Source organism: Salvelinus sp. IW2-2015, linkage group LG27 (assembly GCF_002910315.2).
Source record: "Salvelinus sp. IW2-2015 linkage group LG27, ASM291031v2, whole genome shotgun sequence".
Lineage (NCBI taxonomy): Eukaryota > Metazoa > Chordata > Actinopteri > Salmoniformes > Salmonidae > Salvelinus > Salvelinus sp. IW2-2015.
In genome coordinates this window covers 36,628,472-36,700,560 of record NC_036867.1, presented here as the reverse complement: position 1 = coordinate 36,700,560, position 72,089 = coordinate 36,628,472, and the positions used below count along the sequence as shown (strand labels likewise).

The window sequence follows — 72,089 nt, the reverse complement described above, 5'->3', positions numbered from 1 at the left end:
ATGCATTCAACTGAAATGTGTCTTCCACATTTAACCCAACCCCTCTGAATCAGAGAGGGCTGCCTTAATTGACATCCATGTCTTTGGCGCCCGGAAGGGGCCAAGGGAGCATAATATTTGTGTCACAGAAGCAATCCTTGTTGCATTGAACAGATTCAATTGAATTCCTGCTTTCGTAAGGTAATTGATAGCATCTGATATACATCTGAGCAAAATAGCTGGAGCATTACCGACTCGTGGTAATCATAATGTATAATAGGTATACTCAAGACATAATCCAGTATCTTCCCTTGTGTGAGTTCATCCCATCCAAGGCCCTGTGCTTATTAAATACGAACATCATCCAGAAACTGTAATCAACTGCATCTTGAAAAAAGCATGGGAGCAACAAATGAGAAATGATATTGTGTGCAACACATCACAGTGCCCGTATCATGAAGCAATGCCATTTTGTGTAGCCTGCGAATGGAAAATAAGGATTGAAGGAGACAGATGTTTTGCTTAGAAATTGCTAAATCCAAATATCTGGATTACAGTTGAAGTACAAGCCAGGTCGTATTTACTATTTTTGACCGCAACAGAGATGATGTTCTTTAAAACCTTGTTAAACTACAAAATGCAATACATTCAACATCCCTGTTCAAATGCCTACAGTACTGGGGGTCTTGTCAAGAATAAACTGTGAAAACTGTGACCTCTATATGTACAGTAGCACCACATGATTAAACAAACAACTACAAATTAAAAGGACAATAATATAAGTAGTGTACACAATTGATTTCAAATTCCCTTCAGGAGGGATGACAGAGCATTCCTTCATCCTTAAGTCATAGCTTTTCTTTCCCACAATTCCCAGGGTACAGTAAATACACTCCCCTCCGTATTTATTTGGACTGTGAAGCAATTATTATTATTTGTTTTACATTTGGCTCTATACTCCAGCATTTTGGATTTGAGATCAAATATTTCATATGAGGTGACAGTACAGAATGTGAATAGAAGATGTTTCTGAACACTTCTACATTAATGTGGATGCTACCATGAATATGGATAATAATGATGAGTGAGAAAGTTACAAAAGAACAAGGATCATACCCCCCCCAAAAAATGCTAACTTCCCCTGGGAGGTTGGATCAGGGCCGGGCTACTGCATTGGGGCTACGGGGCACCGGCCTCCAGCAGATTTCCTGCAATTCTACACATTTTCCTAACATATACAATCTGACCTCCAGGGGTCACTCAACCCCCCGAAACTAAAAAACTAAAACATTACTTGGTTAGGGGCCCCCTGGAGGTCGGGGGTCACAGGTCACGTGCCCTGCATGCCCGTTCGGTAATCCAGCCCTGGGTATGATCTCAAATCCAAAATGCTTGGGTATAGAGCGAAATGTACAGTGGCTCCTCCTTTAAAAGTTGCGAGCTTACACCGCGGGACTTAGAGGTGCCCAGCGTCTCGGCTTCATTGCTCCAGACCACCACAAGGGGGAGTTAGAGGACTCAGTATGCATTTGGGTCCCAAGGTTTTTATATGACCAATCATATCGAGTGGTTCCAATGACGAATTTGATGCGAGCCATCCGTCGCTGGTGACTTTCTTCAGAAAAGATGGCTGACAAAACATTACGGTGGAAGCAAATGTAAGTAATTATAACGTCATAACGAGTCAAACAAAAAAAATTACAATTGAGAGGAATATGTTAGTTAATATACAGACAAACGGTTGTGCATATTTTTTGGTCATAAAGTTAATTTACGAAAATCCCTATTTAGCAAGTTAGATGACCAATTAACATTAGCCAGCTAGCTAGCTAGTGTTATGACATGAGTATGAAATTGTAATTCGTGTTGTTTAATGTTTTAGGGACTCCTGAGAAAACCAGCAAACCAGGCTGTCATGTTGTGAAACAGTGGATGTAAAGAATCTAGCTAGCTAAAACATTTACTGGAAATTGAATGTACAATTGTGTAAGCTTGCCATGCTTATATTTGCCATGCAATGCAGCAAAAGTAACATAGCTAGTTAACTATTTATTTGCTTATTGTGTAGTGGAGGATAAAAATAACTGTATTCCTATGGATGTGTAGCTAGCTATAGTATGTAGCCGATCTGTCTATGGACCCTAAAACGTATGGTATGAATATTAGTTCAGAACCTATGGACCTCAGCTATCATAGTTGTTGTATCGACTTCAAGTCTGAATGGCATTAATGAAGCCTATGGATTGAGTAGAATATAATAATTTTATTGTGCCAAGGATGCAAGTCCTATATACATGTGCTGTAGTTATTACAACACATGAGATCCCCACATTGTAGCCTGTACATTGAATATATTCACTGATCATGTACTCTTCCATGGCAAATAAAGGTGCGGTTCAGGTATGAATCTCTGTGAGACATTCTTTTTCAGTCATATCCAATACCAGGTGTATCAAACTCCATTCTTTGAATGATGCTGTGTCTGCATGTATGTATTACAATTATACACTTCAACATTGTTCACCACTCCTGCTCCTGGGCCATCAATGATTACACATTGCAACTATGCAATAGACTAGAAACATGATTTAAGTAAGGCTGATTTGTAATTCATATATATATAGAAACAAAACAGTACACTACACTTCCTATGCATATCTAACTCCCTTCATTTGCATTCATCTGAGGACACAGGATAGGTGTAGTATTTCAGTGAGATACTTCATTTCAACCGGCGGAGAATGTGAAACGCTTTATTGACGGTTCATTATCCAGGTGTTATAAATACATAATACATGCATTATAAATATTATAATTGTAATATTATATTATAAATACAAGTTCAATCTGTTCTTTAATGCACATATGGTGTGCATTATTTAAAAAAAAGAAGAGGAAAGAGGAGGTGGGGAGAGAGGTGTAGAAGACAGAAAAGGAAAGAGGTAAAACAGAGGAGCAGGGAAGACAGCAAAAGATGAATGATGTACAGTGCTCCCCTAATATTCTCTCAGTTCATCACAATTACATAGTGTCTCTCGCGGTGTCTCCTAACCAGCCTTGGGCTCCCGGTCGGGTCGAAGGTTATCTTAAGAGCGGGTGAGGTGGCGATGATGGGACTGGCTTCCTCTCTCACATCAAAACATACCTGCAGACGAGAGACAGGTGGATAGAGAGAGAGAGCATGATTAAGCTTTGCTTTTTTTTATTCTAACACGGTCAGTCATCATAAGCATCAGGAGGTGAAATGCAAAACTGACCTTGGATCATTAACTCTGGGACAACTACATCTCTATCTGTATTTCAATGTAAATCATCTCTTTAATAATACTTCCTGTTGACCGGACCAAGTGACCTCTCACCTATGATCATGCTGTGCCCTCTGTGTCAGCCAGTTCAGATGCTGGAGGGGTTCACCAACACAGCTGATATAACCTAGAGGATTTAGGGAGAAGGGGTGAAGGGATGGGGTGAAGTGAAGTGAAGGAGAGAGACTGTTATTGAGAAAATAGGGTAGTTAAAGAGACTGTGTTCAACAGGAATCTGTGTGTGTGTAGTCTCACCTGGTGTCCACACTAAGTGGCTACAGAGTACCTTATGCTGAAAAACAGACACATGAGTACAAACTCTTCCGGCGCCGACCAAGATGGCCGCCTCGCTTCGCGTTCCTTGGAAAATATGCAGTATTTTGTTTTTTTATGTGTTATTCCTTACATTGGTACCCCAGGTAATCTTAGGTTTCATTGCATACAGTCGGGAGGAACTACTGAATATAAGAGCAACGTCAKCTCACCATCGTTCCAACCAGGAATATGACTTTCCCGAAACGGATCCAGTGTTTTGCCTTCCACCCAATACAATGGATCTGATCCCAGCCGGCGACCCTATGCGACGCCGTAAAAGGGGCAAACGTAGCGGTCTCCTGGTCAGGCTTCGGAGACGGGCACATCGCGCTCCACTCCCTAGCATACTACTCGCCAATGTCCAGTCTCTTGACAATAAGGTTGATGAAATCCGAGCACGGGTGACATTCCAGAGAGACATCAGAGATTGTAACGTTCTCTGCTTCACGGAAACATGGCTAACTCAAGAGACGCTAACGGAGTCGGTGCAGCCAGCTGGTTTCTTCACGCATCGCGCCGACAGAAACATACATCTTTCTGGTAAGAAGAGGGGTGGGGGTGTATGCCTTATGATTAACGAGACGTGGTGTGATCATAACAACATACAGGAACTCAAGTCATTCTGTTCACCTGATCTAGAACTCCTCACAATCAAATGTCGACCGCATTATCTACCAAGAGAATTCTCTTCGATTATAATCACAGCCGTATATATTCCCCCCCAAGCAGACACATCGATGGCCCTGAACGAACTTTATCTGACTCTTTGTAAACTGGAAACCACACACCCTGAGGCTGCATTCATCGTAGCTGGGGATTTCAACAAGGCTAATCTGAAAACAAAACTCCCTAAATTCTATCAGCATATCGATTGTGCTACCAGGGCTGGTAAAACCTGGATCATTGTTATACTACTTCCGCGACGCATATAAGGCCCTCCCCCGCCCTCCTTTCGGAAAAGCTGACCACGACTCCATTTTGTTGCTTCCAGCCTACAAACAGAAACTAAAACAACAGCTCCCTCGCTCAGGTCTGTTCAACGCTGGTCCGACCAATCTGATTCCACGCTTCAAGACTGCTTCGATCACGCGGATTGGAATATGTTCCGCATTGCGTCCACAAAAACATTGACGAATATGCCGATTCGGGGAGCGAGTTCATTAGGAAGTGCATTGACGATGTCGTACCCACAGCAACGTTTAAAACATTCCCAAACCAGAAACCGTGGATTGACGGCAGCATTCGCGTGAAACTGAAAGCGCGAACCACTGCTTTTAACCAGGGCAAGGTGACCGGAAACATGACCGAATACAAACAGTGTAGCTATTCTCTCCGCAAGGCAATCAAACAAGCTAAAGTCCCAGTACAGAGACAAAATAGAGTCCGCAATTCAACAGCTCAGACACAAGAGGTATGTGGCAGGGTCTACAGTCAATCACGGATTACAAAAAGAAACCAGCCCCGTCGCGGACCAGGATGTCTTGCTCCCAGACAGGCTAAATAACTTTTTTGCTCGCTTTGAGGACAATACAGTGCCACTTACACGCCCGCACCCAAAACCTGCGGGCTCCCTTCACTGCAGCCGAGGTGAGTAAAACTTTTAAACGTGTTAACCCTCCGCAAGGCTGCAAGACCAGACGGCATTCCCAGCCGCGTCCTCAGAGCATGCGCAGACCAGCTGGCTGGTGTGTTTACGGACATATTCAATCAATCCTTATCCCAGTCTGCTTTCCCACATGCTTCAAGAGAGCCACCATTGTTCTGTTCCAAGAAAGCTAAGGTAACTGAGCTAAACGACCCGTAGCACTCACTTCCGTCATCATGAAGTGCTTTGAGAGACTAGTCAAGGACAATATCACCTCCACCCTACCGGACACCCTAGACCCACTCCAATTTGCTTACCGACCCAATAGGTCCACAGACGACGCAATCGCAACCCAACTGCACACTGCCTAACCATCTGGACAAGAGGAATACCTATGTGAGAATGCTGTTCATCGACTACAGCTCAGCATTTAACACCATAGTACCCTCCAAACTCGTCATCAGCTCGAGACCCTGGGTCTCGACCCCGCCCTGTGCAACTGGGTCCTGGACTTCCTGACGGGCCGCCCCCAGGTGGTGAGGGTAGGTAACAACATCTCCACCCCGCTGATCCTCAACACTGGGGCCCACAAGGGTGCGTTCTGAGCCCTCTCCTGTACTCCCTGTTCACCCACGACTGCGTGGCCATGCACGCCTCCAACTCAATCATCAAGTTTGCGGATGACACTACAGTGGTAGGCTTGATTACCAAACACGACGAGACGGCCTACAGGGAGGAGGTGAGGGCCTCGGAGTGTGGTGCAGGAAATAACCTCACACTCAACGTCAACAAAACAAAGGAGATGATTGTGGACTTTGATTGTGGAAACAGCAGAGGGAGCACCCCACTATCCACATCGACGGGTCAGTAGTGGAGAAGGTGAAAGTTTAAGTTCCTTGGTGTACACATCACGGACAAACTAAATTGGTCCACCCACACAGACAGCGTTGTGAAGAAGGCGCAGCAGCACTCACAAACTTCTACAGATGCACAATCGAGAGCATCCTGTCGGGCTGTATCACCGCGCTGGTACGGCAACTGCTCGCCCACAACCGTAAGGCTCTCCAGAGGGTAGTGAGGTCTGCACAACGCATCACCGGGGCAAACTACCTGCCCTCCAGGACACCTACACCACCCGATGTCACAGGAAGGCCATAAAGATCATCAAGGACAACAACCACCCAAGCCACTGCCTGTTCACCCCGCTATCATCCAGAAGGCGAGGTCAGTACAGGTGGCATCAAAGCAGGGACCGAGAGACTGAAAAACAGCTTCTATCTCAAGGCCATCAGACTGTTAAACAGCCACCACTAACATTAGCGCCGCTGCCAACATACTGACTCAACTCCAGCCATTTAATAATGGGAATTGATGGAAATTATGTAAAAATGTACCACTAGCCACTTTAAACCAATGCCACTTAATATTAATGTTACATACCCTACATTACTCATCTCATATGTATATGTATATACTGTACTCTATATCATCTACTGCATCTTGCCATCTTTATGTAATACATGTATCACTAGCCACTTTAAACTATGCCACTTTGTTTACATACCCTACATTACTCATCTCTATGTATATACTGTACTCTATACCATCTACTGCATCTTGCCTATGCCGTTCTGTACCATCACTGCATTCATAATATCTTTATGTACATATTCTTTATCCTTTACACTTGTGTGTATAAGGTAGTAGTTGTGGAATTGTTAGGTTAGATTACTTGTTGGTTATTACTGCATTGTCGGAACTAGAAGCACAAGCATTTCGCTACACTCGCATTAACATCTGCTAACCATGTGTATGTGACAAATAAAATTTGATTTGATTTGAAACAATAGAAGATAATGTCATTATTATCACAAATTAATACATAAACACCACTTGACGCTTGATGATGACTTGATCATTTGAATCAGTTGTGTAGTGCTAAGGCAACACCTGGTGAGGTGTCAGGTTCGCCTCTGTACTTAAAGGGAGATTATTCCAACTCTCTGTGAAATGCTGCAGATCTGCCCGCAGACGAGGTAGGAACACATATCCCACACAGAAGAGGTGGATAGAATTTGACAGGTCAAGGTATCCTTCTTCCTCRAAACTGTGCAGCAAGTTGGAGTACTGACATGCCACAGCACTCCAAACATCTCTCCATAAGCGCTCCACTATAACAGAAATAAAGAAAAAGTTTTGTGGGGGGGGCCTAATCTCTGTGGTCCCGTGGTCTTCCTCCATGAATAGTGAACACTGAGGTGGGGCCGAGGTTATAGAAATGCAAGTTGTGTGTGCCTCTGTGAGTGGTTACTGACTGTACGTGACGCAGACACCTATCTGAGTGTACCTGAAACATTTCAATATAGAGGGCTGTGTGTCTCACCACTTGGTTATTGCAAGGCTAACCCCCAGGAAAATCATGACTTGGCAGCAACAGGGGCTTGATAATCCAGTGAAAATGGCTTAGTGTTTATGTGGTGTAAATCTGAAAATTAGCAGCTGACATCTTAAGGGTTTTTTAATTAAAGCATGTGAGACAGGTTCCATGTACAAGACGGGCAGAGAGGAAGAGAGAAAAAGAACAGGACAGTTTAATTACCTCTGGTTATGGACACTTTTGCCAGCAATAAAGCTTCCATGGCCTGTTCCTCGGACAGTGAACATACATCTGTCAATATCTACATTTTTGACCCTTGATCAGCTCGCACTCTGAAAGTAAAGAAAATAGCTTATTTTTTGTAAACAATAACTGAGATATGACTGTTCAATCTAAAGCAGCAGATGTCATTTTCAGGATACGTCAATACAGCATAGAAAGCTTAACACCAGACTGGTATTGTGGTTGTTCATTGGGTGATGGGAAATATGCAATACGCATACAAAATAATATACTTACCTTCCTTGAAAATCGATATATTCCGCCAAAGATAACAATGTTGTACCCTGAAAAAAAGCATTAGAATTAAAAGGGAAATGTTTAACCTATTAACCTGCTTCATTATTTATGTATTACCAGTTGATGAAGAACAACTTCAATTTCATCATTGAAAATTTGTCTACGAATAACAAAGAACAAAACAGTTAAAATAACTTATTAGATTTGATGGAGACATTATACATCTTAGTACCGTATCAATTTATGATTTGTATCAATGTGGACGAGAGACAGGGGAGCAGGAACAGAGTATTTTTGCCGAGCATCATCTACACGCTGCAAAGACTCCCTAACTCTTCGCCATTGTACACGATGGCCCATTGCTTGGAGACTTCCTTTGACCATTCTAAAGCCTGCATGGGGCATCCTTGCCTTAATGGCCCTGACTTTCTGGTCTAACCCTTCATCTGACATATCAGAATAGCATTCCCTGACAGACATATTGTGATCTTTCATACTTCTGTAAAAAAAGCTAACCGTTACACTGTCATGAAATATGAATATTTATTGACTATGAAACAAATAGTACATGGCCTGCTTATCAGTTGCTATGAAAGAAAGTTAGATGAATTCAACTGAAAATGGCGAGAACAGGCGTTCATAGCTAAATGTTTTGGTTAGCTTGAGAATAATAATTGCATGATTTATCATTCTACGGTATGTATGTATGTAATATAGTAGAATGTTATGAACCGACACTGAATCGTAGGAGCTAACTACTAGCTATGTAAAAGTTGCACGGAAGAACTCCCAGTGCTGCTTACCTGAGATGCCATCATCACACAGTCCTTCTTCATAGGTGTCCGCGATGACTTCCTTTGTGTTGGAAAGAAAGGCTGAACAGTATTGATTGTAGCCAAACTGACATTCAAAAAATTGCCAAAATGGACGGTGGTTGATAGCGAAATTAGTTTTGTTTTCATATACATTTTTTTTTCTCAAAATATTTTATGTGAATAAATGCATCAAGTTTTGCGCTCTATTACAAAATATTTGATTGCAAAAAAATGGTTTTACTTTGAAACCTTGTTTTTGCTTTCAGAACAATTATTTTTGCTTGAAAATAAAAAAGTTTTGCTCTCGACAAAAAGCCACAAATGTACCTCCATAGCATAAAACAATTTGCCTGTGAATAACCAGACCTTCATACAAACTTGCTATGCAGAATTCTTGATGCACAATAACGGAACAATAGACTATTCAACCTTTACTAAAGAATAGTCTAATAGCCGAGCTAGGTGTGAAACCACCCCTCCTATCACAGACCAGATTTGCCCTAACGACCAAGGGGGTGTCACGTTCCTGACCTGTTTTCCCTTGTTTTGTATTTATTTAGTATGGTCAGGGCGTGAGTTGGGTGGGTTGTCTATGTGTTGTTTTCTATGTTGGGGTTTTGTGTGTTCGGCCTGGTATGATTCTCAATCAGAGGCAGCTGTCAATCGTTGTCCCTGATTGAGAATCATACTTAGGCAGCCGGGGTTTCACGTGTGTTTTGTGGGTGTTTGTTCCTTGTTAGAGTTTCGCCACACGGGACGGTAACGGTAGTTTCATTTTGTTATTTGTGTATCGCATATTTGTTTTCGTGTTATTAAATTACCATGGAAACCAACCACTCTGCATATTGGTCCGATCCTTCTCGCCTCTCCTCGTCCGATGAGGACGACGATATAGACTATCGTTACAGGGGGAGTTAGAGCACTGATTATGCTTTTGGGTCCCAATGCACTACTGTGTCTCTAACTGACAATGAATGGGCAATATAAACCAAATAATAAACTGATAATTGGGCACGACTTCAAATGAAACAAGCAGGGAGCAGGTTTCGAACCCTTAACTTTCTTGCCCGAAGTCCAGCGCGCTATCGACTGTGCACCAAAAGCATGCTCAAGCCGCGGAGCCGATAGAGCGCGTCCTCGCGGTAGCTTGCTACTCAATGTAATAAAGTAATGACTTTTCAAATAAGTTACCTTACACGTTATGTTGGCTGACAATTTGACAGCTACACTGTCCTTACAAACCACATAGCATATCATTACAGCAGTATATACTGGTATGTCAGCTATCTACCTAACGTCAAACCTGCCAGTATATGAACTGTAGGCTATCTAACTACCCAAAGTTTATTGACTTGATGATTCCTGTCATTCTTAACTTAGCTAAATGGTATAGTCGTTGTCCATTCTCAATGGACATTCGGGTGCTTTCGTAAATTCACTCTGGCTATCTACTCCGATTTCAGAGCGCTCTCCTCTGAGTGTACCAGAGCGCAGAATAATGAATTTACGAGCGCTCAATAGCCGTTGAATATGGCCGGTGTCGGTAAACGTCGGCAAAAAAGCATAATTAAATTGTTTCCAGCAGCACAGTTACAGTCACCAACYCTCTGGTTAACACGAAAACTGCCTAACCAGCTCTGCTAGGGTGAGTAAAATGGATTGGTCTCATTTGTGTCTGGAAGTAGCTAGCAAGCTAGCCAACGTTAGCTTGTGTGCTTGACTGCCGTTGTAAGGCCAGAGCACTCAAATCAACCCTACTCCTCGGCCCGAATGTCCAGTGTGCGCTCCTAGGGTGAGTAAAACGGTCTGAATTTACAAACTGACAATCTGACAATGCTCTGAATTTATGACCGCAGGCACTTCAGATTGAATTTAAGAAAACACCCAAAGTCAAAAAATGTCTAACTAGTAATTTGTTATGCTAACTAGCTAGCAAGAGGTTGCATAGCAACAGCATCAACTTCCGGTAGAGAAGTAGTGAAGGCAAAGAGCAAGTAKGCTCAACTGAAAGTTTGGTTACACTACAATTAGGGTGTGGAAATGTTATGCCCCTTAGATATTAATTTAGAATCCTCCAATCCTTTTATGGTGTAGCCTACTCCCGACCGTCACGTTGTACAGCGCCATATTGTCCATTCCATCCTAACGGAAACCCAGAGGGTTTCATTTTTCGTTTTTCTCGTAATAGAAACACCATAATATGAATCAAATTAATTAAGCCAAATGTCTTCAAATCAATCCCATATACTATGTTATTACAAAAAAGGTTTTAAATTCTCTGGTAATGCCAATATGGAAGACTATCAAATGCTTCTCAAAGATGCCCTCTTGTGGTCAAACTAGCACTAACTCGCATTAACAGAAAAAATGGCTGACAAATAAATAACGTGCCACAGAGTGCTGCAGCAGCCCACAAGGTGTGCTGCAGTATGACAAAACGTTTAAAGGAGGAACCACTGTACACATTTTAGCTTCACTGTCCCCAAAAAATACGTTGGGGAATTTAAATCCTTGGTAAAATGACCTACTTGGAAAACAGGCAAAATGAGGCAAGCCAGTACCATGCTGTAATTATATCTACAGGACAGAGTGGTACCAAAAGAAGACATTTTGGGGTCAAAATTGTAGCTGGGGAGTCTGACTCCCTCCCTTAACATGCTCCGGGAAAAGCAGTGCATTCCTTTGCTCATTGGCTTTCTTCCAGTCATTTCATCTCACCTAGCTAACTACGGTAAACAGAGAAAAAAGAGGGGGGGGATACCCCTTCCCATTACCGATTACACAACAGTAGCTAAGTTGGGGAGAAGTCTGCCCATAATAAAGTGCTTCTCTGCCTTCTTAACAACACTATCAACAAGGCAGGTCCTAGAGGTCCTAGTTTTGTCGCACCTGGACTACTGTTCAGTCGTGTGGTCAGGTGCCACAAAGAGGGAAAATTACAATTGTCTCAGAACAGGGCAGCACGGCTGGCCCTTAAATGTACACAGGGAGCTAACATGAATGATATGTATGTCAATCTCTCATGGTTCAAAGTGGAGGAGAGATTGACTTCATCACTACTTGTTTTGTAAGAAGTGTTGACAAGCTGAATGCACCGAGCTGTCTGTTTAAACTACTAGTACACAGCTCGGACATTACATTTAAGTCATTTAGCAGACGCTCTTATCCAGAGCGACATACAAATTGGAAAGTTCATACATATTCATCCTGGTCCCCCCGTGGGGAATGAACCCACAACCCTGGCGTTGCAAGCGCCATGCTTTACCAACTGAGCAACACGGGACACGGGACATCCATGCATACTCCACAAGACATGCCACCAGAGGACCCTTCACAATCCCCAAGTCCAGAACAGACTACATGGAACTCTATTCCACATCAGGTAACTGATGCAAGCAGTAGAGTCAGATTTGAAAAACACACGTTATGGAACAGCGGGACTGTGAAGAGACACACACACAGGTACAGACACATACATACGCACACAAACGCAAGCACTCTACACACACGTACCTTGAAATAAAGTTGTATGGTGGTATTATACATTTTGTAGATATGTAATGATGTAATAATGTTATATGATGTACTGTTTTGTCTTTTGTTTTATGTGTGATGTAACTGCCTTAATGTGTTTGGACCCCAGGAAGAGTAGCTTCTGGAACTAATGGGGATCCATAATAAACTCCAGGAAGAGTAGCTGCTGCCTTGGCAGGAACTAATGGGGATCCCTAATAAATACAAATATCTCTCATTTTCTTTTTCATAGAAAACACCTGTCTAGTGGAGCGATGTGTGTTCAATGTGTGTTTTTTCAAAAGTGATCTTCAATTGTTTGATTCATTTCAGTCAGTCAAAGCCTTTAAAGAGCACCTCTGATTCATAGAGTGTTTAAATCCCCTAGTACTAGTAGGTCATGTGACCATCGGGGATAAGACAGGGTTCAGACAGTTCCATATTAAACCTGCCTCCCTTCAAAATCAATTTGAGAGACATAATTCTGAGCGGAAGGCAAATGTCAAATTGACATGCAGATCTCAGAGGATAACGGAAACTGAAACATGCGTGAGCTGTATCTAACTACTGTTTGCAATAAAAAATACTGTTAGGTCTACTCCATCCTATATACTGTATAAACAATCAGAATAATGCATCAGTGGAGGCTGCTGAGGGGAGGACGGCTCATAATAATGGCTGGAACGGAGCGAATGGAATGGCATCAAACACATAGAAACCATGTGTTTGATTTTGTTGATACCTTTCCACCTATTCCGCTCCAGCCATTAGCACTTGCCCATCCTCCCCAATTAAGGTGCCACAAACCTCCTGTGTAGTACATAGCCTATTGGAGTGAACAAATGAGTATTCAAATGGAATATTGTAGTCCACTGAGCTGTAATATTGTTTTGTTCAGACTCACAGCGTGGAAACAGACTAGAATTGACAACGTGAACAAGGCTACCCAATCACATCTAAATGTAGCACGTCCTTCCAACAAGCCATAATCCTTCAATGTGGCATCTGGGGGCTCTTCCTCATCCTCCCTTTCTCTCAGTCTCTCGACCTCTAACCCAGGCCCATCATGATTTTGGAGCCGTGCTGTGCTCTAGGAGGATTTTAAAAAACAATTATGAGCTTAAATGGTTCTAATGGCGCGCTGACCCTCCCTTTCTAAATGGCACAGGACCAGAGACATAATGTATGTGGTGTGGGTGGGACATATCAGCTTCCACATAATGGAAATATAGGAGCAGATTCAACAACTACTATTGTTGGAAAAAGGGAACTTGCCAAAGTTCAACACAAGGAGGCAGCGAGGGGACCGCTCGTTCCCCTGAAGCCCCTCTCTTGTATGACTACTGCAGCGCAAATCCAATCATCCACTTGACCAGGGGAGCCGTCCGCCTCCAGTGGCCAAGTTGGCAAACCAGCAAAGGCCCTTCAGCAGAACCCAATTATACCCGAGACCCATGAGACACTCTCAGAGCATGGAGCTCTTCCCTTCCCACAGCTAACAATGGTGCGGTGGCCTATGCTCAGTAGGCTGCTCATGTACTGTAGATCCACACACCAACACCGCACCGCACCGCACGGACCAGAGTCGGCGTTCAGTCCCAGCTGGGTGGAGGCAGGGCTGCAGAAAACAAAGTGTGCTACGGCTGTTGATGCTGCTGATGTGGTGGAATCGTGGTGCGCTTGCCTCCTCTTCATCTCTTGTCCTAGATTGGCTGCCGAACACCGTGATACCAGCTCTACGAGCTCCAAGGATGTGTTAAAGGGGAACCTTTGTCCTAAAGGTCCTCACACACTGTCTAAAGCACTTAAAGGAAGACTGCAACTGCACGTTTACAGTTTAGATCCCCACATAATCAGCCGTTGGATTATATTGGGAAAGCTAATGGACTGATTTTATGTAGCTGCGTTCATTAGACATCGCATTGCTACCAATTGTTCAGATGGCGGTAGCTCACCTCATCAACCTCGGATGTGTTTGTGGTTTTGGCGTGACAGCCGCTTGGCTCCGCTCCGACACGTTCACATCACATCACACGCTATTCAATTGTTTCACAGAAAATGAATGTGGACGTCTGCCATTACAATGCTTACGGAGGATAACAACGCTGTGTTTGCCATTCAGGGCCATTTGCCATTCTTGTAAAAAGAATATGGTAAACAATGCTTGTGTCTATAGGCTGGCTTAGCTTAATCACTGATACAACGACCATTCACATACAGTACAACACAATCAATTTGACTCTGTACCTTCCTAATCACTGGCATTGAATGCACTCTGGTATACAACATGGCGTTGCGGTCCTGTGTGGCTCAGTTGGTAGAGCATGGCGCTTGCAATGCCAGAATTGTGGGTTTGAATCCCACGGGGGACCAGTACGAAAATGTATGCCCTCACTACTGTAAGTCGCTCTGAATAAGAGCGTCTGCTAAATGTCAAAAATGTAAAATGTGTCTAGCTAGCCTATTTTATGAACGTGCCAAATCAAATAAAACTTTAAAATGGTAACACTGTCACTGTGGTTGACTGACTGGGTGCTGCTGTCACATTTGGGCCTTGGAAAGCACAAGCAGGACGGGAGCCATGTGTGACTGTCATAGCTAAAGGGATTATCTAGTGATCCAATAAACTCTGGACGGCAATGACAAAGATGATCACGGCCGAGCATTGAGTGAGACGGATGAAATGTGTATAGAGGAGGACAGCACAGGTCAAATCACATCAGCATGAAAACATCGGAGACACTTGGAGAATGAAAATCACGAACGGAAATGGGAGGAATTGTATTATAGCTGTACTGTGGTTCATATTAAGACTACACTACACAAGACTTGTGCATTTTATGCATGGTATAACAAACACAAATGACATTACCAGCAGCAACACATAGAGTCCTTTTGTAAAACAAGTGAACCATTGCTTTAGGCAGAATATAGTCCCACATAAATGTGGTCACAAAAAGAATATATAGCCAACAGACTACAGGTACAGTCTTAGAAAAAAAGGTGCTATCTAGAACCATGTAGAACCCTATTGGGAAAGGGTTCTACATGGAACCCAATAGGGTTCAACCTGGAACCAAAAAGGGTTCTACTTGGAACCAAAAAGGGTTCTCCTATGGGGACAGACGAAGAAGCCTCGTGGAACCCTTTTTTCTAAGAAAAGTAAAATAAATGACACCCTAAGTCATATTAATTCAAATGTAAGGGGTAAACTGTATTTATTGTAAACAGCCGAGGACACTTTACAGGGAGTTTATGCTCCTGCTAGGCCCCTTACTAAACCAACCTGCCATATAGCAGGCTTTTAAAAGGCCTTTAACTAAAACAACCTCAAATACTGACCCAACACGCACACATCCACAAGGTGTTAATAAAATGGCAACTGTTTCAAGCTGATTCTGTTTGGACAAAACAACATTGGCATTTGACAGGCTCAGGCCGGCTAGACTTGAAAGAGATAAATATTCCCCTGAGAAAAAAAAAAAAAAAAAAGTTTACCGTAATAACATGCAACAACACAGATTTTCCTTTTAAATTGCTTTGATAAGAAAAACAACAAACTCTGAAGTGCACATGACCTGGGAACAGCGTAATATGATATTTTGCGATTCACATTTCTATTCCTCTCGTATCGATGCCATCCACCACTGTCACATAGTGTTTATCTCCTGAATGAACTATTAACCGTGTAGATTCTTATAAATAACATTCCACCACAGCACACACATGTAATTAAGAATATGTAGCTCTTGGCTATTTTATGATCCCTGTGGGTAAAAGAGCATTCAATATTCGATTCCACTACAACTGTGGCAGTATACTGCATTGTTCTGAAGTGTATATTTCAAAGGATCAATTTCTCAAGTCAAATACATCCTAGATGTAGACCTACATGTTCCCTACACAAATGGAACAACGCATAAAATGAATCTTAAGCAAGTAGCAAGTGGAGAGAAGGGCCATAAACACGCAATCAAATGCCCCTCAGAGAGTTAATTCACTAGGGTAGGGGGCACTATTTTCACTTCTGGATGAAAAGCGTACCCAAAGTAAACTGCCTGCTACTCAGGCCCAGAAGCTAGGATATGCATATAATTGGTAGAATTGGTAATTGCATATAATTTGGATAGAAAAAACTCTAAAGTTTCCAAAACTGTTAAAATAATGTCTGTGAGTATAACAGAACTGATTTGGCAGGCGAAAACCTGAGAAAAATCCATCCAGGAAGTGGGATTTTTTTATGTGTGTAGTTTTCTATTGAATGCCATTACAGTATCCATTGACTTAGGACTCAAATTGCACTTCCTATGGCTTCCACTAGATGTCAACAGTCTTTAGAAATTGTTTCAGGCTTATATTCTGAAAAATGAGAGAGTAAGACCACTCTGAATGAGTGGACCCTACAGTGTCCCAGAGGTTTTTCATGTGCATGACCGAGAGCGCGCCTTTCTGGTTTACCTTTTATATTGACGACGTTATTGTCCGGTTTAAATATTATCGATTATTTAGGCTAAAAACAACCTGAGGATTGATTATAAACATCGTGTGATATGTTTTTACAAACTTTACGGATACTATTTGGATTTTTCGACTGCCTGTTGTGACTGCGTTTGAGGTTTTTGGATATAAACAGGGACTTTATCGAACAAAACTAACATTTATTGAGTAAATGGGAGTCTTGTGAGTGCAACCATATGAAGATCATCAAAGGTAAGTGATTAATTGTATTGCTATTTCTGACTTGTGTAACTCCTCTACTTGGCTGGTAACTGTTTGTAATGATTTGTCTGCTGGGCGCTGTTCTCAGATAATCACATGGTATGCTTTCGCCGTAAAGCCTTTTTAAAATCTGACACCGTGGTTGGATTAACAAGAAGTTAATCTTTAAACCAATGTATAACACTTGTATGTTCTATGAATTTTTATAATGAGTATTTCTGTTTTTGAATTTGGCGCTCTGCAATTTCACTGGAGGTTGGCCAGGTGGGACGCTAGCCCCACGTACCCTAGTGAGGTTAATACATAGGGTACACTGGTGCTTCTCCTCACCAGTGTCAATGGGACATGGCTTACGGTAAAAGATAAGTAGCTATTTATAGATAAGAGGGGTTGTGATATGACCTGGATCGTTACACATTCAATATTGCAATACATTTGATGGGAGTCAGTGCTTCTAAAAAATGCACAGGATGTTTCCTAAGGCAAATCGTTGCTTCCCAGTCGACCACCGCTGTTAACGTAAGGGAATGTGCATCCAAGGCTATTACGTGGTTACTATTACACTTGACCGATGCACGGCCTGCTGACAGCACACGGCTACTTCCTGTGTTGACTTACTACTGATATCTAACATAATGCAAAGGTGAACATAGGGTACAGCCAGATGAAATATGGCGCTTTCGCATTGATTATAGCCCATGATTGCTATTGAAGGAACCGTAATCTTTCAATGCAGTAGAGAAGAATAGGCAATTGTGATACGTATGATATTATTGAGATCAGTCAATATGACAGTGTTTAGATGGATCAAACCAATTCAGCATCTCCATCCCTTGTACATATAAAGACCCCTCCTCTCTCTTCTCTTCCACAACCTTCATTGTTCTCATTTAAAGCTTCCATCTGTCTAAGATACCTATTTTGATATGTCATTGTTCAATTGAGATTCAACTGCTGCCTTTCTTGTCAAATTAGATAAATGGGGCACTGAGGATGTTTGAAATTAAATGGGACATTTTTTTTCACCCGTAAAATATCAGTTACTGGTAGGATGCCAGAATGCAGGCTTAAATGAGGGAATTTTGGCAGGACCGGGGGAATTAACGACCAGGCACTGTAAGGTCGAGAGACAGAGAGAGGCTGCGCTTACACAAGATGGACTACGCTTCCTGCTACAGCATTACTGTCTGACAAGCAAGTGTGAAAAGTATTGATGTAGCAACTTCAAACAGCAGTGTAATTCCAAAAGAGAATCAGTCGCACAGTGAAAAAGCCTTTGAGATCTATGGCGTTTCGCCCCACAAAGGCTCTGTTAGAATAAGTCTCTGTCAATAGATTTCCCGAGGTTTAGACACTCTGTTCACAGAATGACAAGACGCTGCAGCTTAAATGGTCACTATGCTCTATTTGCTACAATCAACAGTTCTAAAAACGGAGGAGGTTCAGTCTTGCTTTCATTTACTTTGTCATGCTTGTGTATACTACACCTAAATGGTAAACAGTGGTGATACTCTAGTCCTGCACAGTAAACAGATCAACGACCTACTTTTGGCGATGTAACATTTGTTGTCCACATGCAGTTATTGGCTTTGTATGTGCAAGGTCATTGTGGTAGAACAAGTGCGTTGAACCTAGCTACCGCAAACAGATGCCTCTATCAACACTGTTCGTCCTCTCCTTCCCTCTGATATAATTAAATAAGGCTTTTTCAAGTATAGCAATGATATTTTGTCAAAACATAGATGCTATCACCAAAACGTAAAATGAAAATCAATAAGTAAAAAGTGAATATACTGTAGCCTATGCAAAGTTGATATTAAGAAACCATTCATAATGCATGTGTTTATGCTTTGAATATGATGAATCCTTGTCTCCCAGGGCTTATAGGTTCTCACTTGATGAGGGAGATTCTGAGTAAAATATACTGTCAGCGTAGCCTATGTGTGGTATTTAAAACAGTAGTTGTATTGTAATGTATGTCCCTATGCTGAACGCCCTGTAGTATGTGGATGACATACAGTAAGTGCTAGTGGACTTGTTCTTGAGGCATGTGCTCAGTATGATAGCCTCTATCAACAAACAACAATATGACATGAAGTTCAAAATGAGATAAACATGTAGGCTAGCCTCGCGCAATTCACTTAGCGCAGGAGCAATACAAGGTTTTCAACTCATAGCTATTTGGTTCGCTTTGCATCAAAGCCGTAGGCTTCATCAAATCTGCCGACAACCCTGGACCACAAAACATCCAAGCATCAATGTTAATGTGAGACGCACTCTTCAATACAGAACATTCCTTTGGAGTCCCGGACGGTCCATCAGAGGGCAAAGCCAATAGGACAACAGCAAACAACGGACSGTGRATTTCTAAAKACAAAGAAGCAGCGACCGAATGGTTTGCACTGTCACRATAAAARGATTKTAATCTAACCACAAAGTAGTCGCATGCACGAAATAAAAAGGCTGAATGACGACGAAAGCTTGTACCAAGTGTTCAGTAAGCTGTTGCGGGCTGTCGCCACTGGACAAACACAAATAGCAGCAATAGGATTCAGTTTACAAAGAATTTGTACCTACCAGTCTCGTTGTCTACATCCCACCAAGACAAGTGGTGCTGAAACTGTGTCAGTCCTGCGCTGGGCTCCGCGTCTGATCTCACCGCGAGAAAGCAGTGGGGGAGACTTGATAGGGACTGTATGCGGTACTGCAGCTGACAAGAGAGCTGTCCAATCAGGATCATTTGCGAAATGAATAGTAGCCAATCAATCCGTCTGGAAGTGAGGATTCCACTTTCTTTAGCAAGGTTGACTGACATTGCTGCTAAACACATTTGCAATGCATGACCGATGGTTTCAAGGAATTGCACTGCAAAAGCTGAGAAGTTTGAGGTAGGCTAATGTATATTCTTGTAGAGTTTGCATGGATATGATGCTCCTCATAACAGACAATTGGAATTAGACAGTTTTAGGCTAAATTAACTAATGACTCGACTTCACAGTGTGGCCATTTTGCTTTGCTAAATATAAAAGTCTTACTAAATTGGGATAGAAAAAAACTGCTAGTAAGGGTGACAGAGCCCGGCAGTGCCTTCGGAAAAGTATTCACACCCCTTAACTTTTTCCACATTTTGTTGTGTTACAGCCTGAATTTAAAATTAATACCCCATAATGTCAAAGTGGAATTTTGTTTGTAGAAATGTTTTGAAATGAATAAAAAATGTAAAGCTGAAATGTTAGTCAAGTATTCAACCGTTGTGTTATGAAAAGCCTTTCAGAAGTTAAAATGTGAATAACAAATTGCATAATACGTTGGATGGACTCATTCCGTGTTCAATAATAGTGGGTAACATGATTTTTGAATGACTAACTCATCTCTGTACCCCCACACATACAATTATATTGAAGGTCCCTCAATCAAGTAGTGAATTTCAAGCACATATTCAACCACAAAGAGCAGGGAGGTTTTTAAATGCTTCGCAAAGAAGGGCACCGATTTGGTAGATGTGTAAACAGACGCTGAATATCCCTTTCTGTATGGTGAAGTTATTAGTCAGGCTTTGGGTGGTGTATCAAGTAGAGGTCGACCGATTATGATTTTTCAATGCCGATACCGATTAATCGGCTGATTTTTATATATATTTGTAATAATGACAATTACAACAATACTGAATTAGCACTTTTATTTTATCTTAATATAATACATATATTAAATCAATTTAGTCTCAAATAAATAATAAAACATGTTCAGTTTGGTTTAAATAATGCAAAAACACAGTGGTGGGGAAGAAAGTAAAAGTGCAATATATGCCATGTAAAAAAAGCTATCGTTTAAGTTCCTTGCTCAGAACATGAGAACATATGAAAGCTGGTGGTTCCTTTTAACATGAGTCTTCAATATTCCCAGTTAATACGTTTTAGGTTGTAGTTATTATAGGAATTATAGGACTATTTCTCTCTATACCCTTTGTATTTCATAGACCTTTGACTATTGGATGTTCTAATAGGCACTATAGTATTGCCAGCCTAATCTCGGGATTGATAGGCTTGAAGTCATAAACAGCGCTGTGCTTCAAGCATTGCGAAGAGCTGCTGGCAAACGCAGGAAAGTGCTGTTTGAATGAATGCTTACGAGCCTGCTGCTGCCTACCACCGCTCAGTCAGACTGCTCTATCAAATCATATACTTAATTATAATATAATAAACACACAGAAATTCAAGCTTTAGGTCATTAATATGGTCAAATCCGGAAACTGTAATTTCGAAAACAAAACATTTATTCTTTCAGTGAAATATGGAACTGTTCCATATTTTCTCAAATGGGTGGCATCCCTGTCTAAATATTGCTGTTACATTGCACAACCTTCAATGTTATGTCATAATTATGTAAAATTCTGGCAAATTAATTACGGTCTTTGTTAGGAAGAAATGGTCTTCACACAGTTCGCAACAAGCCAGGCGGCCCAAACTGCTACATATACCCTGACTCTGCTTGCACAGAACGCAAGAGAAGTGACACAATTTCCCTAGTTAATATTCCCTGCTAACATTAATTTCTTTTAACTAAATATGCAGGTTTAAAAATATATACTTGTGTATTGATTTTAAGAAAGGCATTGATGTTTATGGATAGGTACATTGGTGCAACAACAGTGCTTTTCTCGCGAATGCGCTTGTTAAATCATCACCCGTTTGGCGAAGTAGGCTGTGATTCGATGATAAATTAACAGGCACCGCATTGATTATATGCAACGCAAGACAAGCTAGTTAAACTAGTAATATCATCAACCATGTGTAGTTAACTAGTGATTATGTTAAGATTCATTGTTTTTTAAAAGATAAGTTTAATGCTAGCTAGCAACTTACCATGGCTCCTTGCTGCACTCGCATAACAGGTGGTCAGCCTGCCACGTAGTCACCTCGTGGAGCGCAATGTAATCGGCCATAATCGGCATCCAAAAATGCCGATTACCGATTGTTATGAAAACTTAAAAATGGCCCCAATTAATCGGCTATGCCAATTAATCGGTCGACCTCTAGTATCAAGTCATTACACCKAGTCATTACAAAGATACAGGCATCCTTCCTAACTCAGTTGCCAGAGAGGAAGGAAAATGCTCAGGGATTTCACCACGAGACCAATGGTGATTTTAAAACAGTGACAGAGTTTAATGGTTGTGATATGAGAAAACTGAGGATGGATCAACAACATAGTAGTTACTCCACAATACTAACCTAAATGACACTGTGAAAAGAAGGAAGCCTGTACAGAATAAAATATTCCAAAACATGCATCCTGTTTGCAACAAGGCACTTAAGTAATACTGAAAAAACGTGGCAAAGAAATTATGTTTTTGTCCTGAATACAAAGTGCTATGTTTGGGGCAAATCCAACACAACACATATGAACATGTTCTGTTTGGATAGTACCACTCTCCATATGTTCAAGCATGCAAGCATGCAGGTGGCTGCATRGTGTAATGGGTATGCTTGTCATATGCAAGGACTAAAGAGCTTTTTAGGATAAAAAGAAACAGAATACAGCTATAAGCTCAGYCAAAATCTTAGAGAAYAAACTGGTTCAATCTGCTTTCCAACAGACACTGGGAGACAAATTCACCTTTCAMCAGGACAATAACCTAAAAACCCAAGTCCAGATCTACACTGGAGTTGCTTACCAAGATGTCATTGAATGTTCCTGAGCGGCCTAGTTACAGTTTTGACTTAAATCATCTTGAACATCTATGACGAGACTTGAAAAAGGCTGGTCTAGCAATGATCAGCAATCAACTTGATAGAGCTTGAAGAATTATAAAAAGAATAATGGGGAAAATATTGTAKAATCCAGGTGTACAAAGCTCTTAGAGACTTACCCAAAAATACTCACAGTTGTAATCGCTGCCAAAGGTGATTCTAACATTTATTGACTCAGGTGTATGAATACTTATGTAAATGAGATATTTCTGTATTTCATTTTCAATAAATTAGCAYAAATGTCTAAAAACACGTTTTCACTTTGTCATTATGGGGTAGTGTGTGTAGATGAGTGAGAAAAATGTATATATATATTGAATTCAGGCTGTAATACAACAAAATGTGGAATAAATCAAGGGGTATGAATTCTTTCTGAAGGCACTGTACATYTTAAAATCTGTATTCCTCCTACAACCCTCTGGCTCCCTCAATGGAAATAAATATGGCTCTAACTTAAGAGATCTCAGCTGGCCAACCATACAGACCGTAGACCAAACTACACCTCTACACACAATGTTTACCTTAGTATCTCTTCCCCCACTGATTAAAAAGTCATGTACCAGAAACATGTCAAGTCTTTATTAATAACTACATTACTAATGTAGAAACAATAGAATAGGAAAAGTAAATCATCTTTAATCAGACTCAGAAGATTAAACCTCATAGGCATTCTTTACAACAAACCAAGCAAATCGAAAACCATTATACTGTAGCAAGAAAGTATAATGAATGTCTTGCAAAATATGAACATGTTCTGTTTGGATGGTTTTAAAATATCAGAAGCAATGTATACAGAAAAACATGGAACAAAAAAATCCCTTTATACTTTTTAAAAACTGCACACCAGGTGCTTTTAAACAGCAAGATCAAATCTAGATATTGTAATAAAGAGCATCGATATAATTGCTAAAACACAGTACAAAAATAGTTATAGGGAAGTTGTGATATTAACTTGATTCATCTCTCCACAGACAGAAATGAAATGAGGGATTGTATGAGGACAGCATTGACTAATTAAGTGATAGAAAAGATGGATTAAATGTTATCAGATTTAGGAGTTGTCACTGTCGTCATCGTCATAATATCTGTTCCTCTTGATTTGTTCCTCCACTGACAGCGAGTCATAATCATCTTTCCACAGCATGTTGCTTWTCCCCTGTGCYCAGACATCCTTCATGMCAAAGCTGTCAAGCTGTTCATCCCRTTTCCACCCGTCTTTGGGTTTATCTGTGTMRCCTCTTGARTCCATTCCYAAATCCAAAAGGTSGTCCAGCGATGACACCAAGGGCCTCTCACTGACAGACTCACTGAAGATGTCAGACTTGAAATCAGACAGGAGGATGGAACTGTTATCGAGCCCAGCAAAAATGTCCTCCAGGAAGCTAGAGGTGCTAATCTTTGGTTCCGTTTCAAAAGAAAATGTACTTTGAGTCGCCTCTGTGAAGACWTGTTTATCTAGACTGTCGTCTGTGGCCTCCATACATTTGGCACCCATTGGCACAAAAGCGTCCTCCCTCTGCGCCATATCTAGAACGTCGGTTGGCATCCATTTTAGTTCTTCATCCCCGAATATGCCCTCCTTAAAATCACTTTCGGCAGCAGCTGGTTCTGTGGACTGAAGTATTACATCTCTTTCTTCCGTTTTGTAGTCATCAAGCACTTTGAACATTGGTTCATGGTCAAATAATAATTGTCCGTTATTGTTGTTGTTGGAGTTTGCATTTACTGCTGGCTCACCTGATGCCTCACCATCTATCATTGTGACCTTGACCTTATCCTCCTCACTCCCATTTACTTTCTCCATTTTCTCCTTCTCCTCTTTATAAGAGTTCTCTGCCTCAGCCTCCCCGCTATGCCCATTTACTCTCACATCCTCTACCTTCTCTCCACTTTCCTTTTCATCTTTTTCTGTCACATTCACACTTTCCACAGCTCCTTCCTCGTTCACCTCGCTTGTCACTTCCACATCGGGTTCCACTTTCCCAGCTACCTCTATGCCACTGTCTCTTGGGGGTTCATGGGTGGGAGAACTCTCTGTTACCTCTACTAGGTCTACAGGAGTGGTCAAAGCCTTCTTCTCTGCTGGAGTTTCTACAGTTACAACGGCACTTTCCCATGCAGTTTCTTGAGGACAATTTTGTGTTTTTATAGCAGGGCTATCTTTTAATGAAGGTTCATTGATCTGGCTTTTCTGGGCATCGGTGTCAGTCTGTGGAGAGCTATCCTGGGGGGGCCATGAGGGTTTAACCAGCTTCACCTCGTCCTCCACCATGAACACTTTCTTGGGAGAATCATTTTGAGGAGGCCATACAACCGCAATCTTACTWGTGGGCTTTTTGTTTTCATCCTGTGATTTGCTCACTTCCTTTTCCTGTGGAGGTGGTACCTCTATCTTTGTCGAACTGACACTGCTCCTGGCTGTGGAATTTCTGGAATCTAGTTTTTCAGGGGACGGMGATTTTAGCTTAGTCTTTTCATTTTCAATGGAATACTCTTGATTTTTAGCACTCCAAAGGTCTTTGTGAGGCTTCTGTCCGAATCCTTCGTCATAATTTCCTTTGGACTTGAACAGTTGTTTGAAGTGTGGCTTGCAGTACATTCGTCCATGGAGAGAGGCGTAGTTGCCAAGGCTGAGAAAGACAAAATGTTGTTGCTACAGTATTCAGACACAACAATTGAAATAAGATAGTTGTTATTATTTGTACTGGTTATAAGCCCACGTTTGTGGTTTACCTTAGTTTGCCACTGCAGTGCTCACAGCGGAAGCAGCTTTTATGGAAATTGTGTTTGTCTGCGATCAGACACTCCATCGGATACACCCTCTTCAGACACACCGTGCACAGTTCGGACTCTGGAACTGGAGTTTTCTGCACGAGAAAGATAGTGTTAGGTCACGCTTTTATTTACCTTTTCAGTAAAAACAAACAAAGTGACAACAAAGCAAAATGAGTTAACACTAACATATCAACACTATTAGTTAATAATGAGTTATTATCAGTAAACCTACTGGACTGTAAATAATGTATGAAATAAATGAAGAAAAAAAAATCTCACTTTAAACGCACTACAAATTATGAAGGCTTTATGTAGCATACATACAGTAAGATCTTGCTAAGCACTACACAGATGCTTCACAGATCTGTGTAGTTCATTCCATAAGCTATAAAGGGTTTAGAAAAGGTGACATACAGTAGTCTACCATTTAAAAAATGTTTAACTAGGCAAATCAGTTAAGAAAAAAGTACTATTTTACAATGACGGCCTACCCCGGCAAAACCCTCCCCTAACCCAGACGACGCWGTACCAATTGTGCGCCGCCCTATGGGACTCCTGATCACGGCCGGTTGTGATACAGCCCGGGATTAGTGACGCCTCGATTAGTGACGCCTCGAGCACTGAGATGCAGTGCCTTAGACCACTGCGCCACTCGGGAGCATCTCCCTATGTACTGTATAGTAGGCTGCATTGCCAAATGTGACTTAACCAAGACAGACATAACACACACCCATATACAGATGTTACCAACCTAAGCTAAGCAGGGCTCATAAAGATGGCGTTTGTGCTGATGTTAATCAAAATCAAATCAAATCATATTAGTCACATGGGCCGAATACAACAGGTGTAGCTCTTACATTGAAATGCTTACCGACGAGCCCCTAACCAACAATGCAGTTTTAAAAAATACGGATGAGAATAAGAGATAAAAGTAACAAGTAATTAAAGAGCAGCTGTAAAATAACAATAGCGAGACTATATACAGGGGGGTACCGATACAGAGTRAATGTGCTGGGGCACCTGTTAGTTGAGGTAGTATGTACATGTAGGTAGAGTTATTAAAGTGACTAATCATAGATGACAACAGAGAGTAGCAGTGGTGTAAAGAGGGGGAGGGGGGGGGCAATGCAAATAGTCTGGGTAGCCGTTTGACTAAATATGGCTTTGGGGTAGAAGCTGTTTAGAAGCCTCTTGGACCGAGACTTGGTGCTCCGGTACCGCTTGCCGTGCGGTAGCAGAGAGAACAGTCTATGACTAGGGTGGCTGGAATCTTTGACAATATTTAGGGCCTTCCTCTGACACCCCCTGGTATCGAGGTCCTGGATAGCAGGAAACTTGGACACAGTGATGTACTGGGCCGTTCGCACTACCCTCTGTAGTGCCTTGTGGTCAGAGGCCGAGCAGTTGCCATACCAGGCAGTGATGCAACCAGTCAGGATGCTCTCGATGGTGCAGCTGTAGAKGCTTTTGAGGATCTGAGGACCCATGCCAAATCTTTTCAGTCTCCTGAGGGGAAAGAGGTTTTGTCGTGCCCTCTTCACGACTGTTATGGTGTGCTTGGACCATGTTAGTTTGTTGGTGATGTGGACAGCAAGGAACTTGAAGCTCTCAGCCTGCTCCACTGCAGCCCCATCTATGAGAATTGGGGTGTGCTCTGTCCTCTTTTTCCTGTAGTCCACAATCATCTCCTTTGTCTTGATCACGTTGAGGGAGAGTTCGTTTTCCTGGCACCACACGGCCAGGTCTCTGACCTCCTCCCTATAGGCTGTCTCGTCGTTGTCGGTGATCAGGCCTACCACTGTTGTGTCATCAGCAAATTTAATGATGGTTTTAGAGTCGTGCCTGGCTGTGCAGTTATGAGTGAACAGGAAGTACAGCAGGGGACTGACCACGCACCCCTGAGAGGCCCCTGTGTTGAGGATCAGCGTGGCGGATGTGTTGTTACCTACCCTTACCACCTGGGGGCAGCCCAGTCAGGAAGTCCAGTATCCAGTAGCAGAAGGAGGTGTTTAGTTCCAGGGTTCTTAGCTTATTTATGAGCTTTGAGGGCACTATGGGGTGGAACGCTGAGCTGTAGTCAATGTATAGCGTTCTCACATAGGTGTTCCCTTTGTCCAGGTGGGAAAGGGCAGTGTGGATTGCAATAGAGATTGCATCATCTGTGGATCTTTTGGGGCGGTATGCAAATCGGAGTGGGTCTAGGGTTTCTGGGATGATAGTGTTGATGTGAGCCATGACCAGCCTTTCAAAGCACTTCATGGCTACAGACGTGAGTGCTACGGGTCGGTAGTCATTTTGGCAGGTTACCTTAGTGTTRTTGAGCACAGGCACTATTGTGGTCTGCTTAAAACATGTTGGTATTACAGACCCGGACAGGMAGAAGTTGAAAATGTCAGTGAAGACACTTGCCAGTTGGTCAGCGCATGCTCGCAGTACACTTCCTGGTAATCCGTCTGGCCTTGCGGKCTTTTGAAAGTTGACCTTTTTAAAGGTCTTACTCAAATCGGCTGCGGAGAGCGTGATTACACAGTCTTCAGGAACAGCTGGTGCTCTCATGCGTGTGTCAGTGTTATTTGCCTCGAAGCAAGCATAGAAGTACTTTAGCTCGTCTGGTAGGCTTGTGTCACTGGGAAGCTCGCGGCTGTGCTTCCCTTTGTAGTCTGTAATGGTTTGCAAGCCCTGCCACATCCAACGAGCGTCAGAGCCGGTGTAGTACGAATCAATCTTAGTCCTGTATTGACGCGTTGCCTGTTTGATGGTTCGTCAGAGGGCATAGCTGGATTTCTTATAAGCTTCCGGGTTAGAGTCCCGCTTCTTGAAAGTGGCAGGTCTAGCATTTAGGTCAGTGCGGATGCTGCCTGTAATCCATGGCTTCTGTTTGGGGTATGTACGTACGGTCACTGTGGGGACGACGTCATCGATGCACTTTTTGATGAAGCCAATGACTGATGTGGTGTACTCCTCAATGCCATCGAAGGAATCCTGGAACATATTCCAGTCTATGCTAGCAAAACAGTCCTGTAGCTTAGCAACAGTCCGCTGGTGTTTTGCGGGTACTATTTAATGAAGCTGCCAGTTCAGGACTTGTGAGGCATCTGTTTCTCAGTTGTGCACCGGGGCCTCCTTTCTATTCTGGTTAGAGACAGTTTGCGCTGTTCTCTGAAGGTAGTAGTACACAGCGTTGTACGAGATCTTCAGTTTCTTGGCAATTTCTCGCATGGAATAGCCTTCATTTCTCAGAACAAGAAAAGACTGAAGAGTTTCAGAAGAAAGTTKTTTGTTTTGAGCCTGTAATCTAACCCACAAACACTGATGCTCCAAATACTCAACTAGTCTAAAGAAGGCTAGTTGTATTGCTTCCTTAATCAGACCAACAGTTTTCAGCTGTGCTAACATGATTGCAAAAGGGGTTTCTAATGATCAATTACCCTTTTAAAATTATAAACTTGGATTAGCTAACACAGCATGCCTATGTAGATATTCCATAAAATTTTTTATTTACAACATTAACAATGTCTGCACTGTATTTCTGATCAATTTCGGGGCAGCAGGTAGCCTTAGTGGTTAGAGCGTTGGACTCGAGTCCCGAGCTGACAAGGTAAAAATCTGTCGTTCTGCCCAGTTAACCCACTGTTCTTAGGCCGTCTTTGAAAATAKAWTTTGTTCTTAACTGACTTGCCTAGTTAAATATAATAAAAAGGATGTTATTTGAATGGACAAAAGATGTGCTTTTCTTTCAAAAACAAGGACATTTCTAAGTGACCCCAAACATTTCTAAGTGAACGGTAGTGTATACTTAAGCAATAAGGCCCGAGGAGGTGTGGTATATGGCCAATATACCACGGCTAAGGGCTGTTCTTAAACACGACACAACGCGGAGTGCCTGGACACAGCCCTTACCCGTGGTATATTGGCCATATATTACAAACCCTGAGGTGCCTTATTGCTATTATAAACTGGTTACCAATGTAATTAGAGCAGTTCAAATAAATGTTTTGTCATACCCGTGGTATACTGTCTGATATACCACAGGTATTAGCCAATCAGCATGCAGGGCTCAAACCACCCAGTTTATAATTAGAAATATGCAACCACATCCTCACACAAGCATGAAAACATTAATCCATAACTTCCCATCGCTCCTTTTTGCAAAAGCAGCTCTATACAGTATCTTAGGCATCAACAACACCACCCCCCTGTAGACAAGCATATCATGAGGCACGCTCTTGCTGTGTTTTAATGCATTCTAAACAGACTGCCAGTACCCATTAGATTCATTATGCTTTAGAAGTGTTAGTGTCTGTCAGATAAGAATAAAGAAGAAGAACAACAAAGGGGAAATGCATAATTAAAAATAGTGCAGATGCAAAACGTTAATGCTGAATTTGAAGGCACTGTTAATATTTTTTACTTTCACACAAAAATATGTTAAACACACCATCACTCTCTATTAGTCTCCCCTCATGCTCCATGTGTTGGTTTACCCGTCACGACAGTCTCCTGCTGGTGTGTTACAATCTGTGATGTCCTCTGTTCTGAGACACTGAATCCCAGATTCTGGAACACACTCTCTCTTTCGGCCCAGGACTGGTCGAAGCTCTTCAGTAGGTCCTCTGTGGCGGCCTTCACAGGAACTGCCATCTCTTCAACCGTCCCTTTCACCACGTCGGCGTAGGAGGGAGGGAGGGGGCGGGACATGTGGCTCTCAGAGTGCATGCTGGTCTCGCTCCTCACCCCGCTTGTTACGTTGCCAAATTCATCCATGCCAGAGAACTCCTCAGTGACGGACTTTGTTTCGGAATGCCCCATCGGTTCGGCAGACTCTGATTCTCTCCTCTCTCTCTCCTCTTGTTTCTCTCTCACTTCTTTGAGAGCATTATGATCACCCAAGTCAAAGGCATTCTTGATGGCCTTGATGTTGAAGGCAGGTGTTTCATCAGTTTTTGGCGTTTTGGGGTCTGCCTCTGGATCTTCAGTGTCACTTCCCAGTCTATCTGTGATGATGATGGGATCTTTTCTGATGAACAGCTTTGGTTGTGGCGATTCAAATTGATTGACCAGCTTTGACAGGTCAAGCCTAGGGAGATCCTCTTTCATTATGCCTATATTCACACCCTCAGGAACTTCCTCTAGATCCTCTGGACCCAGGCGCTCCGAGATTTCAATGGGGTCCTTCCGCATGTATGTCCTGCTCACCTCTGCCTTCTGAGCTTCCTCAAAGAAGAACTTCTTGTCTCTGACAGTCATCATGGAGTCAACCATATCAGCCACATCCGGAGTCGTCGTCCCAGTCTCCATCTCCTGTGTCTGCATGTGGATCTCAGGTTCAATCAGCGCTGGGGAATCCTCTCTGTCAGAGGCTTGCTCTGTSGTCAGAAACTCAGGCATGGGTGGSGGAGGGGTCATGCCCCGAGAGAGCTTCGCAGTGGTGTCCTTCAACTTGGCTAGCTTCTCTGAGCMGCTRAAGGTGGGAGAGGGTGTGGCCCTACAGAACCGAGAGGTAGGGGTGCGGGGAGGGGGAGGMGGTGGGGTTGGGGTGGCACCAGACCTGTATGACYGAGGAGGTGAGGGMGTCACRYTGAYGGGTGAGTRTGTTCTCCTCACTGATTCAATGCTMATGAAGGTAGGTGAAGGTGTTCGCGTTGCAAGCATGGGAGAGGGAACTCTGGGATCAGGACCTTTTACTTCAGTCAGCTCCGTTTTTTTGCTCTCATGAGAGATCTTCTTCTCCTCAACCATTTTCTTTTGGGTTTCGACTCTTGATGAGCCAATGCTTGTTTTAGATATCTTGGCTGTTGCTCCTCCAAATCCTTTATTTTCAGATGCTGGTGAGGGTGGTGGTGCAGGTGATGATGCAGGTGCCGGTTCTCTATCCTGTTTCGCCATGGCTGCCATTTGTCCTTCTAAGTTTACAAGTTTTGCTTGTGCTAAGTTTTTCACATGGAACATGATTTCTGTGAGCTTCTTCTTATTCTGCTGAACAGCAACCTGTGTTAAATCACGCTTTTCCTCCGCCCTCATCAACCAGACAGGGACCTCACTAAGTATTGCCCTCACTGAGTTTGAATCCATTTTCCCTGGATGAAGCTGCTTAATGTTAAATAGCAGCTTCTGTACCATTACACATTTCTCTGAATCTGTGCTCTCCACCGATTGAGCTGAGCTTTCCACCATTGATTGAGCTGTTTCGGTCTGTGCTGCTGCCTTCCCTGCAATGTTCATGGAGACAGCCTTAGACTCTCCCTTCGACCTCTCTTGATGCTGCTGCATTTTGCTTACTTCTCCTTGTTGTTGGAAAGACTTGACCTGCTGCTTCTGTGTGCGAACCTGCTGTTCCTGCTTCTGGAAGCTCTGTTGAACTACTCTCTCATTAACAATCACTTGCTCGTGCTTCTGAATGTGCTGTTCCTGCATGCTCTGTTGACTATGGGAGACAGATATGTGGCAGTGCCCTGGAGCTTGAGCTACTGGCATGGGAACTAGCTTTGGCTCTTTGGGCAAAGGGACTTTAATGCCTTTCTGCTTAGCCTTTGTCGTCATTTGGATCTCCAGCTTTGTTTCCTTGGCAGCTGCAGTTTTCTCAACCTCCTCAGCTTTCTCCTGTATCACATTCATCGCCACCTTTACTTCATTTTTTGCTGAGCTACTGGTGGCCATCTGCGTGCTCTCCTGAACTACTCTGGTCTCACTCTTAGAAATATTCTCCATACCCATTTGATGTACATGTAATTCGTTTTTCACTGCTCGTTGATCTTTTTCCACCACCTCGCTTTTCTCCTCCTTCTTCTCTGTCGGCAACTTCACTGTTCTCACCTTGAAATTTGGTGTCACTTTTGGAATTTTGATCTTGTTGGGCTGAGATGCAATCTTTTTTACTTCCTGTGTGAGAGAGGCGTTAGTATTCTTTTCCTCCTCTGCTTCGTATGGGACGGCGGATTGGGTTTGAAGATGTACATTTTCCTGGACAATGCTCTGAGTGGAGATGATAGACCGTGAGCTAGCGATCATACCACTCTGCTGCTCAGCTGCTGAGGACGAAATCACATTAGAGCCAGATTGGACTTTAATGTTGGACTCATGGTGAGGGTGAGCAGCAGAGACTGAAACCGGCTGATGCTTGCCAGAGGAAACAGACTGATGCTTGCCAGAGGAAACAGACTGATGTTTTCTGGAGGCAACAGACGAGGCGAGTACTTTCCCAGAAGAGACCATAGAGGACTGATCAGTGGTAATGTGTTTCTTATCTGAGGAAATATTTCCAGATTCAGAGGTTGATTTCTTATTTCCCACTGAGATCAAAGGTTTGCTCAGGGGGATATGTGATAGAGCTTTCTTCATGGGCGGCTCTTGTGATGCTGTGCATACTTTGCTTTTAAACTGAGTTTCCTCAGCCTGTGTTACCTCTGAGGTCACTTTTGACTGCTCTGTTTTGTGTGCAGCTGAGTGTTGTTCACTTGCAACATTGGTTGAGCCCATCATTTCCATCAAATTAGTTGGAGGAGAGGTGGGAGATGTGACTCGTGAAGTGGCGGGAGTTGTGTCTTGTGACTTGTTACTGTCAGCCTCCTCTCTTTGCACACGATACCTTTCCTCTGCCAGCATCAGTGGGGTTTTGAATTTACTGGCATACGGTTTAGGTTTTGCAACTGGGGCAGGTTCTGCAGGTGGGGGTATTTTGATTGGAGGGATGAATACCTTTTTAGGTGGTCGTGGCAACTCTTCCTGTGGTGGTTTTGCCACTGGGATTGGTGAAGGGATTTTAGTKGTGGACACTGTAYAATCAGATTGAACCTGTGTGTTGGTAGTATTTGTAMTTTCRWCCTGTTRACAACTGWTTWKACTRTTGACTTCCTMYACTAKTSCTTCCTRTTTATGTTCTGTRTGAACTGTCATTGGCTGAYGAGGTGGAGGAGMCGGTGGTGGTGCTGCTTGCTTTTTCTGCCATTTTGGTTTGACCAGTATTGGTTGCTTGGGTGGCTCAGGTTTTGGGATTTTGAATAAAGGCCTAGCTTTAAATGGCTTTCCAGGTGGTGGTGTAGGCACTTGGTGTGGCATTGAGTTTAGCTCTTGTTGTGAGGGCGGTGGAGGAAGAAAGTCTTGCCCTGCGTCGGAGGGTGGGGGTGGGGGAGAAGGGAAAAAGTCAGGCTCCCCGCATTCTGCTGGGGGTGGAGGAGGTGGAGGCGGAAGGTCACTGTCCTGTCTCATAATCAGGGGACGGGATGTGGGAAACATTGGGCTATGGCATGACAGAGACATTGGGCTGCCTGCCACTGGTGAGGGCGGGGGAGGAAGAGACATCTCAGACTCAGAGGGTGGAGGCGGGGACGTGGGAGGAGGAGGGAAATGAATCTCAGGCGTCCCTTTCTTTATCATACCTTTTCTCTTCATGTCCAGGTTCCGGAAATTTGTATTCAGATTTTTGACGTTGTGTTTTTGTGTYACAGTCTTATGRTCTGTCACWGTTGTTTGCAACRGTTTCATTGTTTTTGTTTCCTGTGTTTGCTTTGAAACAATATTAGTTTGAGATGTGCTTTGTGTTTCTTTCATCACATTTATGTCTGAGGCTGCTTCATTCTCAGTCATCTGATTGGTCATGTTTTTCTTCTTTATGACGATGGGTTTAGGGGGTGGTGGTATTTTCTGTTTCACAGCCTGTTTTTTAACATGTGTCTGCTGTGAGGACTCAGACATATTGACTGTTTTGACCTGTGTTGTCACGTTCATGTCTGAGACTTGTGTTTCTCTCTGTGTTTCTTTCGTCACATTTATGTCTGAGACTGCTTTATTCTCAGTCATATGATTGGCTGATTTATTCACAATCATCTGATTGCCTGCTTTATTCTCAGTTATATGATTGGCTAATTTATTCTCAGTCATCTGATTGGATAATTCTCAGTTATATGATTGGCTGATTTATTCACATCAATCTGATTGCCTGCTTTATTCTCAGTTATATGATTGGCTGATTTCACACTCATCTGATTGGATGCTTTATTCTCAGTCAGTCATGTGATTGGCTGATTTATTTACAATCATCTGATTGGCTGCTTTATTCTCAGTCATGTGATTGGCTGATTTATTCACAATCATCTGATTGGCTGCTTTATTCTCAGTCATCTGATTGGTTGCTTTATTATCAGTCATCTGATTGGCTGCTTTATTCACAGTCATCTGATTGGCTGATTGATTCACAGTCATCTGATTGGCTGCTTTAATCTCTGTCATCTGATTAATTGATGTATTATCGGTCATCTGATTGGTCAGGTTTTTCTTCTTTATGATCATGTGCTTAGGAGGGGGTTGCATTTTCTGTTTCACACTCTGTTGTTTAACATGTGTCTGTTCTTTAACTTCAGTCTGTTCTTTTACATGTTCCTGCTGTGAGTCCTCCAACATATTTACTGTTTGGACCTGTGTTGTCATAGAGTGTTCCTCTTGGGTGAGGGTCGTGCTGCTCTTCACTGATTTGTTCTCAGTGTACATCTCGGTGTGCTTTTGTGTGGTGTCCTGTGATTTACTGCTCTGACTCTGAGACAGGTTTTTCACAGCAGGGGCTAGATTGACTGTGACGTTCTCATTCTTAGCCACATCTAAGTATTCATGGTCCATCACTTGCTGTGTGGGTAATGGATTTTTCACATGAACTCTGGGAGCTTTCCTGGGAGGATACTTTCGCACTTTCCGATTTGAATATTCTTTTCTCTGCATCAGATTCTTTATGGCTCCTTTAACATCTCCCTTTATCACCTCCTCCTTCTCCATCTGTGATTGCTCCTCATCCTGGTCCTGCCCCTGCCCTTCGTAGAGGCATTTTATGGAGGTCTTCACATCTCCCTCAGTGCTTCCCCTGCGTTGCATTCGTGGGGATGTGGATGGTTCTAGTAACAGCTGTATTGTGCCTCTCACGTCCCCCTGTTCACTCACTTGGTGCTGGTAAAGTTTTTTCTCACTCGAGGCCTCATGCAAACCCTTCAGCGCAGTATGAATGTCTCCCTTTACAATCTCCTCCTTTTCCATCTCTTTCACTGCCTGCTTAGCCTCTTCTAGTGATTTCAAGGTGCCTTTGATATCGCCGGGCACTAAATCCTCAACAGTTACCTCAGTCTTGGTGGTCGCCGATTTCTCTAATGATTGGAGGGCTCCTCGGATATCACCTCGGACAATTTCTGGCTTTTCCATTTCCTTGGCTTGGTTTTGAGCCTCCTCCAAAGACCTCAGAGTGGTGTGCAGGTCCCCTTTCACCACTTCCTCTTTCTCTATCACGACTCTCTTGCTAATAGTTTTGGTCAGTGAGTCCAGGGCCGCCCTCAGATCTCCCTTGACAATTTCCTCTTTCTGCAGGTTTTRCAGRAAGAGAGCKGGTTCCATCATGAACACCTTCACTGTGTTGTTGACATCACCAGGGACAATATCGTCCTCAGCTACTGTGCGTTCAARCTGCTGTTGATTCTTCCTTAGTGTCATTTTGGTTTCCATAACGTCGCCGCCAATGATACGTTCCTTCTGCGCKTSTTCTTGTTCCTCATTAGGTTCAAACTGGAGTTGTTTGAGGTAATCCAGAGCCCCAGATTCAATACAGGTGGAGTAAAAGCTAACGTTACCCCTCTCRGTGTCTTCCACCRTTATCCTTTTAGATTCCTCTGACCCTGYGTTGGACAAGAGTCTGTGAAGGGTCCTACTGACATTGCCTTTGATGATATCCTCCTTCTCAATGCCAMCACCGTCTTCCTTATTMAGGAGGGAGTATATAGTCATTCGCACATCTCCCTTTTCATCTTCTTGAATCAGAATTCCACGTTTTGAGGAGCCCTCCTCCTTCAGTAGGTTGTTGATGGCCTCTTGAATGTCGCCTCTGAGGATTTCCTCCTTRTCAACATTGAATCCCTTTTCTTGGTTGAATAGCTGTTTTACCGTTGTGTTGATGTTGCCTCTCTCGTCCTGGTCTATGACTATCCCTTTCTCTGTCATGTCTCGTCTGTTTAGGAGGTTCATCATGATGTTGTTCAGATCCCCTCTGATCACCTCCTCCTTCTGGATTTCTGGAGCATCTTGGTTCATGAGTCTGTATTTMGCCATTCTGACATCTCCTATCTCATCCGTCTCAATGAGAATCCCTTGTGAGTCAACCATTTTCTGACAATAGAGCTCTRCAAGGGTCTCTTTGATGCTCTTCCCCATTATTTCAGTTCTWTCTACACTGTTCTCATTAAATTTGGTTAAAGGAGTGGTTTCAAAAAGCCATGTTGTTGTCTTTACATCTGCTTGTGGGATCTCCTCCCGGGTGACAACAGTCTCTGTTCCGTCTGACTCTTTAATGCTGTCAAGCGGCTGTTTTTCAAAGAGCCACACAGACTGCTTGACATCTCCTTTCATCACTTCTTCTTTTGTCACTGTCTCCATTTCATCATATTCTGAGCCCTCGCCATGGATCTTATCGATGCTGTGTGTTTCAAACATCCARGAGGCCGTCCTGACGTCCCCTTTTTGGATCTCACTCACGCTAACAGTTCTAACATACTTCTGYGACATTTCATCTGTCTCAAAAAGGTYTTTGTTTGTCTTCACATCYCCACCCTGGATATCTTCAACTGTTTTAGTCAACACTTTCATGTCCTCAGCGATTTCATCAAGAGGTTGTGTTTCGAACCTCCACCTGGCCGTGCTGACATCACCTTTCTGGACGTCCTCCTCAGTGACAGATTTGATGACATAGACGTCGTCRGTGTCCCTTATTGAATCCAGAGGTTTTGTCTCAAATAACCACCGGGCCCCCACCACYTCTCCGCTCATGATTTCTTCCTTTGTCATAGTGGTAACTTCATGGTAGTGGCCCTCTTTGTCACAGATTGCATACAGTGGCTGATTTTCAAACATCATGGTGTAGCTTTTCACATCCCCTTTCTCTATATCGTCCCTGATGATGCTCTGGAGTTTTGACATCTCAGTCTCGGTGGACTCCTCCTGGATTTTATCGAGAGAGTAAGTCTCGAAAACGAAGCGTCCTTGACCAACGTTTCCTCCCAGCACATCGGTTACGGTGCGAGTGTCCTTGGCTCCCTCTGTATCCTCACAGATAGTGTCTATAGGTTGGTTTTCAAAAAGCCACATGTTGTTCACTACATTTCCTTTCTGAATTTCCTCCGCCGTAAGYGTCTTCAGCTTATGCATTGTTTCAGATGAGGTTGAGGTCATGATGTCMGAAGACCMATTCTGYAAGAGAAACTTCATCCTAGACACATCTCCAGACTGGACATCAATCTTAGTCACCCTRCTGAAGGCACCACTCTCCTCCCCTGTGAGGTTCTCCAGGTTCTCTGTCTCAAAGAGGAAGCGAGCYTGATGCACATCTTTGCCTTGGACGTCCTCTWGTTTGACAGTGCAGGTTTTGAGAACGGTCTCCGATTCGGACTCTGAATGGTCACAGATGTTATCGAGGTTCTGAGTCTCAAAGAGCCATGTGCATGTTTTGACGTCCCCTTTGRTGACCTCCTCAACCTCAGTCTCATTCCTCACCTTATCTGCTTTCTCATACAGATTATCCATTGGTTGAGTCTCYAACAGCCACCTGCAGGTTTTCACATCACCTTTCTCAATTTCAACACTCTCCTTTGTCTTAGTTTCATCTTCTTCAGTGTTGCTGAAATGTTTAATACCATCGAGGGGTTGKGTTTCGAATAACCACTTGGCAGTCTTGACATCGCCCGATTCAATCTCCTCCTTTGATATACCTTTTATAATCTGGAATTTATTGKTACTTTCKTCAAACTCATCGATAGGARGTGTTTCAAACATCCACCTGCAGCTTCGAACATCTCCTTTTACTATCTCCTCACGTCGCACGGTTTTCACCTCGTGGTAGTGTCCCTCYCTGTCTTGCATGGCYTACATCGGGGTGGATTCAAAAAMAACTTTGTTTGATTTCACAGACCCACTGGTAACACCTTCAACTTGAATTCTCTGTGCCCCCTCACATCTGCTTAAATCCAAGGTTTCAAATCTTTCCTTGTGATTTGTGACGTCGCCCTTATCAAGTTCTTCAAGGTTTATAGWMCGTGTCATTTCCTTCTTCTCCTCCCTTATYTTTTCAAGTGGTTGACTTTCAAAAACCCACTTCTGATGTCTAACATCACCCTTCTCCTCCTCGGACGCAACCATCTTCTGAAGTTTCCCTACTTCAGCCAYATCCTTCAGGTTCTCRATTGGCACTGTCTCAAACAGATGTTTTGCTGATCGCACATCACCTCCTACAATCTCCTCTGAGGGTAAAGGTCTGGCATTGGCYTTGTCTTTCAGAGTATCCATCTGCTGTGTCTCGAAAACCAGYCAGTGCTTCCGCACATCWGCTCCAATAATCTCCTCCTTTTGCCTGATGCTTTGCCATTCCTCYTCTTTAATGGAGTCCAGTGTCTTTGTCTCGAACAGCCACCTCCCTCGGTTCACGRCTCCCTGSGAGTTGTCCTCCATGGAGACTCCACAGATCAGCTTCACCTTGGRAGGGTCTTTGTTGATCATGTCCAGAGGCTGGGTCTCAAAGAGCCAGCGGGAGGTCTTCACGTCTCCTTTCTCCATCTCCTCCCTGCGGATGGCGGTGATCTCCAGTATATTTCCAGAGTCGCCCCTGATGACACACATGGGCTGGGTCTCAAACATCCGTGTGGTTGTCTTCACTTCCCCTTTGATCTCCTCAAGCTCTGACTTCAGGTTCAASAAGTGGCTCTCCTCAATGGTCTCTGTGTGGCTGAGGGAATCCAAGTGTTGAGTTTCAAACAGATACCTGGCCGTTTTCACGTCCCCTCCTGTAATATCTTTAGTGAAGACAACCTCCAAGGCTTGCTCATCCTCCTGGTAGAWTRTATTCAYACAATCCAGTGGCTGGGTCTCAAAAAGATATGTGGCTGTTCGTACGTCTCCTCTCGCRAGCTCGGTCAATTTCCCTGTCTGTACYGTMGAMTCTGGYGTGTCTYCACGCAGCGCATCCATGGGCTGGGTCTCAAACATCCAMGCTGTGTATTTGACATCACTTCCTGCAATGATTTCCTGCTGAGCAATGTTCTTCACTTCATCATCCTCATCTGSGGTGTCATCTTTAATGGTATCCAGCGGCTTATTCTCAAACATCCAGCGCATGGACTGCACCTCCCCTTTAAGGATCTCGTCCCACTCCAGYTAATCTCCCTCAGGGCTCATACATTCATCCCCACCACTGTTRTCAAACACATAGCAAGCCTGCTGGACTTCCCCGGTCATCTCATCTTCACTATCCAYCTGTGKCTGCTCGATCTCCGTGACGTCGGTGAAGTAGTCCTTCTCCATGGTCCTCCGAACCTCTGGGTGCATGTGCTTGTACAGGCGCTTCAGCTCATTGCGGTTCRTCTGCTTGGAGTACTGCTCCTTGTTGAAGATGTATCTCTGTTGGCCAGCCTGCTCCTGAGGCYGGYGAGAGTCACAGKACTCYGGGACCTCCTGGGGCATTAGTTCAGTGGGTGGAGGAGGGAAGTGCTCCATGGTCTCATAATCCATGGATGAGGCTGAGGCAGCGGTAGAGGAAGAGACAGCCCCTGTCCTCATATTGGATGAGGCTGAGGCAGCGGTAGAGGAAGAGACAGCCCCTGTCCTCATATTGGATGAGGCTGAGGCAGCGGTAGATGAAGAGACAACCCCTGTCCTCATATTGGCTGAGGCAGCGGTAGATGAAGAGACAACCCCTGTCCTCATATTGGATGAGGCTGAGGCAGCGGTAGATGAAGAGACAACCCCTGTCCTCATAGTGGATGAGGTTTCATAGCTCGTTGCTGCTGAAGCTCTGGATGATTGTTTAACAGTGGACAAACGTTCATAGCTATCTGCTGCTGAGGAGGACTGGTTTACCGGTGCCCATTGAAACTGGTTATAATCCAGATCAATCTATGGTTTAATGATTGATGGAAAGAAGGACAGTGGTAGTTGCAGTCAGAATATGAAGTGATAGAGAAATGGAGAAGAGGACAGTATAGCAGAAAAAAAACAGAGTAGATTTAAGCAGATAATGACATCCCTGAATATGTTTGTTTTTTACACAAAATAATAACAACTATCATAAGTTTGTGCTTTTTAAGCTCATCACATTCTCACGTCATCCAATGTACTCACTACCCTCAAAGTGAATTCCCCTGCTTTGATGTTGATATCATGGCATCGTCTTAGCACAGACACACTATAATGGCCATGTAGATAAACAGACTGCATCATTACCTTCATTTGCTTGCCCGGCGTGGCCTGTTCTACCGTCTTCTCATACTGCTGCTTCAAAGCCTGAGTGGAGACCTTTGGTAAGTCCTCTCCTCCAATGACCTTAACTGAAATAGAAACAGGAAGCAGTTGTCTCATTAAATGATTCTCAGTTTGAAGCCCAGTTGGTTTGGAGGAAACTAAAATCGTGTCTTTAAAACCTACCMTTTCCATTTCCGAAAGTGGCATCGATTACCCTATTCCCAGTTGCAATATTTTTTACCTCCCTATGCCTTGATTTAATTTGCCGCCATGCACTGAATTTCTAATAGAAAATCATCTGTAATACAATTCAATTCCACACCTCATCTGTAATTTGGCTTGGAGAATAATCTCCAGCTTTTCAACAGTCATTACTATACAGCGTACACTCTAGTCTGTGATCAAAAAAGCCAAACATTTAAATATGAACGGTATTATACTCTACCCGTTTCGTCATAATGCTTTTCATAACTGGAGGCCACGTTGTTTTGTTGAACTCTTTGATCATGAGTCACCTGTAATGAGATGGAGGCAAGCGGTGAGCACAATAGGCAATTCTTCAAATTGATTTCCTTCACACACAGACAACACAAAGGGTGTGTAAGTGGAATGTTAAATTCACAATGAAAACAGCATTTTTCTTACCACGTGAGGTTAATTTAGCCCTGCATTTTTTTTTATATATATTTTTTAAAACTTTACTCTGTGTAGGAAAACTTTGGAAAACAAATAAAGTGATATGAGAAACAAAAAGTGTTACAATTATTCACGTACACTTAATTATAGATGTTGGGGCAGGTGCGGGGGCAGGTAACATATTGAGTTTATTGAGTAGATGTGCGCTAAAATGATGGGAAACGGCCTAGCAGGCTTCGTGATGGGCTCAATATGCGTTTGTGAGAAATAGGTTTAGTTTGAGACTGCACAGTTGCAGGGTTAAGGGTCCAACTGAATATAAAGACTAATTWAAAAAAAWATATATATATATATGACAGAAAAGTTGTAAAAAGAGTAATGATCTGAATTCATTGGTAAATACCAGGTAAGTAATGTATTGTAATAAAGTATAAGTGTATAATACCTCCTGGTCATGGAAGTAGTCCACTTGCTGAGTGGTGGGAATGACCTCCCTGACACTGCTCCTCACTGTCACCTCCTGTGAGCTGGACACCTCCTGTCAGAGAGACCACACACAGACCGTTCACACACTAGGCCTACATATTTATGATTCACAAACACAAATGTCTCCAGATGCCGGTGGGTGGGGTTTACGCCGGTTCTGCTTTACGGTGGTACTTTACTTGAGGGTGGCATACAGTATTTTGTCACAAACCCGCCCGACTAGCATCTGTTCCTGTCGCTGACAGGTTGCAAGCAACACACTCGCGCACAAACACTTTAACGCAAACACATTGTAGCTAGCAGTCACAAACACACAGCAGCATTGTGTTCCCCCTGACAGCAGACCATATTTAGCAGCAGGAGGGGAAAATATGAATGTTCAGAGAGCAAAGCTTACTGGAAAATCCATCTGTTATAGATAATACATTATTTCCTGTCAATTGCAGAGCTCTCCCCGTGAGAATAGTAATGCCAAAATTCTTTTAGACAGTAACTTAAGGAGAGAGTGAGTGACGAATAGAGAGAGGTGGAAAATCTCTGAAGTAAAATGACAATACACCAAATGCACCTCAAATAGGTTTTCGAAATTGAATACTTGAAATTGGACTTTCTTTCCCTGGCATTGTACCTAGTCATTGTAAATAAGAATTTGTTCTCAACTGACTTGCCTAATTAAATAAAGGTTAAATAAAATAAATGTAGAGCTTAGAAGCATACATGTCATAATAGTACTGGCTACATGAGACCCCCCAGGTCTGGTATAACATACGTTGTTGCTGTACAACTTAACATACAGCAAAACAAAACAGCATGTGGACCCATTACCTGAGCTGCATTACCTGAGCTGCATTACCCCGAGCTGCATTACCCGAGCTGCATTACCTGAGCTGCATTACCTGAGCTGCATTACCTGAGCTGCATTACCTGAGCTGCAGAGACGCGTAAAAAGGCTCTTGACGCACAGTAACAATAACACAACAAAACCCACTGCTCCACATCTGACCACAGCCCCAGTGCAATATAAATAAATACGAATAAAGGATTTCTATGTATGGCTTATGCCTTGCCTGTTTAGATGCCAGTACCTGCACGGATCTCTTTTCTAAGTGGACCTGCGTAACGCTGGTCTGGGACTGGGAGGAGGAGGCGTACTCCTGGCTCTCAAACTGTTTCTTCACGCCGGCCAGACCCCCTGGCAGAGAACAGACTTCAGACTCCTCCATAACCTATTAAGAGAAGACATAGGCATCATTAGTTCGAGTCATCTCCATGCAAAGGGTTTTCATAAGAGTATCTTCAGGGGTACAGTGGTAGTTAATGCAGAAGTGATAGTTCCCGGGACGTCCTGAAGGGGGCATAAGTGAGCAGCATATGCCACAGGACTGGACTTCTTCCCTAAATACAGTAGGGAGTTATGACTTGGACCTCATGACGTTTGCAAGAGAAGGATGTCCCCAGTCTCCCTACACGATTGGAGATCCCAAACATCTGTGACATCAAGTCAAATCAAACTAACTAGTACAACACAGCGTAACTGTATCAAGCTATGTTTTAGTGGCGTATGCAGACAGTAGCTGTAAAGGTATTGATGGATAATTCTGGTCCAGATTCTGTCTGTTACCCCTCATAGTGTTCAGTAACCCTACAGCCCAGCCTCCCCATGGGCCCTGACACTGGGATCAACGGAGGTCACCGCAGTGGCACCGACAAATGACACTGATGGCCTCAATGCAAATCTACATTGGTGTCATTATTCAGTACTGAATGTAAAAGTAAATGATGCATGGTGAATGTTGATATCCCACTACTTGTCTTCAGAATTGTACATATAACTGTGTGGACAGAGGTTCCTGGAATATGTGGTTGCTGGAAGATTTTTGTAGTGTCCAGGAATATTCAACACTGGGTTTCTTTATGACAAAAGAGGAATTATTTCTATCCATGAGGCTTCTCAGTATAAAAAGGCTTAGAAATATAAAAACGTCTTCCTGACTTCCTTTCAGTTCCAATCAGATAACAGTGACCTGGGTATAGAGAAGCTGAATSGAGTGAATAATAGTGAACCACTAAGTCACGTATAGTAAAAGGTTGCGGCTCCGATGGCTTCAGTCCACAGACTGAGTTGAATTAATGGCCTTGGCTTAATACATGCCCTCGTTTTCAATTACAGGTTGGACAAAGTGGAAGCTGCTTTCAGAGAGGTGTTTCTTTACTCTGATGAACCAGGAATGTAAGCTCTTTTTTGTTGTGTTTTTTACACAGCAGATTTGCGTGGTCATGAATGTCTGTGTAGAAAAGTTTTGAGAATGCGTCATATTTGGAGATATGTGAAAATMTTCTGTTAATAATATCCATTAAAATGGGATGCACTGGCAATTATACCACACACAGTTCAATGTGTGTGTTTGAAGGTATAGTGTCTGCCTGCCTGCCTGTCCTGCCTGCTTATCAGCCTGTCTAGTTATTATCCTTGGAGTGTCTTTCCCTCCATCTCTCTTTACATCCTTGTGGAAGTATCCTCTTACCGTGGCGGATGAGCTGCTGGCCTCCTTCTTGGACACGGCAGCCTGATACATGGCCATGCGTTCCTTTAGTGACACGGACTCGGGCTCCTCGCTGGTGGGCGCTCCTCCGTCTCCTTTCCTCTGACTCACCACCCCTTCCCTTTCCTCAGGACMTCCTGACCTGGTTCCACCCGCAGCTGCAAAACGCAACAGTTTTACTCTCCAGGACATGAGAATGCAGTTTATGCACATAAAGAGCCGAATCCTGACTTGAAAGCGGGGTTTGTCACACGGATGTCTGCATTCGTTCTCATCCTTGATTTACAGTAAATCCATGGTTTACGTAAGAGTCAGATCAGTTATGAGTCAACCTTTCAGTGTTTCAGCCCATTGATGTGCACCATTTTGTGGTGCCAATAGACTAATGGTCAAATAAAATAAAACATGTACAAACAGAATAGATACTTTCAAGAGATACTTGTTGAAATAACCATGGATGACATTTTAACAAGACGTATTGGAAAACAGCTCTGCTAGCTACCTATAAGGACAGGGCCATGATGTAACTGCGACACAGAGACAACAGTGAGAACCTCTACCAGTGTAGGCTGCTGTGGGGAGGACGGCTCATAATAATGGCTGGAACGGAGTCAATGGAATGGTATCAAACACAAACGTGGTTTCCATGTAGTTTCTACCATCCCATCCAGCCATTATTATGAGCAGTCCTTATGAGCCGTCTGGCTTGTTCCAGAACCACGTCCCCCCACATGTTTCGTACATGACCCCTCTATACATAGCCATAGACAAGACAATGGGGATTCACAAAGGATGTTGTCATGAAACTGAAGCGAGTCACACTCATCAATCAAGCAGGACTGCTCTAACGTCACACGCACACAAATGGACGCGCACACTGATTAGCGGTTAGTACAGTACATCCCTATAGACGTCCAATTAGTGTCAAGTATTGATTTATGGTTGACTCCGCTACGCTATAAGGCATCGTTAAGCCAGTGAGATGACTCCACTGAGGATCTCCCTAACACCCATACTGCACCTCAAGGCTTTTAGCATGTTGATTCTGCCTGGGTTATAATGCATTGAAATCAAAGAGGACACGGATGGAAATGGTCATTGTGTTATGTAGTACACTTTGACGTTCCTATGTTGTGGATTTTCTCTGCTGTTTCACTTACCGGGGGGGATCGTAGCCAAAACAGAAGCACATGGATAGAACACTGGTATATTTTAAGGAACTATTCCAATGGTATCTCAGCTACTACTATTAGCGATATAAAGCTATTCTTTGCCTGGTACATACCGTACGCATATAACCCAATGGAGACAAGCTAATCATCCTAATGCCTGTCAGAAAGTCCTATGAATACATGTCTWACTATCTGCCGGTTTGATTTCCTATTCCTGGAATTGACTGGTTATCCGACTGGATGACACAAGTCATGCTCCCTACTTCAAGTCTATTAAAACAGGACCAAAGTATATTTGTCTCATAAACACACATGATTTCTCACAGGAGCCAAGCACTTGGATTGGCTACCATGTGATGAAAGCATGTTCCCTTAAACCACCATTTTTAGATCCTCCTGCTATGGCGGGCGTGTTAGTGTTAACCAATCACCCGGCGCTGCGGAGAGAGATAYCTAGAGGATGACTGACCAGCACAGCAATGTCCAAAAATAAATCTGGGTTTTACCCGCTCTTGACTATAAATACAGGTCAGATACCCTACACCTGAGATCACCTGAAACCTGACACTCGTTTAACACAGCGAACGTGGGATAATGTCCTCATTTATCACTGGGGATAAGTGCGTACCACACGTAAGGCTAAATTAATCGCTAGAACCTTCGTAGGGACATCGTTAAATCTCAGAGCTGTTTCCCAAAACCATTATTAATGTTGGACTTGAAAACGTTTGTAATCTAACGCCTGCCTCGGACCACTCGTAGAACAGCAAAGTGCATTGTTAGAGGCTTTTTTGTGTTCCCGCATCACTTTATACAGAGCAGATCTCCGGTAATTAGAATAAGCCACCTTAATATTTGTAGCCGTAGGTGGTAATATCTCTCTAGGAGCTGATCCGTCGTCAGTATTGTGGAATAATTATAATATTAAAGAAAGATTTTAATGTAGAAAGCTGATCCGAGAGCAGCGCTCCCTTTCTTTTGATCCTATCAGTATTGACACATGCGCTAACGACGCACTTAGTGACCGTTCTCTCTGCGTGGTGTTTTGGGAAACGTGTGTTACATCTTCAGCCGTTGTAGGGAAACTCGTGTTACATCTGTAGCCGTTGTAGGGAAACGCGTGTTACATCTGTAGCCGTTGTAGGAAAACGCATGTTACATCTTCAACGGTTGGAGGGAAACTCGTGTTACATCTGTAGCCGTTGTAGGGAAACGCATGTTACATCTTCAGCCGTTTGGAGGGAAACTCGTGTTACATCTGTAGCCGTTGTAGGGAAACGCGTGTTACATCTTCGGCCGTTGTAGGGAAACTCGTGTTACATCTGTCAGCCGTTGTAGGGAAACTCGTGTTACATCTCAGCCGTTGTAGGGAAACGTGTGTTAAATCTTCAGCCGTTGTAGGGAAACCGCGTGTTACATCTTCAGCCGTTGTAGGGAAACGCGTGTTTACACATTTCTTCCGCTCCGTTGTAGGGAAACGCGTGTTACATCTTCAGCCGTTGTAGGGAAACGCGTGTTACATCTTCAGCCGTTGTAGGGAAACGCGTGTTACATCTTCAGCCGTTGTAGGAAAGATGCATATTTTAAACAATCCTAGTCCTAAATTACAATGCTATCGGGAAACTGGGCCCTGGGCTGTCAGTAAGACAGAAAGACATACAAGCGTTCTGATGCCATAAAAACGCTGACTAAACCAGGCTCCATGAGAGTCGCAAAATAAATCCTCCTTTTTTTGTTTTCCTAGTAAGAGAAAGAGGGATGAAGGGAAGGAGAGAGAGAGAGGTCAAACACAAGGACATCTCAAAAGAGCAACATTTCTCCAGAAGCCTAAAAGCTTTTTCCTCTACATCACTGGCGCGTTCCTCTGTTTAATTAGCGATATCAACCGATTTCAATGATTATAACGTTTACAAATTACTTACTGGGTAAGATGCCATAAACTTCCAGCAGATTACCATCTGTTTGCGTTTCGACATTGCTATCTTAAAAGCAGAGGTGCTTTCACTCATTTTATTTTCCTATATTAATTCCCCTTCCATGGAAGGCCACCTACTGTATGATTAGTCAGCAGTGTGTTTTCACCAACTCCACAAGGCAGGGATGGGTGGCTCTTGTTCTCTTCCTTGAGGAGTGTTAACTCTTAATCTCTGATATGCGGGGCAGTGGTGCCTTCATCTGGCTCTAGGGATAGGAGGGGGAGGTTGAGGCGGCGGGTGGGTGGTTGAAGGTGGCGGGTGGGCGTCAGGAAAAGTCTATGGGGGAGACAGTATGTGTGGGTATGCATGGCTCAGTGGCTATATTGAGCTGAGCCAGGGCCGCAAATGGATCAAAGAGACCACTGGATCAGCCTCAAGCACTTGGTCACAATGTTCCTACTGAGTACGCTCACAGTTGGAGAGCATTCCAGGTTAAATAACTAAGTCATATCAGATCGGAAAAACCAAGCTGACCTCGTGAATACTTAATCCCACATCCTCGTGGAATCATGCTTCCTTTCGCAATTTTACATTTTTTTWAATTTAGCAGACGCTCTTACCCAGGAGCAACTAGGGTCAAGTGCCTTGCTTAAGGACACATCGACAGATCCCTCACCTAGATACCTCTGGGATTTGAACCATCGACCCCTCGGTCACCGGCCCAATCAGCTTCATCTGACAACTCTATACTTCTGGAACACGTTTAGAAGACTCTTGCTGTAATTCCAGTCCTGTTTTACATGGTAAAACAACCTAGTCGTACAGTACACACAGGCAAAAGCTGTATAAAGCTCAAAAGGCAATCTACTGTCAACATAGTCAATTCACCATTCAGCCTCTCATTCATCCAGTACATATAGTATCTCTCTCTCTCCACGTCTCTCTAAGAGTCTTTGTGTTCTCACTCAAATCAATCATGTGACAATGAATGTCAGTCCACCTTTACATATTGTAACACACTGAAAGGCTATGAAGGTTGTAAAGACTGGCTTACTTACTGTAATGCTCTCTATGCCTTTAGCACGACCGTGTACCTCGGACAATACAATCCCACAGATAATGTTGAAGAGCCTTGAAATCCCCTGGGAGCCAGCAGCAGGGTCCTTTCGCCCAGCCGTTACCAGAGGAAACAAAAAAAAACCCTGGGAGGTGATTCAGTGAGGGTTGGAGACCGGCTCCAGCAGTGTTGCGATCAGCTCAGCTCTGTGGGGCCTAGTGGACAGTGACAGCTGATTTTATTTTAGATGCCCCCTTCCTAAAAGACAGAGCTCAGGAGGGGTAGGGGGGCTTTTTTTAGATACCCTACATGCCTTTTACCTTAAGTCACACGGACCTAACGGAACAGACGTCCTGCACTGAGACCGGACCCGCATCCCTCGTTTCTCCGAGAGGAGGGGAAAAGACGAAGGGGTGGGGGGGGGGGTGAGGGGTAATCAATCCAATGAGAGGACCAACCCAAATAACCTCATACAGGTCCCCAAATCCAGAAATATTGACAACGATGATTCACCATTCTTTTAATATCTTTGATGATGAAATGTGTGAAACCACCCTAGGATCCCTTTTAAGAGCCACAGACAGCAGGACTTTTTACATGCCAGAAATGAAAAGTAGAAAGTGAAGGGGACTGAATAGAGGGCAGACACCTGAGGTTCAGGGATCTCCCTTGGCTGCCCGGGCCCAGATGTGGAACAGGGATACCAGATGGGCAGGAGTCCCCTCTGAGACCACACCAGAGCCGCCTGTCATAGCTCGCCCTGATGCATCAGCCATGATCATGGTATTTACAACAATCCCTCTCATATCTTAGTGTGTGCGTGTGCGTGTGGTACCGGGCCTGTCTAAGTAACCGAGTGAGGCTGCTCCCTCTTTGTGCCATCGAAGCTCCCTCCCCTTAAGTTACCGCTCAGCCTTTCTGAACTGCACCTTATCATCTGAAGATGGAAGAACATCGCCCAAGACCTGCCAGATCTCTACATTCGTTTTGTTTGTTTTCACAGCGTGTTTGAAATTCTCTTTGTAATGAAAAGCGCAATATAAAATGCATCGATTATTCTTATTCTTATTATTAAAGCCACTTGTGTTCTGGGAATCATTGAAAACATTTCCAGGAACCGTTACATAAGTGCATGCCTTAAAGCTAGAGTCCTTAGTTGCTAGATCCATTTTTGGACTTAATGATTCCCATTGATTCTTGAAGWATATCTTATAAATGCCTCATGAGCTTAGTTCAACTGTCACACACCATCAGAACTCAAAATAGCTTGCTTAACTCCAAATCAACATAAACGTAAACAAACACTGTAGAGATTTAAAACATGGTTAAAACTATACATTTGCTATCATACATTTGAGAGTGGTTAAATTTTTCCAGACCCATTACTTAGCTTTTTAGCTAAACAGGGACGGGGAGTGGGTTTTGTTATTGTTTCAATTAAGGATTCTATCTTAAGAACACACATAAATGAAATACAAGATTTGGTGACTGGAAACCTGGCCCTTTACGTGACATACAAGAAGTATCATTCAATAATTTATCATTGAACTGACATCATGTCGCAGTTAAAAGGCAATTCCGCCACTTTTCAACCTCATATTCATCATCTCCAGCACCAAACCAGTGTTTACGTACAGTGGGGTCCAAAATGATTGATACCCTTGATAAAGATGAGCAATAATAACTGTATAAAATAAATAATTAAAATACTGAGCTATGTTGTATGCTCCAAAAAATGAAGGTAGAGGTCAAAATGATTGACACCATTGAAGATTCTTATCAATAAGGAAGTCGAAAGTGTAGTATTTGGGCCCATGTTCCTAGCACGCAATGACTCTACAAACTTGTTGGACGCATTTGCGTTTCGTTTTGTTAGTGTTTCAGATTATTTTGTGTCCAATAGAAATGCATGGTAAATAATGTATTGTTTCATTTTGAAGTCCCTTTTATTGTGAATACGAATATAATATGTTTCTAAACACTACTACGTTAATGTGGATGCTACAATGACTATGGATAATCCTGAATGAATTGTGAACAATGATGAGTGCGAAAGTTACAGAGTGTCAAAGGTCATACCCCCAACACATGCTAACCTTCCCTGTTATTGGTAATGGTGAAGAGGTTAGCATGTCTTGGGGATATGGTCTTTGACCCTCTGTAACGTTCTCACTAACCCGCAGAAAGAGAAAGGGAGACAGCATGAAAGAGGGGAGTAAACTTTGCCCAACAAGAGCGAGCCCCCCCTTAAGCCATTGACCTTGTGAGAGTAGCTTCACCAKGCTAACTTCTCTCARTCAGGCCTTTTATCAAAGACTGATTAGCATTAGCTCGCTCAAGGCACCAATGTGCAGACCCTGACGTATCTTGACATTCTACCCAGGGTACTCCTGGTTCTGTTCAGAAAACCTCCAGGTATTGTATAGTCCACTAAATTCAAATAGATAGCAGTGATTGTTGTTTTCTGCCCATGCAGTGTGTACCATAGGAGGCTATTGGGAGGAGCTATAGGAGGATGGGCTCATTGTAATGGCTGGAATGGAATTAATGGAACCGTATCAAACACATGGAAAACACATTTGACTCCATTCCATAAATTCCATTCCAGACGTTACAATGATCCCTTCCTCCTATAGCTCCTCCCACCAGCCTCCTCTGGTGCATAATGTACCCCCAGAGTCAGACATAGCAGTGCATCAACTAAAGAAAAGTCTGGTTATCTCTGCTGTAGGAACCTGTTCCGTGCTGATAATCCCTCTGAAATTGCACATGGATTTCCTGTTCCTGGAGTGTCTGATGTCATAGACAACATCCCCTGGCGCTTTATCAGCTAGCTGACGCCTGCAGGCCTTCAAAGGGTTAATAATGAACGCATTTCACACATCCTGGAAACTTTTTTTGATAAATCATAGTGGAAGTGTATGCAAATTCTCTGGCAAGGCTTATTTTCAGGTCACTGTTTAGACAATAGATAATCACAGTTTATTTTGTGTGCTGCCTGTCTAGGTAGAGACTGTTGTCCCTCAAAGCACCCTAGCCCTCTGGTTCTGTTTGAGTATTGTGCTTAATGGAAGTTAATGGGAGGAAGTTAACTTTTGCCATTTAGAGAAGCCCCAAGAGAAACACTGTGGATCGATACGTGGCAATCTGAGTGACTGGAGTTTCGATTTTCCTGAGGCTAACAACATTTTTCGTTTAACAAAAATTAAGTGGTGCTTTTCTCAACGGAGCGTATCCCCTYATATTATAAAATAATATCACTACAACTGTGAATATGTTGTTTGGACCCACAGGTGTGGGCTATATAAACCAGACCCAGAATCCAGTGGGATATACAAAAGGGAGATATTGTAACCAAGGTTGTCTATTTAAAAGACAAAAGCATGCTGGTTGGGAGGTGAGGTGAGTGCTTGTTTAAAGCACAAAGCGCAGTGTGTCGTTCACAGGTCTTTATTTAACACGGTGGCTTTGGGCAAACAGCTCCTTTACCTCCTCTCACTCACTGTGAGCTGTAAATCACATGATGCTGTCACTGACATGGCACTGTCAATCGGTCAGCTCTCACAAACCCTCATCACTTACACCAACACCGGTCCGCAAAGGCCACAGTGTCTTCTAACTTTAGCCACTAGGGCTGGTTAACCATTTCACATGACCGACATGTGACATTTGAGAATAAATTTAAAAAATCTGGAAATTCAACTGCTGTGTATAGGTTGTTACTGAAACCACAACAACAACTAGGAGTAATGACGCGTGAGTGTGTGTGTGTGTGAGTGAGTGAGTGAGTGAGTGAGTGAGTGAGTGAGTGAGTGAGTGAGTGAGTGAGTGAGTGAGTGAGTGAAACACACAGTGACTTTCAACATGTCCATCATTCCACTGAACCTTTCCCCACCCACTATCTCTCTCTTGCTTTCTGTCTCTCACTCACTCTCACACACACACACACACACACACACACACACACACACACACACACACACACACACCACACACACACACACACACACACACCACACACACACACACACCACACTCACACAACACACACCACACACACACACACACACTCACACACACACACACACACACACACACACACAGACAGAAGCACCTCAACATGACCCCAATGTCACACACTATCTCACTCAGGTCATGTCCTCTGCCTTCACACGTGTAAATCATTTAAATGGAGTGAAACAGGGAAATGGGTATTTGTGGATGATTTACCATTACAGAAACAGACATCTGAGAACCTTTTTAAATACTGCACCTTTTTAGATGGAGAATACTGCACATTGCCCACGACTACTCTGTACAGCCAGTGTTACCAGTTTCAGTGGAAAAGAGAAAAGCCACAATGCAGCCACTCAGCAACTTCTCCTATCACAGTAATGGAAACACTGTTTGTGTATCTAGGGTTGTTCATTTTCTGCCTCGGATGATACTCAATTCCCAGAGTTGATMTGATCCCACACAGGACAATACAGTACATTCTCAACACACAAGCTCGTCTTCGGATTTCTCTCTCAAATACACGTAACCAATATCACATTCTGTAGCTACTATGTGGATTTGAAGAAATTCTTTGAAAGTTGTGACACCTGATTTCTGATGGAACAAAAGTCCTGGAGGAGGAAGTAAGGCAGTGCGTAATACTACAGTCATGGACTACTTACAGAGGCTGGGGTCTTGAGTTGAAGCCATGTTCTCACCAGGTGATGGGTCGCTCTTCTGGTCCAGCTGGTAGCTACTGGCTGGGGCTCTTCTGGATGTGCTGGACTGTACGGCTCTCACTTCCTGGTTAGGGAAAGAGAGGGAGGGAGGGAGGAGAGAGAGAGGAGGGGGAGGTGAGCGTATTATCAGAGGAAGCACCTGTGCTTTCCCAGAAGGGGGTGGAGATTGAGGTACAGGTCATAGCTCAATCGGCACACACACACAGGCTGGTATGCACACACACACACATGCCTATACACATACACACACACACACACACACACACACACACACAGCACCAGTCTGAAAAATGATCCACCCAGTGAGTGTTAGGTGTCATTGAACCCCTGGACACCAGTGGAACATTATCGATGGTAGCGAGGATGTCTGTGTCTGTTGACTGGATGGCAAACAAACCTCTGAACTTACAGCGCAAACACTGATGACCTTGACTGGAATGTGCAAAACAGGCATCGACTGGAAAGTTACAGCAAACATAACACTCCAGTGAATTTTAATTGGCAAATTCGTAGTGTGTGTAGCAGCTTAAGGCTCCACCCTTCAACAGAATTGTAGGTTACACAACTACCGTGTTTCACAAAATGCTATATTTTAATGCCAACCGTGTCTCGTTGTTAGTGGCATATCCTTGAGGCATATAATCTTGTGTTTTTTTTAATCAAATGTAGAAACTAGTAGACGAAGCACGCCTAGTTTTCTTGCAAATCAGTACTGTCTCGAACAAACACACCTATGTGTTGTTTTCCAAGAACTATTTGCAAATCAAATGTGTTCCCTGTGGTATTTAATCTACAGATTCCCAGCGGGACCTGGGGAAGAGTGACAGCAAGGAAACAACAACACAAGGACACAACAGAAAATGCTCCAAAACACACTGCCACAATCAGAGAAACGCACCTCAGACAATTCTAGGACACACACACACACACAAAGACACAATGTATTTGAAGGGCATGTCCATGAGAGGAACAGCTTGTGAGGTGTGTCGAGGTTACAGGTCCCAAAACAGCGTGAACAGAGTTAACCTGAGGTCTGGGTTCTTCGATTGACTGAATGTGGGATTTAGGCCCTCACACTTCAAGCTTTGTCAACAGCAGTACAGTAGTAAACACCATGGAGCTGAACGCTCCGTTCTGACACTGCAAAGCTCCAACCACTCCTCCCCTCAGGAACGAGCTCCCAGCATCCCACTGGATCGTGATACCATTTCTGTTGACGTCTCCCGTTATTTAATAATAGTAATAAGTAAGTCTACGGCAGCGCTGTGTGTTGCTGCGGAGATGTTTGTGAGCGTCGTTAGCGGCAACAGAACTGATGTTTGAACAGCATGTGTGTCTGTGAAGTGGGGATTGACGGTATAGAGAGGACTGTGTGCTAATCTCGAGACGAGGGTTCCATTCAATCTAATCCACAAGGGGATTTTGGCGTTAAATCTCCTGTAAATAATAATGCTCCACTGCAAACATGTTGGCACAGTGAGTTTATTTCACTGTTTAAAAGAATCCAGTTGCACATTGTATCACAGCAAGCAAGTGGTGTATTCTAATTGATTTCATTGGATAGGGCCCGCAGTCATGTTACCGGGCAGACTGGGCTCGACCCCCTCTGTGGCTATTCAGCTCTGAGGTCAGATGTCAACAAACAGGGCAGGATGTAGAACATCTTTATCAGTGGAGTTAGCATTTACATCACATAATATAGGCAGCAATTATATGACACATTTCTATACAAAACATGTCATATCTCTACTGTGTATACGTGTACACGTACAGTATATGGTCATTCAGCAATATCCTCATGTATTTCCTCACCCCTTCCCATTAAAATAGATCAAATATTTTCTGCTTTTCTCCACTATCATGCCACAGCATTCCCATTTCTGTAGAGGAATGGGGTCAGAGAAGACACAGGCAGGCCATTTCCCAGGGATCCAAGTTAGCCAGATCTTATCCTCCATATGTTCCCGTTGGCCCTGCCACAGCTTCTCCGTCATCCTTACCGTCCCCTTGACAGACTGACATCATTAATAAGGTACGTGCTTCAGGAAATTTACCAGCCTCAGAGACAATCCTCAGGAAAAATAAATAACCCTTTTAAGGGTGTCTCACTAATGAAATCAATGCCACCCGTCCATGACATTAATGCTGATGTGACAGCGTGCACAGTAAAACGCTGTGGCCGGTCTGACACGTGTCAGGGGAAACCATGGCGATGACATCAGTTTATTATATGGAGCTGCAGATTAGGAAGTGACATCGCGACCTGTTGTTTTCTGTCACCCGAGGGTGCACTCATGCACAACCATGCCTATTAAAATCTAATAAAGTACATCATACAGCAACTATAGGTGATCTCTCTCTCTCGCGCGCTCTGTGTCTGTATAGAAAAAGGAGTTCTGGCTGAGATGACGGACTAGAAGGGGTTGCTGAGGGAAGTGGCAGCTCATATGTGACTGACACACCACTTGGAGGGATGCTTTGTTTCAAATGATGCACACACAGACGCACATATACACACCACCAAGCCTGATTGCTCCTGGCAAGGAGGTCTAATGTTGTGAAAGCTGCCTTATTGCTTTCCTGGCACAACATGAAGTGACATGAAGATGACTCATCGGGATCCACAGTTGATAGTCAAGACAGAGACATACCATTAGGCTGTAGGAGGCATCTGCCTTGCTGCTGGTGGAGAACATCTCATTTTTCTTCACTCGCCTCAAATCAATACAATACTTTGTTAATCGATCCAATGTTTTGAGTTACAGCGTCACAAAACTTGCTTCACCTGAGCACGCACTGTACCTGAACAAGTTTGATTTCACCTTCTCCTCCTCTTAGTGAAATAACAAAGCTTTAGTTTCTGGTTTGGAAGCTTTTACTGAAGCAGCAGATACTTCCTGTCTTTGAAGGTCACCCAGAGGCACTTAACAGACTCCAGAGTGTCTCATCCAAACCTTGGCAATAGCTCCTCTTTCCATCGGTTGTTTGTTTGTTTGCATCCAATGCCATAAGCTCTCCTCACGATCCAAAAAGTTTGCCCGTGAAAAATATTGTACAGTACAATTCTCTGTTGACTCTCACCATTATTAGGAAACACAGGCCACTGAGATCCACCCACTTATATTTCACTCTCAAGCCAACACAGTCACAAAATAGTTGCAGCGAGGATAGAAAGATAGAGATGAGAGCGGGGAGAGCAAGAGATAAAGGGGGATACCTAGCCAGTTGTACAACTGAATGCATTCAACTGTAAGAGATAGTGAAGATAGCTGGCAGTAGAAAGCCTAAATAGTCTATTTGACATTTCAGCTTCCCTATCAAATCTAAACATTTCAAGCAGACAATTAACAACAATGACAAATGGTTTGATGCAAAAATCTAAGAAAGAAATTGGGAAACCTGTCCAACCAAAAACATAGAGATCCAGAAAACCAGAGCCTACGCTTTCACTATGGTGAATCACCAAAACAATACAGAAATACACTATGTAAAAAGAAGGAACAGCACATCAGAATTCAGCTCAATATAATTGAAGAATCCATAGAATCTAACCACTTCTGGTAAAATTGGAACACACTAAACAAACAACATCACAAATAGTTATCTATGCAAACGGAGATGTATGGATAAACCACTTATCCAATCTTTTTGACCCCATAACAAAGAACAAACAGCAAAGACATATACATGATCAATTCTTTGAATCAGCTATTAAAGACTACCAGAACCCACTGGATTCTCCAATTACATTGAATGAACTACAGGACAAAATACAAATCCTCCAACCCAAAAAAGCCTGAGGTGTTGATGTTATCCTAAATTAAGTGATAAAAAATACAGACCACAAATTCCAATTGACTATACTTCAACTTGTTAACATCCTCACCTCTGGCATCTTACACAATATTTGGAACCAAGGACTGATCGCCTCAATCCACAAAAGTGGAGACAAATTCAACCCCAATAACTACCATGGGATATGCGTCAACAGCAACGTTGGGAAAATCCTATGCATTATCATTCATAGCAGACTCGTACATTTCCTCAGTGAAAACAATGTACTGAGCAAATATCAAATGGGCTTTTTACTAATTCACCGTACGACAGAACATGTATTCACCCTGCACACCCTGATTGACAAACAAACAAACCAAAACAAAGACAAAGTCATCTCATGCTTTGTTTATTTCCCAAAATCTTTTGACTCAATTTGGCATGATGGTCTGCTATACAATTACAAAAAATCTGCTATATAATAAGAAAACAGTGTTGGGGGGAAAACATTATAAAATCCGTGTACACAAACAACAAATGTGAAAAAACACACATTTCTTTCCAAAGGGCCGTGAGGTGAGACAGGGATGCAACTTGAGCCCCTCCGTCTTCAACACACACACACACACATATATATATTTATATATATATATATTTACATATATATCAACGAATTGGCAAGGGCACTAGAACAGACTGGAGCACCCCTCCTCACCCTACTAGAATCTGAAGTCAAATGTCTACTGTTTGCTGATGATCTAGTGCTTCTGTCCCCAWCCAAGGAGGGCCTACAGCAGCACCTATATCCTCTYCACAGATTCTCTCAGACCTGGGCCCTGACAGTAAACCTCAGTAAGACCAAAATAATGGTGTTCCAAAAATTGTCCAGTTGCCAGGACCATAAATACACATTTCAATTAGATGCTGTTGCCCTAGAGCACACAAAAAATGATACATACCTCGGCACCACAGGTAACTTCCAGAAAGCTGTGAACGATCTGAGAGGCAAAAAGGTCCTTCTATGCCATCAAAAGGAACACAAAATTCGGCATCCCAATTAGGATCTGGCTAAAAATACTTGAATCAGTTATAGAACCCATTGCCATTTATGGTTGTGAGGTTATCAAAATGGGACAAACACCAAATTAAGACTCTGCATGCAGAATTCTATACAATTATAATCTGTGTACAACGTAAAACATAAAATAATGCTTGCACAGCAGAATTAGACCAATAATAGCTAATGATCATAATCCAGAAAAGAGACGTTAAATTCTGCAACCTTCCATAACAAAGACATCACCTACAGAAAGATTAACCTAGAGAAGAGTTCCCTAAGCAAGCTGGTCCTGGGGCTCCGTTCACAAACATAAACAGAGCCCCAGGACATCAACAGCAACACAATTTGACCCTACCAAATCACGAGAAAACAAAAACATAATTACTTGACACATTTGAAAGAATTAACAACAAAAAAAGAGAGCAAACTGGAATGCTATTTTGAATATGTACAGACTCAGTGAGCATACCCATGCTATTGAGACATGAACTCCCATAGGCAGAGCTGGCTCTCAAGAGAATATGGGCTATGTGCAGACTGCCCCAAAATGTGATGGAAACTGAGCTGCATTTCCTAACCTCCTGCCAAATGTGTGAGACACACTTTTCTCTCAGATTACACAGATCCACAAAGAATTTGAAAAGAAATCCAATTTTGATTAACTCCCATATCTATTGGGTGAAATACGACTGTGCCGTCACAGCAGCAAGATTTGTGACCTGTTGCCACAAGAAAATGGCGACCAGTGAAAAACATAAATATGGGTTGTATTTACAATGGTGTTTGTTCATTTATTTTCCATTTTGTACTTTAACTATTTGCACATCGTTATAACACTGTACGTAGCCAAAATATGATATTTGAGATGTCTCTATTCTTTTGAAACTTTTGGGAGTGTAATGTTTACTGTTAATTTCTGATTGTATTCAACTTTTGTTCATTGTCTATTTAACATGTGTTTCCCATGCCAATAAAGCCATTTGAATTGAACTGAGAGAGAGGTAGAGAGAGGGATACAGAGAGTGAGAGAGGAGACATACAGACAGGCACATCGTGGAGAGAAAGAGAGAGGCTGAGTAGAGAGGGCGTGTTGTGACGGAGTGGGCCCGGCTTGGCTGTGGCGTCTCCAAGCAGGTTTGAGATGATTAGGAGCCTCTGTCTCGCTGGGCCAGCTGACACACACAGKGGAGRTAAACAGTACTSTGTGCCAGATGGCCAGACGGCCAGACAGACAGGCTGCAGAAGTGTCATATGTTGTATGGGTGGAGAGCACTATTCTAGGTACCAGGCTTTATTGTTGGTAACACCTCTCACTCTAACACTCATCACAACACAGCACATCAAACCCAGAAAAGCCCCAGCTACAGTGGTGGGTTAGTGATGATGTAACACTCCTCTGAGTGTAGGCTACTTTGCACTGGATTTATGGAGGGTGTAGGAAGTACTCTGAAAAAATGGTCAATGTTGATATAACATGCATAATCATTTTTTCCACTGAACATTTCTGAGAGAGACAGAGAGTCGGAAACTACAGAGAGTCAACATGAAAAATAGAGTGTGGTTCTGAAATGTGCTCATCATGCTTCACCATAGATGGGAACTTGTTTATGAAGTACAGTGGCCTGCTTGTTAAGTCCCCAAGAACCAACATCACTCTCTGTCTCTCTGTCTTCTCTGTCTCTCTGTCTCTCTCTCTCTCTCTCTCCCTCTCTCTCTCTCTCTCCTCTCTCTCTCTCTCTCTTCTCTCTCTCTTTCTCTCCTCTCTCTCTCTCTCTCTCTTCTCTCCTCTCTCTCTCACTCTCTCTCTCACACCACTCGCTCTTGCTCTCTCACTCTCGCTCACTCTTGCTCTCTCTCTTGCGCACTCTCTCTCTCTCGCTAATTCTCTCACTTGCTCACTCTCTTCTCTCTCATATTCCAATTGGGAAACATGGGAAACATATGTTAACATTGCCAAAGCAAGGGATCTAGATAATAAACAAAAGTGAAATAAACAATAAAAATGAACAGTTAACATTACACTCACAAAAGTTCCAAAAGAATAAAGACATTACAAATGTCATATTATGTGCAAATAGTTCAAGTACAAAAGGGAAAATAAATAAACATAAATATGAGTTGTATTTACAATGGTGTTTGTTCTTCTTCACTGGTTGCACTTTTATTATGGCAACAGGTCACACATCTTGCTGCTGTGACGGCACACTGGTATTTCACCCAATAGATATGGGAGTTTAACAAAATTGGGTTTGTTTTCTAATTCTTTGTGTATCTGTGTAATCTGAGGGAAATATGTGTCTCTAATATCATACATTGGGCAGAAGTTTAGGAAGTGCAGCTCAGTTTCCACCTCATTTTGTGGGCAGTGTGCACATAGCCTGTCTTCTCTTGAGAGCCAGGTCTGCCTACGGCGGCCTTTCTCAATAGCAAGGCTATGCTCACTGAGTCTGTACATAGTCAAAGCTTTCCTCAAGTTTGGGTCAGTTACAGTGGTCAGGCATTCTGCCACTGTGTACTCACTGTTAAGGGCCAAATAGCAMTCTAGTTTGCTCTGTTTTTTTGTTAATTCTTTCCAATATGTCTCTCTCTCTCTCTCATTCTCTCTCGTTCTCTCTCTCTCTCTCTGACTAGGCCATTCTCTCTGTCTCATCCCCCTGGGCCTATGCGTAATGAATGCAAATCATGTTTCACTCCCTTGTATCAGGCTCCTCTGCCTCCTAATGTTTGCTGAGRGCTGCCAAACACCAACTCCATCCGACGCTATTTATACGTACGAGTGACGGATCTAAACCGGTATATCCAGAACCTTCTCCATTTCCAGACAGTGACTTTGGACATAATCAGGGGGCCCTTGTTCATCAATGCTGATACAATGTTCTGGGGATATAGGCCTAGTCTATCTTCGTTTWGATGGATATAGACAGGTGGAAGCAAAATAAACTAGCTGCGAGTGTGTGCTCAGTTTGACCAACAGTGTTGCTGTTAATGATTAAGCCGTCACTCCGAATACCGTTCGTCATCCAGTTATAAATAAAGCTTTAACAGGTTTGAAAAAAACGAACATTTAATCTATTTCACCATGGCAACCATCACAGTAGCAGCCAGGTCTGTGTGAGGGGACGTTATGAATTACAGTGCTGTCTTTGTCTCAGAGCAATATCTACATAAATGATTAAACTGTAAGCCCTGTGGGTCGGGTAGTAATCCGTTGGCATGCACGCTCCGGTGCCGTTCTGGGTGTCATCATAATAGCGTTGGGAAAAAAGAAAAGGGCCCTGAAACACAGAATCATGCTGGTGGTGAAGATGGGTTATGACGATAAGGAAGATGACTGGTYAACAATAGGAAAGGAATGCTCATTATATGCACATAACAGATATGTACAAGATGAATGCTTTAGAAAGGGAAACTCCCAATCAAATTCCCTACCTGTAGAGTATCTAGAATAGAACCTGTTMTAGGTCAAGTCAATGGAAATGAAAAGCCAGGTGACGACGTGACCTGGCCATTGGTTTAACTGTACAACYGATAAGTGCTGGTAATAATTGGAATGTCTAGCGTTCAGAGACCAACTCCTTTGTCATCTGGCCGTGTGGTTGGACTCATACAGCCGTGACTCCATTAAATGATTTGAATCAGTGAAACTGAGATGAGGTGGAAGTGTCTCATAGAGCTAATGGAATTTTACAAGTGAGCCATTGAGCCACTTTGGGTCGGGCTGGGCTGGACAAGAGAGGGCTGGAAGAATGGGTCAGAATGAAGGGGTTTTGGTATGGGTGTTAGTAAACTGTAGCCTCAATGTCAACATAACATTAACCATTTGGAGCTTTAAAAGAGGCTCTCAAACCTGTTTGCCAAATACCACTTCCTGTCAACCAGGGCACCCAATGAAATGACAGTAAACACAATTGACTAACCCCTAAATATAACACGCAAGCATACACATGATGTTGTGTCAAGTGTCAAGTTACCTAGCTGAAAATTCTGCATATGGGACACATTACATCATGTTCAAAGCCTCCATAAAAATGGAAGGACAATCATGGTCCCGAGTGGCGCAGCGGTCTAAGGCACTGCATCTCAGTGCTAGAGGCGTTACTACAGACCCTAGTTCGATTCCAGACTGTATCACCATGATTGGGAGTCACTTGGGCGGCGCACAATTGGCCCAGTGTCGTCCGGGTTTGGCCGGGATAGGCCGTCATTGTATATAAGAATTTGTTCTTAACTAACTTGCCTAGTTAAATAAAGGTGAAAGAAAATAAATGCTTTTGTACATCCAACAGTACAGAGGTACGGTAGCTACTCAAGCTGTGAAAATCAACCCAAGCTCCCATGTACATTCCCAACCGCACGTGCCACCCTCTGAATGTGTGCAGACGCCTCCCATTTAAGTGTCCAGCTGGCCTTCAGGATATGTCACATTTAAAGCCACCCATGACATCAAGCTTCATATGTCACAGTGGGCTGTATATTTAGAGACTGGGTGTCCCTTGAAGTGGTGAAGTGAGGATGGGGAGTGGGCTATCTATCTCAGAAACCCCCTAGGACCTCCAAAAACAAACTACCCGAGATGAACTCCCTGGTGAAATAACAGGACAATGACACAGAACGTGCCATGGTGTGGTGACATAGATTCTATCTCTGTGACATGGTGTGGTGACATAGATTCTATCTCTGTGACATGGTGTGGTGACATAGATTCTATCTCTGTGACATGCTGTGGTGACATAGATTCTATCTCTGTGCCATGCTGTGGTGACATGGATCCTATCTCTGTGCCATGCTGTGGTGACATGGATCCTATCTCTGTGGAGTGATACATGCTGTATGACTTTGGTTCTATTTCTTCATTATAGACCTACCTGTTGAGGTATGCAACTTTTAAGGATGGCTTCCGATTGCATTTGGATTACAGTGTTATCTGGGTTGTTAACTGGTTTCGTTCTGACATTCGTGATTTCTGTTTTTTTGATTATTATTTGACATTTTGGCTGCACTGTTAGGCGCTAGCAACACAAGCCTTTCGCTGAACCCGCTATAACATCTGCTGAACTATGTACAGTACGTGACCAATAAACTTTGATTTGATTAAACAGCTATGACATTTATAAACACTTTAGTGGTTAGCGCTATTGTTTCTCATCTATAACAAATGTCATGTTTAATTCAAATCTAAATATCAGATGACAATGGAAACGTTGATATTGCTCCTCTATGATGTGAATTAAAACAACACATTAAAACAGCACTAATTATTAAGAAGAGGCAATATGGAGATGTCTCTATATTCACATTAAATGTGTATATGACTTGTGAATAGATATATACAGTACCAGTCAAAAGTTTGGACATTCAAGGGTTTGTATATATTTGTACTATTTTCTACATTGTAGAATAATAGTGAAGACACCAAAACTATGAAATAACACATCTGGAATCATGTAGTAACCAAAATAGTAGCGACCCTTTGCAGTGATGGCAGCTTTTACACACTCTTGGCATTCTCTCAACCAGCTTCACCTGGAATGCTTTTCCAACAGTCTTGAAGGAGTTCCCACACGTGCTGAGCACTTGTTGGCTGCTTTTCCTTCACTCTGCGGTCCAACTCTTCCCAAACCATCTCAATTGGGTTGAGGTCGGCTGATTGTGGAGGCCAGGTCATCTGACACAGCACTCCATCACTCTCCTTCTTGGTCAAATAGCCCTTTTTATTTTATTGACATTTTCATTTAACCTTTATTTAACCAGGTAGGCTAGTTGAGAACAAGTTCTCATTTACAACTGCGACCTGGCCAAGATAAAGTAAAGCAGTGCGACACAAACAACAACACAGAGTTACACATGGAATAAACAAGTGTACAGTCAATAACACAAATCGCCCTTACACAGCCTGGAGGTGTGCTGGCTCATTGTCCTGTTGAAAAACAAATGATAGTCCCACTAAGCGCAAACCAGATGGGATGGCGTGTTGCTGCAGAATGTTGTGGTAGCCATGCTGGTTAAGTGTGCCTTGAATTCTAAATAAATCACTGACAGTGTCACCAGAGAAGCACCCCATCACACCTCCTCCTCCAGGCTTCACAGTAGGAACCACATGCAGAGATTTGTATTTTATTTAACTAGACCAGTCAGTTAAGAACAAATTCTTATTTACAATGACTGTCTACTGGGAAACAGTGGGTTAACTGCCTTGTTCAGGGGCAGAACGACAGATTTTTACCTTGTCAGCTCGGGGATTCAATCCAGCAACCTTTCGGTTACTGGCCCAATGCGCTAACCACTAGGCTACCTGCCGCCCCTGCTGGAGATCATCCGTTCACCTCCGCATCTCACAAAGACGCGACGGTTGGAACCAAAAATCTCCAATTTGCACTCATCAGYCCAAAGGACCAATTTCCACCGGTCTAARGTTCATTGCTCATGTTTCTTGACCCAAGCAAGTCTCTTCTTATTATTGGTGTCCTTTAGTAGGGGTATATTTGCAGCAATATGACCATGAAGGCCTGATTCACGCAGTCTCCTCTGAACAGTTGATGTTGAGATGTGTCAGTTACTTGAACTCTGTGAAGCATTTATTTGGGCTGCAATTTCTGAGGCTGGTAACTCTAATGAACTTGTCCTCTGCAGCCGAGGTAAATCTGGGTCGTCCTTTCCTGTGGCGGTCCTCATGAGAGCCAGTTTCATCATAGCGCTTGATGTTTTTTGCGACTGCACTTGAAGCAACTTTAAAAGTTCCTTAAATGTTCCGGATTGACTGACCTTCATGTTTTAAAATAGTGATGGACTGTCGTTTCTCTTTACTTATTTGAGCTGTTCTTGCCATAATATGGACTTTGTCTTTTACCAAATAGGGCTATCTTTTGTATACCATCCCTACCTTGTCACAACACAACTGATTGGCTCATACGCATTAAGAAGGAAAGAAATTCCACAAATTCACTTTTAACAAGGCAGACCTGTTAGTTTAAGTGCATTCCAGGTGACTACCTCATGAAGCTGGTTCAGAGAATGCCAAGAGTGTGCAAAGCTGTCATCAAGGCAAAGGGTGGCTACTTTGAAGAATCTCAAATATAAATATATATATTTTGATTTGTTTAACACTTTTTTGGTTACTACATGATTCCATATGTATTGTTTAATAGTTTTGATGTCTTCACAATTATTCTACTATGTAGAAAATAGTAAAAACAAAGAAAAACCCTTGAATGAGTAGGTGTGTCAAAATTTTGACTGGTACTGTATATATATATATATATATATATATTCACACGTAAATCCCTGAGGTCATCTCATTAGGATAGCATGATGATTAAGCTGAAGCAGGACTAATTGGTGTGTCTCCCAGACATTTGATTGCCCCCCTCTGGTTGGGTCTGGTAACGACATCTGATTCCACTGTCAACCAGTACAGGGAACCCGTGTGTATGTGAGTGTGTGCATGTGTGTGTGCGGGCGTGCGCATGAGTGTTACACAACCAGGGTCAGACAGACCATGTAAACATAAGCAGAAGGGGGTCGGCTAGTCAGCTAGTCCACTCGAGCAAAAAAGGAGCTCTTCGCTCTGAACATAAACTATTGCATCACTCCACATCTGTGGATAATGGAAACATAGCCTGTCCTCCTCTACAGTGGAATCAGTGAAGTTTTGGCACTACTTATAAGACCACCCGGCGATGATCCATCCTCCATTGTTATGTCTAACCTCTCAGTGACATCCCAGGCATTCCACTGTATAAATATTAAAATATCCCACCAAAGCTGACATTTGATTAAATATGCATTGCAACCCTACAGATAAGGCTAGACACAGAGTCATGTTTTATAGTGAGCTGCAAACCTTTTTTTCTGTGATCTGTGAACACTGGCTCTGTGTTGAACTGACACAGGCTTTTGTTAGACGACTAAATCAGAGAGAAGAAGGTGACCTTCCCGTTGCCTGCGAATACTGTGTGGCTGAGAATGTTATTAGAAACCAGAGTGAAACAGAGACAAAATAACAGTCAGATTATTGTGCTTCATTCAAGGTCTCCTTTAATTAAGTGTTCTAAAGGGGTATTAATCAAATATTAACATTCTGCTTTATTGTTTCTCAGGTCACCTTGCCCCAAAAGGGGACAGAATGAATCTGATTTGGAGGAACAAAAAGCACTTTAACACCACGGGCACACAGAACGAAAATTAAAAACGAAAATTAAATCTTCTGCAGAGGAAATTGAAAGGAAACGGCAAATCAAATAGAAAAGTCAGGTTATATATGATTCAAAGGAAGAATTAGACAGTGACAAGTATCCGTGTTCTCAAAATTAAGATTCACGATAATGACAGAAAGATCGGTTTCTCTACATCATTTTGGTCACGCAAAATGAAGGATGTATTCCAAATGGGTGTCGTAGAGTAAAAGTAAGGCTTTATCCCTCTTTCCTTGACTTGAATGAGGAAATAGAAGAAGGCTTGAGAGTCATCATATTGGATCCCTATAGAAATACAAGCAGTTCAGRGTTAGTATATCACAACGGTACAGTAGATAAACCACCATTGTATGGGGATTGGGGGCGGCAGGTAGCCTATGCGGTTAAGAGCATTGGGCCAGTAACCGAAAAGTTGCCTGTTCAAATTCTCGAGCTGACTGAGGGAAAAATCTGTCAATGTGCCCTTGAGCAAGGCACTTAACCCGAATTGCTCCTGTAAGTCGCTCTGGGTAAGAGCKTCTGCTAAATGACACACATGGGAAATGAAAGTTAGCCTCTTAGCCTAACCTACATCATCTCAGTCTCATCATGAATGTCAGTCAGCTCATGTCAAGGGAATCAAATAATTCATCTTTGAACTGTGTTAGAAGCAAATGTATCCTAAATGTATTATAGTACAAGGTCCATTYGGGAATAGCCAAACTCTGTTCTTATCAGGATGTTTTTGGTTTATTATGGCTCCGTTCCACTCTGTCTCGCCACACTAGTCTAAATATACTTAACAAGGCTTAACTTTCCCGAAAATACTACATTTCACTCAGTACCAGATTAAGTTTTTACTGTGCATTTGAGACATGGCCAGTTATTCTGAGGCAAAGAATGTCTGTGAAAGATTGCATCTTTTGGACCTTTCACATCAGTGGTTCAGTGTTGTGGTCGCTTGCAAACTACAGTACAGTCATCTGAGAAACCTCTCACATTTCCTTTCACATCTTTAGTCACTCTCCTCTCCCCAAACACAACCTCCTCTTCCTTCCCACCTCATTTCCTCTCTCTCTCTCTCTCTCTCTCTCTCTCTCTCTCTCTCTCTCTCTCTCTCTCTCTCTCTCTCTCTCTCTCTCTCTCTCTCTCTCTCTCTCTCTCTCTCTCTCTCTCTCTCTCTCTCTCTCTCTCTCTCTCTCTCTCTCTCTCTCTCTCTACACATCTAGATGTGTATAAGAGACAGCTCTCTCTCTCTCTCTCTCTCTCTCTCTCATAATGTAATCTTGTCAGTGAGGTTGCTTACACTTATTAATTAAAGAACAGTAAAGATAAAAACCCTCACAAAACAACAACCCCCTCAGAAAAACAACAACTATTTTGTTTTTTACATTTCTGCTCTTGTGGTTAAACTACTAAGAATTAAGCTTCTCGGCCTTTAATCAGTTTAGCTGACTTCACCTTCCTCTTTGTGATCTGAAGCAACACCAGAACCCACAGATCCACATAAGAAGACAGACAACAGGACCCAGTCCAGAACTCTGACTATGACAGGCATGATCCAGTTCTCTATAGATCCACGTCTCCACTCTGCCTGCGCTCCCATCCGATCTGAGGCAGGCTGGRAGTATCTAAAGGCCCTCCACTCCCGCGCTGTCAGCCACAGCCAACATACCAATTACAGGGTTATTTTTAAAATACAGCCTAACCATACAACCCCAGGAATAGGCCTTAAATAGCACAGTGTGGAATAAGCCCCGTCGCCTGTGCATGGCACTGCACTGCACAGACGAGAGCATGTGCCACCTACAGGTTTCAGCCCACAGTCGGCAGACTAGAGAGACACCATACTGCAGCTGTGCTGCCGCCTCAAGACCTCTAAAACCCACAGAGCTGGGACTACTGTATGCTTCTTATGAGTAGGGCTCAGAGTTTTCCCTGACCATGAGCTAATTATGAACAGCTTTGGGACCCAGTTAAGGCCATATGGTCAGGAACAAATCTAGAACCTAGTTATGGACTAGTCAGAGCTACTATGAGTCCCACAACTAAGCAATCAAAGCCAGTGAGCTCACTGAATTGATAAGTAAGAAGTTAGTCAGTAGCAGAATGGGTGATTGATAATACACTGGTCTTAAATACATATAAAACTAAAAGCATTGTATTTGGTTAAAAACTCAACTGGAGTTGTGCATTAAGTGTGTGACCATTGAGCAAGTTGAGGAAGCTAAACTCCAAGGTATCACATTGGATGGTCAATTATCATGGTCAAGTCATAWTGAAAAATGTGTTGTGAAGATGGGGAGGGGTATGTCTGTTCTGAAAATATGTCATGCGTTCTTGACACAAAAATCAACTGTACAAGTTGTTCAGGCTCTGGTCTTGTCCCATCTTGATTACTGTCCMGTAATATGGTCAAGTGCAGCAAAGAAAGACCAAGCAAAGTTGAAGCTGYCTCAAAACAGATCAGCACACCTTGCCCTTAACTGCACATACAGAACTAACATCAACAACATGCATGATAGTCTTTCCTGGTTGAMGGTTGATGAGAGATGAACTGCTTCTCTTCTTGTTTTCATGAGAAGTATTACTGTAATGGAAATTCCAGATTGTCTCGCATAATCAAAGAACATTCAGCACAGACACCCATACATACCTCACAAGACATGCCACCAGGGGTCTCTTCACATTCCCTCAAGTCSAAAACGAATTCACGACGACACACAGTATTATACAGAGCCATGATCGCGTGGAACTCCCTTCCATCTCCAATTACACAAGCAAACAGCAAAAATGACCTTGTGGATAAAACAACGTCCCATGGCAAAATAAGGACTCTGAAATGACGCACACATGCACGCACAGACACATTCTAACACACACAATCTACACACACGTGATTCTTTAGTTGTATTGCTTGTATATCGTTGTATTCTACACTTGTGTGACTCTTCTTGTCTATCGGTGTATCAGTGCTTGGTTACTCGTCATGTATTTGTGTTTCGTGTGGACTCCAGGAAGAGTAGCTGCTGCTTCGTCAAAAGCTAAATGGGGATCCGAATAAACCAATAAACTCCGTCAGTGTATTGATCTAGTTTATAAATAACTAAAGCTGCCTTCAGGTGGTTGACACTGAGACATGGCCATGTTCCTTTGTTTACAGCATGATTACGTTCCGTTTACAACTCTCAAGAGGACAGTAATAACATGGCCGGGGCTGAGAAACATCAGTTGTGTACTTAGGCTACACTTCACAGACAAGAGGATGGACTAGAGATCGATACAGATCTCTCGATGCAGCTAATGGGGAGAGTTCACTCATTTCTTACACTTTTGCTGTGCTCTTCATGCTATCTGCTGGTACCTTATAGATTCACTAAGGATGTTATGATAATATTTGTATTATAGTTTTGATTAAACCAATAGAATCGGTGGTGGATCTTTGACATTGCGAACACCTCATGGCCAGATTTGAGAAGAATATGGTTGACATCACGACGGTGTTAAAACTAACTAAGAGAATAACTAGGTCAGATGGACCATTCGTTACTCAACGGTAGACATMTGGCTGTGGGATGCTTTCCCCAAAATGACCCACTTTGCTTCCAAGTGTCTTAGATTTTCCTCTGAGAGCAGCCAGCTGTAATGTGATGGAAAACCAGGCGGTGAGGCGGTGAAACAATCGCACTCGACTTCAGCGAAATAATTAGACGTAAGCACTTTTACCAGAGTCAAAAAACTTTGGGTAAACCCTTTGCCAAAGGCTGAATCATATTTATCTGGCTTTTCAGTATATTTTTTAAAGATACCTTTTAAAACACTATTTGTCTAGAGAGAAGACGCTCCAAGTATCAGAGCATCATCATTCCTGTTCATGTCTTTGTAACAATACTCCTAAACCCTAGACTGTGAACTGGTATCCACTGCTCTTTGTAACAATACTCCTAACCCCTAGACAGTGGTGTCCACTGCTCTTTGTAACAATACTCCTAACCCCTAGACAGTGGTGTCCACTGCTCTTTGTAACAATACGCCTAATCCCTAGACAGTGGTGTCCACTGCTCTTTGTAACATACTTCTATCCCTGGTCATCTTGTTCATCTTGACATTTAAACCATCAATCTTCCTAAACAGAGCATGTTCTAACTGTGTAAAAACCAGATGAAATAAAAAGAGGGGGCAAAATAGTGAAACCAGGTGCTGCACCAGGGGTTTTCTATTTGTCAGTGATCACACGGACGTCTTTCACAGGATCCCACATAGCCACCCTGAAACTAGAATAGACTTTATTTATGGAATTAAGCGAGAGACACAACAAGAACACAAAAATGAGCAGCACTTTTTAAAAAGTGTGATGCCATTGGTCACCGGACCTCCCTCTATCTACACGGAGACTCTGCTCACTGTCGTTCAGACACTAGAGACAGATACATTACAACTGTGACAAAATCTGCAATGAACCTACTTCACTCAACTTACTTTTTTGAACTTTTCACAAAAGTTTGATTCAGTTTCTCACTGTAAATGTAGCACATCAGTTGGTTCCCTCCTAAACAGTCCATGGACAGAGCGCTTTGGGCCACAGTAAGTTAGGACACTGTTTGGCTAAAACATTCAATTCACATAAAGCTGTACTGCATAATAAACAAAGAAGTGTACTTACGGTGTTTGTTGCTCCTGGGGGCTTCTCAAACATCCTCTTCAAGCTACTCAGAGGGATGTCAAATCTCTCAATGGTCTTGGCAGCCTGGAGGTCTTCCCGGAGTACTTGGTCATCCGTACCGTCTGCTTGAGGGCCAGAGAGATACGGCGASGAGGAAACGGACCCCGAGGTCGCTAATGACTCGRCACTCACCACCTCCAACTCCTCTCCATTTCCTGATTGAATTTCCATTGTTGTGGAAACCGTTTCCCCCCGTTCTTTCRTCTGGGCAGGAGTGTACAGGGGAAGTCTATTGTATGACTGGGAGGTAAAGGGGGGAGAGAGGAAGAGAGAGAAAAAGAGGGAGTATTGTGAGTGAGAGAAAGAGAGAAAGAGGAGTAGATGGGGCGCCGGTGCCTTTCGCTGCTCTGTTCGGACCCTGTGGCTGCTCTAGACACACCAGGCTGATAGACGGCACAGAGAGGCTGGCCTTCAGAGGAGGAGAGAGGGAGAGGAGAGAAGGTAAAGGGTTTTCCCAGTGACACACCGTTTTTGGTCTTGGACGCAGCTCACAGTAACGTCAGCTACATAGCTATGAGAAATAAATATTCACTTTAGAGAGAGAGACAGCGGGAGACACACAAGAGAGAGAGAGAGATGACAGAGAGAGACACACAGAGAGAGAGAATAGAGAGAGAGAAGAGAGAGACACACAGAGAGAACACACAGAGAGAGAATAAGAGAGAGAGAACAAGGAGACAAAGGGAGCACATACAGAGAGAGAAGAGTGACAGAAAGAGACACAGACAGACAGACAGACAGACAGACAGACAGACAGACAGACAGACAGACAGACAGACAGACAGACAGACAGAGACAGACCGACATAAGGCCTACTTTATAAATGTAATATTACACTAATAGAAGTATTATAGCCTACCTTTCAGCTTAATCCTGAAGCAAGGAACTCCAGAACCCAGTTTAGACTGAACAGA

At 43.1% G+C, this 72,089-nt stretch overlaps 1 protein-coding gene and 1 pseudogene across 1 annotated transcript; both read right to left on the bottom strand.

Moving 5' to 3' along the window:
* Window positions 1–19,800, bottom strand: part of LOC111953477 (beta-1,3-galactosyltransferase 1-like) — a 117,256-nt pseudogene extending 97,456 nt beyond the window's left edge.
* A 5,021-nt stretch (window positions 19,801–24,821) lies between these two features.
* Window positions 24,822–44,793, bottom strand: LOC111953369 (xin actin-binding repeat-containing protein 2-like). Its single transcript, XM_070435557.1, is given in 9 exon segments — window positions 24,822–25,507; window positions 25,611–25,744; window positions 30,137–34,499; window positions 34,659–40,556; window positions 40,884–40,987; window positions 41,347–41,416; window positions 41,983–42,075; window positions 43,109–43,249; window positions 44,549–44,793. Coding segments are annotated over 8 exon segments (10,995 nt in total). The 5' UTR covers window positions 44,780–44,793; the 3' UTR covers window positions 24,822–25,507; window positions 25,611–25,649.
* Between the last annotated feature and the right edge of the window lie 27,296 nt (window positions 44,794–72,089).